Consider the following 72,089-nt stretch of genomic DNA (forward strand, 5'->3'; position numbering starts at 1 on the left):
GCAGGCAGATTCTTTTCTGTCTGAGCAACCAGGGAAGTCGACTCTCAACATATTTTCATCATAAAAAGTATTCAAGAGATATTCTGCATTCCTTTTTTCATACTAAGTCTTTGAGATCTGGTGTGCATTTCACACACTAAATTTTACACATCTCATTTGGGACCAGCCGTATTTCAAGTGCTCGATAGTGCATGGCTACCATATTGGACGGTGCGGTGCTAGCTAGTCAAGGTTCAGTATGGCCGATGCAAAGTATATAATTATTTGACATCCACGTGGAGCTATCTCTTTTACTCCACTTGAATGTACACCAACTCTGAAGGTGGTTTTATAAGCTAAGAAACCAAGTTTAGAGACACCAGTGAATTCCCCAAATCCTGGTGGTGACTTTTTTCTTCACTTATGCTGCCTTCTAACTACTCGTGTTCAAGAGAACTGCCACATCACCTTAGAAACTCTGGCACAACAGGCACCGTGGATAATACGTGACATTAAGAGTACTGACAGGTAAAGATCACCTTTACACCTGTCAGTTGTTGGACACTGTAACACAGGGTAGGTATTAACGGTCAGTAACCCATGGTAACAAGCAGACCCAGTTAGGAAAGGTGGAATGTGGGTTCTGTAAGAGGAGGAAATAATCTGCTAATATTTGGGAAATACCAGCCTGTGGACAAAGAAATAGCCATGAACATAATTTCACTTATTTGTAGAACATGTCAGCCACAAAATGACAGATCTTGTGTTGGATACACAAATTATCCAGTTTACTGATGCTGATCACTAAATAAATAGTTGTACATAAACTTAGCACATTTCATCACCCACAGGTATGAACTAGACTCCATGGGAGCATAGAGGAGAAAGTCCTTTTGCTTAGAAAAAGGGAGGAGATAAATTGAATTGAATCTTAAAGAAGATACATTTTACTAAGTGAACATGGGGGGAGAAGGTTTTTTCAGGCAGAGGCAACAGCAAGTATTAATGAAGCTAACACTTTTGCAGTGCTTATATGTTCCAGGTACTATTCTAAGCTCTTTACAAATATAGTCTACTTTTATTCTCAAAGCAACCCTATTAAACATTTAATTCTAAGTGCAGTAGGAAGCAAGTGGGTGATTCTGAATATGCTTTCATTTATATTGAAAAAAAAAAAAAGATCACTCTGGTTGCTGTGTAGAGACCAGGCTGAAAATGGTTCGAAAGAACAAAACAAGGAGGCACATGAGTGTGAGTTTCAGAGATCGAGGCAAGAGATGATGAGTTTTGGATAAGGGGTTTTCAGAACATCTAGGTTTGCTTTTTTTGAGCAGGAAAATCTGAAGTCAACAGTACACTGCATAGCCTAATATAAGGGGGAAGGAAAAGTGGTGGGTAAGTTTCAATGTTGGCTGACCAAGGTATTTTAATAAACCAGGGGCAGAATCACTTAAATTCTTCTGAGTTTGAGCTACCACCTGTGTCCGAGACAGAGTCAAAAGAGAATACACTATTCTTTGATGTTCCCTAAAGCCCATATAATGAAAAGAATTAAAAAAAAACATATGCACAGTATTATATTTAAAGTAGATAACCAATAAGGACCTACTGCATAGCACAGGCAACTCTATTCAATAACTTGTAAAAACCTAAATGGGAAAAGTATTTGAAAAACAATAGATACATGTATATGTATAACTGAATCACTTTGCTGTACACCTGAAACTAATATAATCTTAAAAATCAACTATACTTCAATATAAAATAAAAATTAAAAAATAAAGAAACCACAACCACACACACAAAACAAAAACACTTGTATTTTGTTTTAAATGGCCACAATAAATTTGCTGTAGAAATAAACTGTGTAGTTTGGATTGCTAAAGCATTACATCTCCCAATTATTTGTCAGACAACAGCAGTCTTATTTCTGTCATGCTTCCTGTTGAAAGTATCAGCAGATCTGATTTAAATGGGCTCATGAAATGGAAACTTTCAGAGGCAGATTAGCTTTAGGAAAGGCTTGATTTAGTGATCTATCAAGGTGACCAATGGTCTGGCTTCTTTGGCTTTCTGTCTAGTGATGTCCACCAGCAGGTCCCAAGGCTACTTGCTTTCTTGTTCATATCCAAAGCCTCCATGTCCCAGGATTTTCAATAAAATCTTAAGGTTCAGCAGACCTCCTTTATCTCTGGACTCATCACAGAGGCAGGAAGATGCAGTCCTCTGAAACTAGGTCTGGGTCAATCTTACATGATTCATATGGTTGAAAATGAGTGAAAGGAGAGATTGATTTCTCCTAGGAAATTTGGAATTCTCTTCCCAGAAGGTAGAAGAATGGACACTGGGCAACCGACAAGCATCCTCTGATGCAGATGATGTCTTTTTATCACCATCGTATTTTGCCTCTCTACATTATGTTAGCCTGTCTCCTCTTTGAAAGAATCTCGTTCCTTGATTTAACCACACCCATCATTCCTATTTCTTGCTACTTTTATGACTGTTATGCTCATCCTTTAGAAGATATCCTCTGTCTGCCTCTTAAACATTGACACTCCCCCAGGTTCTCTTCTTAGCCTCATTATCTTCCTACTCTGCCCCTGAGTGAAGAGACGTAACCCAAGATCCAACTGTCACTGGCGTGGAGAATCTTGATCTGGGTTCTGGAAACTCTTAAAGGTAAGAGTAAACTTACACTCTAAAGTAAGACTTTAAGAGGATAACTGTATGCACATATTGTATATGTACACATACTGGGAAAAACTGATAGTTTTCATTAAAAAATCATGAATAAAAGTTTAAAAATCATGCTTATTTTTGCCATTATCACCCCAAAATACTATCTCTGTTTAGATCACTCACCACAGCTCTAATTCTGCCTTTCCTACTATCTCCTTCCTGATGTCCAGCAGATACCTTAGTTCACATCAACACACATTTTTTATTAAATTAAATTATTTTATAAATTAAAAAAAATTTTTTAAAGACAGGGGCCAGTCACTTACTCTTTTAGGTTATTCGGGGCTAAGAAATGATCCTTGCTGTCTGGTGGTTTTTAGTTTAGCAAATCACACGGATTCAATTTGAACTCAATCTTCACTTTCCTAAACCTCTTTTCCTGTGTTCTCTATATTATTTAAGAACCACAGTTGACCTTTCTGCTCACATCTAGAAACCCAGGAGCTCTTTAAGCACACACTGACTCTAGTGAGGACAGTGGGAGTTTATAGTCTCTCTAGGGTTATTCTGTAGATGAACATTTCTATTTTACAATAAAATGTAAATTTATATTTGAAAATCCTATTGTTTTGTAATAAAAAATATAAATAAAATTTGACAAAATATTTCCTGGTCAGTAGGAATAAACTAAAGAGAAGTTGATTTTTAAGTGGTGGGGTGGGGCATATTCCACTAGAAGGGTACATAAAAATTTTGCTGGGGGGGAAAGGTAAGGTTTTTCTATTTATGAAAAGGGGATTGTGAATTAAAATGGAGATTCACTTTTCTGGAATACCCTCTTTAAGAACATATGTAACTTAAAACTTGTCCTTCCTACATTCCAGATCTTTTTTTTCATTGCTGCTGCTTGAGTTCCGGGTCCCTTTGCAGCATAATTTCCCTGGTCTGTGGTACTATTGACAAATAGTACCCTGCCCTTTTTTTTGGCATCCAGTCTCATCCTTTCCCTTCCCTTCTCTCCACTCTACACAGAAGTTGAGAAAGATCATTGTTAATCAGAAATCTAATTTGCTGTGATGCTGGTCACTCTGGCATAAAATCATTTTGTTGTTTTTCAGTCACCCAGTTGAGTCTGACTCCGTGACCCCATGGACTGCAGCACACCAGGCTTCCTCACCCTTCACTATGTCCTGGAGTTTGCTCAAACTCATGTCCATTGAGTCGGTAATGCCATCCAACCATCTCATCCTCTGCCACTCCCTTCTCCTTTTGCCTTCAGTCTTTCCCAGCATCAGGGTGTTTTTCAATGAGTTGACTCTTCGCATCAGGTAGCCAAAGTAATGGAGCTTCAGAGTCAGCATAAGTCCTTCCAGTGAATTATAAGGGCTAATTTCCTTTAGGATGAACTGGTTTGATCTTCTTCCTGTTCAAGGGACTCTCAAGAGTCTTCTCCAGCACCACAGTCTGAAAGCATCAATTCTTTGGTGCTCAGCCTTCTTAAAGGTCCAGCACTAATATCCACACATGACGACTGGAAAAACCATAGCTTTGACTACTCATTTTCTACAGGAAAATAGTCACATTCTTTAGCACATTGGATCACTTTATAAAGTTATAATCTGGTTTCTTTTCACCTTTCCAGCTTCCTCATCTCTTGTCTTTCCTTCCCCATTTAACATATATTCCTGAGCTTTTGAGATGCTCTCTTCAAAGGCAGCCATGATCTCCAAAACTTATTGCACTGTCTTGTCCTCTATCCATGATAACATCTCCTCATTTTTCACATTATCAGTATAGAAAATCAAACACAACATAGTCCTTGTCAGTGGTGATCTAGCAGCAATACACTCATACTAGAGAGAATATGATCAATTCCCTCATTCACAGAGGTCCTCTCTGGGCACTCATCTTCTAACTATACAGATGTGTCCTTACTGTTTCTGATTTGCATAATGAGTACAGGACACAGCATTTTTTTTTTCTTTCATTAGTAACAAATTTCTGCATCCTGAAATTTGAAAGAGAACTACAGAACATTAACATTTAACTGACATAAGATAGTTTTTCCTTCTCATTAATCTTGAACTCTGAAGGATTTACCGAAGTCTCCTATCCCTTGATCTGACACTTTAAGAGTTAGGGACAGCCACAAAGACGACAGCTGGGAGATAAGATGCAGATTAAAAGAACCATTAACTCACAATGGCATTAGAAAACCATAAGTGTTGAATTCAATTTGGATGCGGTTCAAAGCACCAAGTAAAGTGGGAGGCGGAGGCTGTAAATAGTTTTTAGTGCCCTGGAACTCAACTTTTTCCCTTGGAGCAGCAACAGAGGAATCACATTGCTAAAGATAAGGTAATTTGTTAGCCACTCTCTCCTTTTTCTTGAACCACTAAATTTCTGTTGTTTTATTCAGAGAGGCCATATGACTAGCAGATAGGAGTGCATCCTTGGAACTCTACTGCTAAATTTGAATTCCTGTATCTTGACCTCAGTGCAAGACCTCAGGAAGGCACTTAACACTCTTGTGCCTCACCTTTAAGTGGGGATCATAGCACCTGCCTCAGGTGGTGCTAAGTTTTAATAGACAATGTGTTTAGAGTCCTGAGGACAATGCCTCTCATACAGGTGCTTTACATGTTTGTTGTTTTTCAGTCGCTGAGTCGTGTCCAGCTTTTTGCAATCCTATGGACTGCAGCATGCAAGGCTTCCTTGTCTTTCACTATTTCCTGGAGTTTGCTCAAACTCATGTCCATTGAGTTGGTGATGCTATCTAACCATCTCATCCTCTGCCTCCCCCTTCACTTCCTGCCCTCAATCTTTCCCAGTACCTTTTCCAATGAGTTAGCTCTTCTTATTAGGTGGCCAAAGTATTGGAGTTTCAGCTTCATCATCAGTCCTTCCAGTGAATATTCAGATATATGTTTTGTTATTATTACTTCTGCATGAGGATTATGTCTTTTCAAGGGAATTTATCAATTATATTTATTTCCCCAGAGTTGTGAGGGTATACTAACAATAGCAAATACCTATGAAGATTTCCCATGTACCAGACGCTGTCCTAAGCACTTACATATATACCCCCATCTCAGATATGAATAAACTGAAGCACACGGAGGCTAAACAAACTTGCTCAAGGGGATACAACTTTGAACCTGACTGTGGAGTCCATGCTCTTAACCACTGCAGTGAGGGAAAGGCTGGGAGGGCAGTTAGCATAAGAAGGAGTAAAGTTGTGAGCAGGTCTCCCTGTTCTCATTATATCATTATGTCTGATTCCTCTTCTTAAACACTGCAGCCCAGGCAACTGGACCAAAGCTGGGTAGCTTATCTTGGCCATGGTCTCAGGTTAGGATTACTGACAAGCTGCATCCAACTAGGGTACTCGTAGACCAGTGTGCACCCCAGATGGAAAACACTAGATCTACTAGTAGCAGTATATTAGCTGTAGACCTACCTCTTAGAAGAAAAGATTCCTTCCAAAATATTACTGCTCACTGACAGTGCGCCTTGTCACCCAAGGGCTCTCATGGAGAAAAAGAATGAGAGTAATGTTGGTTTCATGGCTGCTAACACAACATTCATTCTGCAGCTCAGAGATCAAGCAGTAATTTTAAATTTCAAGTCTTATTATTTAAGAAATAGATTTCATAAGGCTACAGCTTCCATAGCTAGTGATTCTGAAGAATCAAAGCCAGATGGAGTGTTTATCTGTCTCATTGGCTTGAAAGGTTAAGGGGTGGAAGATGCTGGTCTACAGCAGGGCACAGTGGCAGAGGTGGGCAGTGTAGCCTGGAATAATGCCCTGGGCTGGTAGGTGGTACCATCATTTATTATGTGGTGGCATTGGCATGGAGCAGAGAGAAAACCAGGAGGGACAGGGATTTGGCATGAAAAAAAAAAAAAAATTCCTGAGTCTGTGCAAAACAAAATGCAGCCATAAATGTTCTTATTTTTTGAGTCATAGTACTAGCTCTCTGGGGATAAAGAAAAATTACTGTTTTGTAATATCCTCAAAGACAAAAATGCAGGAAAAAAAAAGAAAAAAAGCCACATGTACAAAAATTATCATTATAGCATTATTCGGCAAAATAGTGGAAAAAATAGAAACTGCCTAAAAATTCAATAATAATGGAAATAACCAGTAAAATAAGAAACGTACCAGGTGATTTAATATTATGCAGTCATAAAAGTGGTAATTATAAAGACTACAGAATAGCAGAGAAGCATGCTTAAAAATATTTTAAGTGAAAGAAGCAGGGCATAATACTGTATCCTTGTAACCATGTAACGGCACGTAGTGAATATAATTGGGGTTGTGAATAATTTTTTCTTATGCTTAAGATTTGAGCTTTTATTAATACATGTAGACCTCGTTTTATCACACTTTGCTTTATTACACTTTGCAGATACTGCATTTTTTGCAAATTGGTTTGTGGCAACTTTGCCTTGAACAAGTCCAGCAGTGCCATTTTCCAACAGCGTCTGCTCACTTCTTGTCTCTGTGTCACATTTTGGTTATTCTTGTAATAATATTTCAAACTTTTTCATTATTATGATATTTATTATGGTGATCTGTGATCAAGGATCTTTGATTTTTTTGCAACTGTTATGGGGCATCCCAAACTGCACCTATATACAATGGTGAACTTAATTAACGTGTGCTTTCTAAGTGTTCCACTAATTGGGCCGTTCCCCCTCTCTCTCCCTCTCCTCAGGCTTCCTCATCTCTTGAGACAGAACAGTAATAAAATTAGGCCAATTAATGGCCTCTAAGTATTCAAGTGAAAGGAAGAGTCGCATTTCTCTCATTTTAAGTCCAAAGTCAGAAATGAGCAAACTGAGTGAAGAAAGTGTGTGAAAAACTTTGCCTCTCACACCAATGAGTTAGTCAAGTTGTGAGTGCAAGGAAAAAGTTCTTGAAGGAAATTCAAAATGCTACTCCAGTGAACACATGAATGATAAAAAAGCAAAGCAGCCTTACTGCTGCCTTGGAGAAGGTTGTAGTGGTCTAGACAGAAGAGCAAACCAGCCATGACATTCCCCCAAGCCAAGCCTAATCCAGAGCATCACCCTAGCTCTCTTTAGTTCTGTGAAAGCTGAGAGGTGACAAGCTGAAGAAGAAAAGTCTGAAGCTAGCAGAGGTGGCTTCAGAAGGTTTAAGGAAAGAAGTCAACTCCATAACATAAAGGACAGGGTGAAGATAGCTTCCCTAGGGTCTTAGATGGTAAAGACTCTGCCTGCAATGCAAGAGACCTGGGTTCAATCCTTGAGTTGGAAAGATCCCCTGAAGAAGGGAATTGCAACCCACTCCAATTTTCTTACCTGGGAAATATCTTGGACAGAGGAGCTTGGTGGGCTCGCAAAGAGTTGGACACGACTGAGTGACTAACACTTTCACTTTCCGCTTTTACAGGGTATAGCAGCAAGTGCTGATGTAGAAGTTGCAGCAAGTTATCCAGAAAATCTAGCTAAGATCATTAGTGAAGGTGGCTCACTAAACAGCAGATTTTCAATGTAAATGAAATAGCATTCTATTGGAAGAAGATATCACCTAGGACTTTCTTAGGTAGAGAGGAGAAACAAATGTGTGGGTTCAAAGCTTTAAAGTACAGGTTGACTCTCTAGAGGCTAAAACAGCTGGTGACTCTAAGTTGAAGCCAATGCTCATTTACCATTCCCAAAATCCTAAGGTCCTTAAGAGTTACACTAAATTTACTTTATCTGTGCTCTAAAAACGATGCAACAAAGCTTGGAAGACAGCACAGATGTTTACAACATGGTTGACTGTATATTTTAAGTCCACTGTTGAGACCTACTACTCAGAAGAAAAAGATTCCTTTCAAAATATTACTACTCATTGACAATGCACCTCATTACCCAGGAGTTCTCATGGAGATGCATAATGAGATCAATATTGTTTTCAGGGCTGCTAACTGTACAAAAGAGATCTTCATGACCCATATAATCACAATGGTGTGATCACTCACCTAGAGCCAGACATCCTGGAATGTGAAGTCAAGTGGGCCTTAGGAAGCATCACTACGAACAAAGCTAGTGGAGGTGGTGGAATTCCAGTTGAGCTGTTTCAAATCCTAAAAGATGATGCTGTGAAAGTGCTGCACTCAATATGCCAGCAAATTTGGAATACTCAACAGTGGCCATGGGACTGGAAAAGGTCAGTTTTTATTCCAATCCCAAAGAAAGGCAATGCCAAAGAATGCTCATACTACTGCACAATTGCACTCATCTCATGAGCTAGCAAAGTAATGCTCAAAATTCTCCAAGCCAGGCTTCAACAATACATGAACCAAGAACTTCCAGATGTTCATCCTGGTTTTAGAAAAGGCAGAGGAACCAGAGATCAAATTGCCAACATCCTTGGATCATCAAAAAAGCAAAAGAGTTCCAGAAAAACATCTATTTCTGCTTTATTGACTATGCCAAAGCCTTTGACTGTGTGGATCACAATAAACTGTGGAAAATTCTTCAAGAGATAGGAATATCAGCCCACCTGACCTGCCTCTTGAGAAATCTGTATGCTAGTCAGGAAGCAACAGTTAGAACTGGACATAGAACAATAGACTGGTTCCAAAAAGGGAAAGAAGTGCATCAAGGCTGTATATTGTCACCCTGCTTATTTAACTTGTATGCAGAGTACATCATGAGAAACGCTGGGCTGGAGGAAGCACAAGCTGGAATCAAGATTGCCGGTAGAAATATCAATCACCTCATATATGCAGATGACACCACCCTTATGTCAGAAAGTGAAGAAGAACTAAAGAGCCTCTGATGAAAGTGAAAGAGGAGAGTGAAAAGTTGGCTTAAAGCTCAACATTCATAAAACAAAGATCATGGCATCCGGTCCCATCACTTCATGGGAAATAGATGAAAAAACAGTGTAAACAGTGGCAGACTTTAATTTTTTGGGCTCCAAAATCACTGCAGCTGGTGACTGAAGCCATGAAATTAAAAGACGCTTACTCCCTGGAAAGAAAGTGACCAGCCTAGACAGCGTATTAAAAAGCAGAGACATTTCTTTGCCAACAAAGGTCCATCTAGTCAAGACTATGGTTTTTCCAATATTCATGTATGGATGTGATAGTTGGACTATAAAGAAAGCTGAGTGCTGAAGAATTAATGCTTTTGAACTGTGGTGTTGGAGAAGACTCTTGAGAGTCCCTTGGACTGCAAGGAGATCCAACCAGTCCATCCTAAAGGAAATCAGTCCTGAATATTCATTGGAAGGACTGACGCTGAAACTCAAACTCCAATACTTTGGCCACTTGATGTGAAGAGCTGACTCATTTGAAAAGATCCTGATGCTGGGAAAGATTGAAGGCAGGAGGAGACGGGGACGACAGAGGATGAAATAGTTGGATGGCATTACTGACTCAATGGACATGAGTTTGAGTAAACTTCTTGAGTTGGTGATAGACAGGGAAGCCTGATGTGCTTTCAGTCCATGTGGTTGTGAAGAGTCAGACACGACTGAGCAACTGAACTGAACTGAACACAACATTTATTCTGCAGCTCATAGATTAAGTAGTAATTTTAAATTTTAAGTCTTATTATTTAAGAAATACATTTCATAAGGCTATGGCTTCCATAGATACTGATTCCTTTGATGGATCTGGGCAAAGTAAATTGAAAACCCGTTTAAAAGGACTCACTATCTTTTCACCTACCCTGTCTTATTCACCTATTGCCATCCTACTCTGGATGCCATTAGGAATGTTTGTGATTCACGGGAAAATGTCAAAAGATCAACATTAACAGGAGTTTGGAAGGTTTTGATTCCAACCCTCTTGGGTGACTTTGAAGGAATCTAGATTTCAGTAGAAGAAAGAACTGCAGATGTGGAAATAGCAAGAGAAGCAGAATTAGAAGTGAAGTCTGAAGATGTGACTGGACTGCTGCACACTCATGATAAAAAACAGATGAGGAGTTGTTTCTTATGAATGAGCAAAGAAAGTGATTTCTTGAGATGGAAGCTGCTCCTGGTGAATATGATGTGAAGATGGTTGAAATGACAAGACAGAATTCAGAATATTTCATAAACTTAGTTGATAAGGCAGCAGCAGGGCCTGAGAGGGTAGACTCCAACTGGAAAGAAGTTGTACTGTGGTAAAGTATTATCAAACAGCATTGCATACTACAGAGAAATTGTTTGTGAAAGGAAGAGTCAGTCAACGCTATAAACATCATCTGCTATTGCATTTAAAGACATTGCCACAGCCACCCCAACCTTCAGCAACCACCGCTCTGATCAGTCAGCAGCCAACGACACTGAGGCAAGACCCTTCATCAGCAAAAGAATTATGACTCATTGAAGGCTCAGATGATTGTTAGCATTTTTCAGCAGTAAAGTACTTTTTAATTAAAGTATGTACATTGTTTTTTAGATATAATGCTATAGTACACTTAAGAGATGACACAGTGTAGTTTAAAAGTAAGTTTTATAGGCACTGGGAAACTAAAAAATTCCTGTGACTTACTTGATTGTGATATTTGCTTTATTGCAATGGTCTGGAACTGAACCGGCAGTATCTCTGAGGTGTGCCTATATAAAACAGGGGAGGAGGAGGTAGAATTCCAAGTAAAGCATATAACAGGAGTGTAGGAGCACAAAGGTGTAAGAGAAGTAGAGTGGAGTGTAATGCGAAATTAGCATGTTCCAGTCTGAACTCTTCTTTTCCCTAAGATATCGTCAAAGATACAGTCACCTAAGCTGCAAAGCCGGGAATCATCCTAGACATTTCCATTGAATATCTACATCCAATCAGACACTTAATGATGATTCTACTCTGCAACTGCCTGGATGTCAGTCCTTTGGTCTCAGCTATTGCCCTTAGTCAAGTCCACATCAATCCTTGTCATACTTTTTATCTCTGCCACCATCAATCCTCAACTCTTATCCAGTCTCTCAAATGTTGGCAGCTGAGACTTGCCAAATAGAAATTGGATTTCATCACTTTCTTGAAGTCCTCAGTGACTTCTTGGGCTAGTAGGGAAATGAACACTCTCCAGCTAAAGGCCTCCCCTGGAATGCCTCTGCCTTTCCTCCCCAGGTAATAAAGCTATAACAAGTCATGATGACTAGTCACGCCTTACCACTCCCTCTGACTAGAATGTGGTCCCTGTCCTTTTCATGGCTTCATATACCCCACCCTCCTACACTTGATAATAGTTTGCCTGATACGTTAATATTAATAGGATTCCAGGTTGGACATTTCCCCCTCAAAACTTTGAAGGCATTGATCCAAAGTCTTCTGCCTTTTAAAGATACAGTTGAGAAGTCTGATGCCATTTTGATTTCTGATTCCTTGTGTATGACCTGATTTTTTTCCCTCACTCTCTCTGAAAGCTTTTAAGGTCTTTATACTTAATGATCTAATATATCACTGTTATATATCCTTGTATGGGTCTGTTTCATTCATTTTTCTGGAGATAAATGGTGGATTCTTTTGATCAAGAAATTAATTTCCTTTAGATATGAGGAATTTTCTTTTATAATTTCTTTACTAACTTCTTTTCATTCATTTTCTCTAGGCAGTTTTTCTTGAATTCGTACTCTTTGGATGTCATATTCCCTAAATTGCTATTCTAATTTTTTCCTTACTTTCCTATTTCCCTGGTATTTACTTTCTCTTTTCTAGGTTTCCTCAATGTACCTTCTAAATATCTATTGACTTTAAACATTTTTAAATTGTATTTTTAATTTCTAAGAGTGGTTTATAACAACTTAAGGCTTTATTAAAAATTCTATCTTCTTTTAATTTATGGATGGAATAACTTTCTGAGAATATTAAGGACCGTTTTGCTTTTCTTATTTTAGTTTTTCCTCTTGTTGCTTGTATTATCTCTGTTTCCTCTAACTTTTTAAAATTTATTTTATTTTTTTCTATTTGTCTGTCTTGGTTTCTCTGTTCCAGGTTAGAGGCTTTGCACCTTTAAAGTATGTTTCTATCTTATGGTGAGGCACCATGAAGAACTGATTAGAGGCTCTGTGATTGTGTGTTTGCTGGCGTGTGTGTTTTGGGAGAGGGCTGGGTTTGATCCCTGGGTGGGGAAGATCCCCTGGAGAAGGGAAAGGCTACCCACTCCAGTATTCTGGCCTAAAGAATTCTATGGACTCTATAGTCCATGGGGTCGCAAAGAGTCGGACAAGACTGAGCAGCTTTCACTTTAGGGACTTTCCTGGTGGCTCAGACAGTCAAAGCATCTCCCTACAGTGTGGGAGACCAGGGTCCGATCCCTGGGTCAGGAAGGTCCCTGGAGAAGGAAATGGCACCCCACTCCAGTACTCTTGCCTGGAGAATCCCATGGACGGAGGAGCCTGGTAGGCTACAGTCCATGGGGTTGCACAGTCAGACAGGGCTGAGAGACTTCACTGTCACAAGGCTTAGCTCTCTCATCTCTCTTGGTATATATTTTCAAAGGGTTGTTGTGCATGAAGAGTGAAGCAATGTATGCATGTGTGAATACCTGTGCTTGTTAAATGGGGAGCTTTGATGCAGGATGATTGGATCAGTCCAATATTAGTACCCTTAGGTTTCTTTTCCTCTTTGCAGAGAGGAATATTCCATTCTTATATTCTGGAGATAAAAGGTGATACCTGGCACTATAATGCCTGGCGCCAGCAAACTGGTAGGTGATGAAAGGAAAGCGTTTAGAGAATCTCATCTTTTCTAATATGAAATTTCCCTGGATTCCCTTGGGGTCTGTACAATGCCTCAACCTCACTCTCAGCTTGCAAATTCCTGAGTGGTAATTGATACCTCCTTTCCTGAGCTTTTCTGGGGTTTGGCCTACTCATTACTATTCTCCTGTCTAAGCACTTTTAACTTTTCTTTGATGTGCAGTGTCAGCTAACTCATATTTCTCTCTCTCCATTTTCTAAGATTTTGCAGATAAGTCTTATCAACTATTGTCTTTATTTTTCTTTGTCTTTGTGGTTTTCTGTTTTTGATTTTAACTAAAAAAAAAATATCTTTACAGTCACTCTAGATGGGTTTGGGTGGTGATGGTGATACATATGTGTATTCAACTTGCAATGCCCTAACAACAGAGGTCAATACCTGTATTATAGGGCATGGTCAAGTCTGACGTAAGCCTGATAACGCAGTTAGTGGAAGTCGCTCAGTGGTGTCTGACTCTTTGTGATCTTGTGGACTATACAGTCCATGGAATTCTCCAGGCCAGAATACTGGACTGGGTAGCCTTTCCCTTCTCCAAGGGATCTTCCCAACCCAGGGATCAAACCCAGGTCTCCCACATTGCAGGTGAATTCTTTTCCATCTGAGTCACAAGGGAAGCTTGATAATGCAGTTAGGAGGTACATAATTGTGGTCCATCAAGAATTTCTTGTATGGTTAATGAACTCATGGGCGATGATACAGTCCTTTCTGTTACCTAAAAGTTTGAACATCTGAGACCTTGGGGTGTGGGCTCCTCTGGGGTCTTGCAGTTTGTTTTTACTAAGCACAGTGAAGTTCAGAATTTCTTAAGAAATAAGCAATTCATTTGAAGCAGTCTCTACTTATCTGTACCTTTGATTTTTTGCATATTATTGCACTCTAGCTGGAAGTTCTGGGAGCTAATCAAAGGTAAAGCAACCTTAAATTAAGTCTCCGTCTCCATTATTAGCTTTTTGCCTCTGACCTAACTTAACCTCCAGTTCTAAGAAAAAGAATTGGCTGCTATATTTTTTATTCCCTTTCTGCCTTGGTATGTTCTGTTCAAAATTTCTAACATTTAAAAAATGTATTAGTTTTCATGTATTTCCTCTGTCTATCAGACTGTAATCTCCTTGAAGGCAGGACTAAATCATATTCACTATCATTCCCAGGGACATCCTTGGCACATAATAGATGCTCAGTATTTATTTGTTACATGAATGAATATAGAGATTAATGACATGTCAGATGAAATGCATAAAATTAGCTCAGTTGTTCTGGTCATCTGCAAAGACTTACAGAGAGATGAGTATTTATGGTCCTTATTAGGAAAGCAAGTCATCTTCAAAGATGAAATAGCATTTTTTAATCCTTTCATTAAGAATTAAAGTCTCTGCTTCTATTTTTTGGCAGCATGTTGTTTCTATATCTGTGTTAAAATGTATTTTATTCTGCTTAGTGTTACCGTTTGGCTATTCAACTACTTTCATAAGATTATAATTTACTTGAGGGCAGAAGTGGTACCAATAATGTCTGCCTTCTCACAGTGCAAAGAACAATGAACAGATACAATGAGCTTAATTGTTGCTTGCAGCTGAGTTGTCACACTGTCCTGAATCTGTCACACATGCAAAGGTGAAATATGTGCTGATGACGGTGTGAGGCTGTCAACGAATAAGGGAAGGAAATTAGCAGAGATTTGCTGTTCACTCGAATCATTATACCACGAGAACTAGATCACCTAAAACTTTGATTTACTGAGCAGACTCATTCTATCCTCTCCAACCTATCGCTTACTTTTTCTCCCACAAAGAACCTTCTTGATGGCTCCATATGACAAAGACTTGACACATAAGTCAGTGATACATCAATATACCCTATAAAAATTGATAGTCCCCACCAAAGCAGCCAATGATTTGAATAATTTTATCCTATTACATATTCTCGGACTTACATAGAATTGATTTTATTTCATTTAGGACAATACCATGAGAAAATCCCATTTTCCCTCCCACTTTTCTTCTCAAAAGAAAGGAGCATATTGTGTAGAGCGAGTGGTGCTGATTCCTTGAAAATACTGAAGGCCAAGGAAAATGTATTAACTCTAGAGTGAAGTGAGGATCACCTGCAATGATCAGTCTGTGTGCCTGAAAACTCAGCCGAGTGGGTGGCATGATTCAGCTCTCAAGTATAAGAGTTGAGTAGCCCACTCCATGTTACGTAAACACAGAGTCTAGGATGTGGATAGTTGTTTCTGGAAGAATGTTATTAAGTTTCTTCAAACGCTTAGAAAGTGTATTTATTTTAATCACTGTAATCATAACAGGAATGTATGTAGCTGCTCAAGATAATACAAATGGTATCTATATGCCTTAAGTCATAGAAGTCACTGAACAGTGAAAATGGTTTCCCAAATTGCAAAGAGCCAGGATAACGAATATATTTTATGTTGAAAATCTGGGTTCATTTTATACCCAGGAACAATTTAATGGTGACAGCAAATAAAAAAAAAAATTAAATATAGGGCCTAAAAGGTTTAATTGATTTCTGAAAATGGTTTATAATACTATCTTTAAAGTGTGCGTGTATATATAAATATAAGTAAATATAAATTTTGAATCAGGTATAAGCTTCTTTGAAAAAACATGTAACAGGAACAAATATTAGTTTGAGGATAATTAATAAATTGAATACTTAAATTTAAAGGCCCCTGGAAGTTGTAACGGCTAAAGATTTAGGACAATCCAGTTCCAGACTCTGGGGAAGTGAGCCAGCCCCTGGGCTAGGAGCAGAGCAAGTGAGAGCAGCAGCGTGCCGTGGCCTCAAGGCCGTGAAGGCCATTCAGGTGCTGGACTGAGTTTCCCCCTTTCTCAGGCTGTGTTCCCTCCTGAACCCAACCATGGCTTGTTATTTGGGGCAGTCTGCCTGGAGCCTCCTCTAACTTCATGCATTTGCTCACTTCAGCTGTGCTCTCCTTGCCTGTTACCTGACCTAAATCATGATCACTTGCTTTATTGGGTGGGTTTACCTTGGATTATACTTTAAGCTCATGAAATCTTTCGTGACTCAAGAGGACAGGTTAATTCTTTCCCTGGATGGTCCAAAGAGTGCAGAATTTTTTATTTTGTCATTGAGAATAAATGGGATAATTTGAATAAATATGGAGTAAGGATAGAGCTGGAGTCTCTGGGGAAAGTTTAGCCAGATAAAATGCAATGCTTCTTTCTGAGTTTTTTAAATCCTCAGTTATTACGATAAAAAATACTTTCGATTTCTTCTAGGACTCTGTTGAGCTGTGAAAATCAATAGAAATAGTTTTTTTTTTTTTTTATAACTTTCATTTCCCTAACAAATGGTGAAAAAATAACTAGAATTTTCTGCCTTCATCTTCCTGACGCTTCCCAGGTCTGGCCTCCTTTCTTGCTTTTCATGATCCTTTGTGCCCTTAATTCTTTCATAACTCCAGGTACTTATTTCTACTGCCTACTGAATATCCTTATGTCTATATTCACCTATACTCAAAACTCAGCATTTCTCTACAAATTCAACATTGTCTCGCTAAAACAGTCACTATCATTTCTAGTCATCTTTGACCACACCCCCTCCTTCAGCCTGACTATCTAAATATAGTAGTTTCTACTAATTTTCATCTCCACAGTAATTTATGTATGTATTCTGATTTTTAAAATCATCACTGTTCCCATTTACTGTTTGGATACTACTACTAGTCCGATTCATGCAGGACAGGCATGATGAATGCTTGTTCCTTTACCATTATTTATCATCTTCATTGACTATTACCTGGATTATTCTAGTACCATTCTAACTGACCTTCCTGCTTACCCCTCTTTCACTCCCCTAATTTACACTATAGATAGATAGCTGCCAGCTTACTCTTTCTTTCTTCCTTTTTTGCTTGCATCACGTGGCTCGTGGGATCTTAGTTCTCTGACCAGAGATCTTGGACCTGGGTAGTGAAAGCACACAGTTCTAACCACTGGACTGCCAGGGAATTCCCTGGATTACTCTTCTTGATGCACTGACCAATTGCTATTACCTAATTATACCCAAAGCAGGCAAGGCTTTAAGCAAATGTGAGTCTACATTTCAGCTGAAATTCCAAAAGTACTTTTAAGATACATTTCTGAAGGCAACAAAAATTGTTTTCTTCAATTTTTTTATATATATAAATGATGATAAATAGAATAGGTGGGCCATATCTTACAGTTAAGAGCCAAACTTCTAGTACCCACAGATGGCAAAACCAGTTGAGTCCCATTCTACAATTAAACCTTAACAAGGCTTTTTTCTTTCCGGGCACACCATATCATTTATACTGGGTAAGAATGCAATTTATAAATTACCAAATGGACTCAGGAATTTTAACAGCTTAGATAATCAATTTTTATTCAGATGGTGCTATCTTCCTAGAGTACTAGTAACAAAAACAACATAATATGTGATTAAATTAAAGAATACATCATTAACTTTTTGGTAGAAAAATCTGTTTTGCTAATAGGTTTTTTTTTTCCCCTAACAGAAGTAATATTTATTGTAAGAATTCTAACAATACAGAAGTGTGGAAAGTTAAATGTGAAAGTTTCCTCCCTCCAATCTTACAGCCCACAGTTAATAATTGAGCTTAAATCTGTTAACATTTTTTCTATACACATACAAGCATTGTAAATAAATGAGCATCCATATTATATAGATTATTTCTGTTACAGAACTAGGAACACACTAGTAAACAAACTGTCTGCCCACCAGATCCCTTTGGAGCCTGTTTACCAGCTCTGACCATCTTTTTGCCTGGGTTTGTTTCCTGTAGGTTGTCCTTGGGCTACTAGAGGGGCTTAGTTGTACAAAGGGATGAAAGTATTTGGGACCTGATGGCCCACTAGATCAGGCTGTAGCCAAAGACTGGTTAAGGAGTAATTTACCTTCAGAGCTCCTTCTGGGATCACACTGAGGCTGAGACCACCTAAATTTCCCTATTTGCCTCTTCTAGGGCCTGCTTGCTCTACTCCCTTTGAGTTTCTGCTGGATCCCTTCCTTGATGTGTCATTTGCATGTAAATCCTCATTTCCAGGGACTGTGGCCCAGAGAACCCAGTCTAGAGCAATCAGATATGTCAAATCAACCTTTCTGCTTTGTCGGTCAGGAGTATTAAGCAACTCTTTCAGTAATCTTTCCAGGCTCTCTGCTCAACGTCTTCATGCACTTTATGAGCTCACTTTCCATATGTGAGAAAAGAGCTACTGACCTAGCATTTTTTCTTTTGTTTTTAGAAAAGTGGTCATAAAATTACAAATGTACATCAGCATTTTCTCACACACATTAACTAAACATTGAGCCAGGAACAGGGGTAAAGTAAACAGAGATCTGAACAAAATTGACCTGTGTGAGGGAGAATTTGTGGCTGTCTCCATGGTCTCTAACCAAATGATCTTATGACTTAAGCGGGGCCAGTGAAATTTCAGGATCAGAAATGAGGTTAAATTTATAAGACCCTTAAAATCTAAAAAAGAGATTTTAGATTATGATAATTAAGATAACATCAAACATAATGTAGAGCCTTGCAACTGTTTTGTTCTCTGACTTGCAGAGAAGCAACTAAAACAAACAAAGCCACTTCTTGTTGTCAAGTTCCTCCAACTGCTTGCGATCCAGGAGGAGGCGAGTTTACAAAATAAGAGGGCTAAACACACAACACATGATGGTCTGTAATCAGATTCACATGGTCCATGTTGTAGACGTTTAGAGAAGCACATAACTGCTCTGTAGAAAAGCTTTATGATAAAAATGATGTTAGAATTGAGTCTCGCAAGTTGTAGAGCTTAGGTAATGGAAGGTGAAGCATTCCTAGAGGGAATTCATGGCTAAATGCAAAGTCTAGAATGAGCATACTGAGTGTGCTTTGAGGAGAAGGAAGCATTAGAGGAAATTCTGACTGAAGCAAAAGATACAGACTCACGAATCATGTTCTAATGGGGATTTACATAGTTGTATCGGCAAGGTGAGGTCAGATAAGAGAAAATCTCAAATGCTGGGCTAAGGAGTTTGGACTTGATTAGAAAGGCCACAGTGGAAGAGTATAGATTTATAAGCAAGTAAATGGAATGATATCAAAGGTTTTATAAAGGTTAACTTAGCTTTGGTATATCAGAGAATTTATTGTAGGGTTTAGTATATTAGAAAGTTTACTACTAAAAATTTGTTGAAAACTGCAACTTTGTATGAAGATAAAGGCCTAGATTTGAAGAAATGGAAAGTGAAAGTGAAGTCACTCAGTCGTGTCTGACTCTTTGTGACCCCATGGTCTGTAGCCTACCAGGCTTCTCTTGTCCATGGGATTTTCCAGGCAATAGTACTGGGGTGGATTGCCATTTCCTTCTCCAGGGGATCTTCCCAACCCAGGGATCGAACCCTGGTCTCCCGCATTGTAGACAGACACTTTACCGTCTGAGTCACCTGGAAGGTAGGGATAAATACCTAACCTGTGCGTGCTCTGTGGCTTCAGATGATCCCTGGGTCAGGAAGATTCCCTGGAGAAGGAAATGGCAACCCACTTTGGTAGTCTTGGCCTGGGAAATTCCGTGGACAGGGGAGCCTGTGGGCCACAGTTCACAGTGTCACAAAGAGTTAAGAGATCATAAAAGAAGATGACGCCAGAAACGGGCAGTTGACAGTAAGGGGTTGGGTAGAGAAAAGACTGGGCTTCCCCAGTGGCTCAGTCGTAAAGAAGCTGCCTGCAGTGCAGAAGTCCTGGTTTTGATCCCTGGGTTGGGAAGATCCCCTGGAGGAGGGTATGGCAACCGACTCCAGTACTCTTGCCTAGGGAATTCCATGGACAGAGGAGTCTGTCGGATTGCACAGAGTTGGACAGAACTGAAGAGAAGCAGCAGCAGCAGAGAAAAGACTAGGAGATGAGTCTACATTTTAGACTTTTGAGTACTTCTGAAAATGTGGTCGGGGAGAATGGAGCTGCACGTGGAAGCTTACTCAGGTGTGGGCGTGCCTTAATTTGATTTTTAGACACTTGCGCTTAGGGTAGAATGGTCGGGTAGAAGTGTCCTGTTGGCATTTTATTTCCTGGAAATAAACACGGAATGAGAGCTTGACTGAAAATTTAGTGTTGGAGATATAAAATCTGTGTTCAGCAGGGTAGAGATGAGAATTTACACTTTGGATAGAAGTGGATACATTTCTAAGAATGGGAAAGCATAGAGGAAGCAACTGAAAATGGAAAAATGAGGTCTATTAATGGCCCACTTGAGTAATGCTTAGAGATATCATTACATCTGAATGGTCACTGGAGGTATATGCTAATTTAGCAAAAGACATAATCTATTTTGTTAGTTTATAATACTATACGAAGCCAAGAACTGTAACCTTCTCCACAGTTCCCTTCTGCTTTGGCTGTTTAGAATTCCCACCTTCCTCCTTTGGGGAATATGGAATTGGAAAAGCAGAGGGGAGAAGGGTAGGACACACCTGTATTTACTCATTCTCCCACCTCATCGTCATACTCTGTTCTGCACACAATTGGATTTAGAATGAATCCTCATTTTAGTCAATATGTCAAGAACCGAGGTCTCTTTCTTGGGGTAGTAGGTGACTTTAGAAAACACACTCCCCTACTTCTGCTTTTCGCTTTTCATTTTTTTAAAAAAATCTGATTACTGAAGACAGCACCCCTGCTTCTGCTTCACAGGGACCTAGTAAGCACTAATGACAAAAACTCCGGAGTGCCCAGGATATGCATAGCTATGGATATTTCACAGTACATTCAGGCAGCTTATTGTCTTTAGTTCCAGTAACAATGGCCTATTGGGAATAAGTTCAAAGTCTATAGAATCTGGGGTTAATATAACATGACTCTTGATGTTGCAAAGGAATATGCTTTTGAAAGCTTCTCCAGAACTCAGATGTTTCATGAATATGGTGATGATAATAAAGCTAATAATTATAAATAATGATTCTGTGTTAAAAAAGGATCTCCCTCATGGTACAATTGTTCCCATGCTATTCCCCTAAATTTTAATTAGAACATGCTGCTTCTTTAAATTGGATAGAGGCAGTAGTCTGATAAGACAACACATATCTAAACCGTCTTCACTTCACACTTTCTTGGTTACAACCACAGTGTCATTGGCTTCCATCTCTTCTTGTTCCGAATCAGACTGATTTTCAAGAGAGAAATTTCCCAGGTAGCTCTTGGACCCAAAAAGAAACCAGCAACTGATTAAGACTCCTGTTGCAACTTCCACTGTGATTTCAGCATAATCTTCTCAGAAAGGTTTTACCATATGTGAGAATACAGTGACCCACAGGAAAATTTCAAAAAATTAGACCACTCTGATATAACAAAGCCTTTTCAATCCTGTAATCAGTGGCTATTTAAAAAGAACAAGTGCCCAATTTAGATTGTCACTCAAGGACTAAAATACCAAAGAGGGGATTTTAGATCTACAATGTCTCTCCATAAATTATATAATAACTTAAAAAAATCTGATGCATAAAATATTTTTTACTTCTCCAGAGCAAGAACTTAGTGAATCAAGAAGTACAGTTATTAATAAGGTACAGATAAACACTTAGCATGTGGAAAGCTGTGGTTTAGTTGCTCAGTCATGTCTGACTCTTTTGCAACCCCATAGACTGTAGCCTGCCAGGATCCTCTGCCCGTGGAATTTCCCAGGCAAGAATCCTGGAGTGGATTGCCATTTCCTTTTCCAGGGGATCTTCCTGACCCAGGGATCGAAGCTGTATCTTCCACATTGCGGGTAGATTCTTTATCGCTTTAGGGCTACTGGGGAAGCTGAGCATATAGAGTAACATCTATGTTTTGAGTTTTTTATTCAAATATCTTATATTGATGAAAACCTGAGCTTACAAGTTAGTCCTGGATTCAGATTCCCACTTGGCCATTTTCTGGTTTAGTGCCTTTGAATAAAATATCTTTTTTCATTCTTATTATTTCTTAATCTGTAAAGAAAGAAAGTGAAGTAGTTCAGTCGTGTCTGACTCTTTGCAACCCCGTGGACTGTAGCCTACCAGGCTCCTCCCTCCATGGGATTCTCCAAGCAAGAATACTATTAAATGGGGACTAATAATGGCTTACTTAACAAGATTTATGCAGACCAACTAAATGTGCCTGGCATATAGTAGGTGCCTAGTTTAAAAAAAAGTATTCCTTTGCTTAGATATATCAAAATTCATAATGATATTGTTGTGTGATTTTTTTCTCTTACTAAATCCCCATTTTTTACAAGCTCAGGTAGTGAAGCCATCCAAGGATCAAAGAGCTGGATAAAAAGTCAATGTTTATTTTGTTTGAATAGCTGCAATATCACACAGTGAATGCATTTTTAGTAAATTTTGGTAAGCTGATCTGTAAAAAATGATAATGGGATGATATAAACCACTCCAAAGTCTCCCCATATGTGGCTATTTAGTTTCTGAGCTGGGTTCTAACTTATCTAAGTTATCATAGGAAACATTCTGACATTCAGGATTTTTGTATGAGCCGCACAAATTCTTGGTCAATTCACAGGTGGGTACCTGCCCACGCTGTGCATACTCGACAGAAAGTTTTCTTCCTCCTTAGCTCCTTGCTCTTCCCTTGCATATTTTCAAACTAATTACAGTTTAAGTTCAGGAACATTTCTGTTCCTTTCTGTTATTATTTAGGTCATATACAGCAAGGCATACAGATGCTTTATTACTAATTAAGTAATTGATCTTTATCATTGGGGGCTTTAATTGCCTCATTGGTATTAGGTCATGCCTAAATGTGTGCTAAGTTGCTTCAGTTGTGTCTGACTCTTTGTGACCCTATGGGCTGTAGCCTGCTAGGCTCCTCTGTCCATGGGATTCTCTAGGCAAGAATACTGGAGTGGGTTGCCATGCCCTCTTCTGGGAGATCTTCCCGACCTGGGGATCAAACCCATGTCTCATGTCTCTTGAATGGGCAGCCGGGTTCTTTACCACTAGTACCACCTGGGAAACCCTGGTATTAGGTCAGTGGCTCTTGAATGCTGGTTCTGGGATGTAGACTTCATTAGAATCACCTGGGATGTGTTCACAATGCACACCTCAGTCTTCTGACTCTCTAGGGCTGGGGTCAGGAGTCAATAGTTAACAAGCTCCCCAGGTTATTCTATGTGTGGCTAGGTTTAGGAACCAGTAAAGTCTTTCCCTGTCTTTCTTGCTTGTAGATTTTATATCCATCCAATTCTTGATTTTCCAACTAGGCTTTAAATATTCAGTTTGGTTCAGTTCAGTCACTCAGTTGTGTCCGACTCTTTGTGACCCCATGAACCGCAGTACACCAGGCCTCCCTCTCCATCACCAACTCCCAGAGTCCACACAAACCCATGTCCATTGAGTCAGTGATGCCATCCAACCATCTCATTCTCTGTCGTCCCCTTCTCCTCCTGCCCTCAATCTTTCCCAGCATCAGGGTCTTTTCCAATGAGTCAGCTCTTCGCATCAGGTGGCCAAAGTATTGGAGTTTCAGCTTCAACATCAGTCCCTCCAATGAACACCCAGGACTGATTTCCTTTAGGATGGACCGGTTGGATCTCCTTGCAGTCCAAGGGACACTCAAGAGTCTTCTCCAACACCACAGTTCAAAATCATCAAATCTGCATCGCTCAGCTTTCTTTATAGTCCAACTCTCACATCCATACATGCCCACTGGAAAAACCATAGTCTTGACTAAATGGACCTTTGTTGGCAAAGTAATATCTCTGATTTTCAATATGCTCTCTAGGTTGGTCATAAATTTCCTTCCAAGGAGTAAGCGTCTTTTAATTTCATAGCTGCAATCACCATCTGCAGTGATTTTGGAGCCCAGAAAAATAAACATGTTTATTCTCTTTGCCTCTGAGGGAGGCTGAGAGGCCTGGTACACTTTTTACAGGGGTTGTTCAGCACATTGTAGGCCACAGGAGAAAACTCTGTGAATTAAGCTAGGATGGCATTCTCTCTGGTTGGCCCCCAACTTTTTCATATATCAATTTTCCCTTAGTTCTTCAGTTCAGTTCAGTTCAGTTCAGTCTCTCAGTCGTGTCTGACTCTTTGCGACCCCATGAATCGCAGCACGCCAGGCCTCCCTGTCCGTCACCAACTCCCAACTTAAGAGAGATGAATTAGCTTTAAAGAATTACGGCTTGAGGTTTTCTTGAATATATAAATATTGACAGTACATGAAGGTCTTCACACTGATTTCATCATTTCTGTTAATGGTATGGGAACCTTACTTGATTTAGTGCTAGTTTCAGTTATATGTAGGGAAGCCACAGGTGGCTCAGTGGTAAAGAATCAGCCTGCCAATGCAGGAGACACAGGAGACCCGGGTTCAGTCCCTGGGTAGGGAAGATCCCCGGAAGAAGGAAATGGTTACCCATTCCACTATTCTTGCCCGAAAAATCCCATGGACAGAGCCTGGTGGGCTACAGTCCATGGGGTCACAAAGAGTTGGACGTGATTGAGCGCACACACACACACACACACATACACCAGTAATACATATTAAAATACATGTAAAATTTGCTTTTGTTTGGAATAGAAGTGCTTATTTGGGGAACAGATTCTTCCTTGTGAACCTCTGATATGCCTGGTATTAATTTTTTTCAGTTATAAACATGAAAAGAACACAGATACATTGTAGAATATTCAGAAAGTGTAGAGAATTATTAGGAGAAACACTCAAGACTTTGATGCATGTTTTTTTCATTTGTGTTTGCACACAGAAGTACGAAAAGATAAATTTTGGGGATATTTGCCAAATATGTAGTTTTAATCCTTTTCTCCCTGCTTATAATTTTATATTGAACATTTTCTTATATCATTTAATGTTCTTCAAAAACAAATATAATTTAATGGCTGTATACTTTTTCACAATGTGAGTATATCATAATTTACGCAATAACCTCATTTTTATGTGTAAATTTTTTTAAATTTACTGTTTTTATAATCATTCTATAATGAGCATTTTTACCAATACTTCCTTGAATTTCTTATTATTTCTTTAGCATTTTCTCCTAGACAAGAATTACTAAAATAACCTGAAGTTTTAAAGGTTCTTGATATATATTACAAACTACTTTTCAGAAATATCTAAAAACCAACACCAGGACTGTATGAGAGTGTCCATTTTCATAGTATCCTTAAGGAGAGGTTTTATCATTAAAGATTTTTTGCTAACTGAAATCCTTATTTTAACTTGCTTTTCTTTAAATATTAAGAGGATTTGAATGTTTTCCAAGGCTTTTTGACCTAGTTTTTTTCTTGCACTACACGGTGTCTTATGTTCTTTCTGCCCCGCCCCACCCCTTTTTTTAAAAATTAGGGTTAATGCTTTTCCTAAATAATTTCTCTACATTAATTATACTGACTTTCAATGTCTTATTGTTTGCAAATATTTCACGGTTGGCTGGTAGACTTTTAATCTATTTGTGATGATGACACAGTGTGCAATGGTGTCAGTAATCCTAAATCAGTACATAGTGCTCGGTCACTCATCCGTCTGACTCTGCGATCTCGTGTTCTGCAGCCCTCCAGGCTCCTCTTTCCAAGGGACTTCCCAGGCAAGAACACTGGAGTGGGTTTCCATTTCCTTCGCAACCTACTCAGGGACCTTCTTGGGTAGATCTTCCCTACCCAGCGATCGAACTTCTGTCTCCTCCTGCATCTCCTGCACTGCAGACGGATTCTTTACCGCTGAGCCACCGGGAAGCCCATAAATGAGGACTTATTCACAGAAAATGTAGCTCAGTCTGTAAAGAATCCGCCTAGAATGCGGGAGTCCGCCTGCAACGCAGGAGACCTGGTTTCGATTCCTGGGTCCGGAAGATCCCCTGGAGAAGGAAATGGCAACCCACTCCAGTACTCTTGCCTGGAAAATCCCATGGACAGAGGAGCCTAGCAGGCTACAGTCCATGGTGTCGCAAGAATCAGACATGACTTAGTGACTAAACAACCACCCTGGAAAATATCTAAGTGGAAAATCTAGACAGTGTGGATCTTTGCTACATTTAAGAAATGTCTGTGTAATGCACATGGCCTGGATTTTAACAAACATATGCATCACAGAGCTAGAAGAGTCTTCATAAGCTGTCTCATCTCCTCCTCCCCATTTGGTGAGGTAAAGTAAGGCAATGCTATGTCTTTACATGTTACACATTATTTTGTGTTTCGTGTTCCAGAGAAAGAAAAATAGAGACATTATGTCCTTCCTCTGATTATGAATCTAATAAAACGTCTAATTCTTGGCTCCCATCACAATCCTATTGAATCAGAATCTTGGGAGCTGGAGCTTGAAATCTGCATTTTAACAAGTTCTGCTGGTGATTTGTAAGCATTCCAGAGTCTTAAAACTACTGGTGTTGGGGGAGCTCAGAGGATCAGTGGTGAGTTTTCTCTCATGTTAATAGCTCCTTCAGTTTTCTTCCCCTCAGTGCTCAGATACTCAATTTGCACTATGTTGGACTGTACTCCTTACATGTTGGTTTGAAAAAGTTTTTAAGTGTGTGCCAGGAATCTGAAGCTGGAGTTAAATTCATACAAGGCAGGAGATGAAAAACCACTGCCCCCACTTTTTAAATCTCTTTTTAGACCACTTTGCATAATGCTGCAAAAGTTATTGACTCATAGGGATTCAAAATGCCAAGGAAATGGAGACATTCTAATATTAACAACAACAACAAAAAAAAAACAGCCTCTTCTTTATATTAGGAAATGGAGGCAGAGCTTGAAATGTCTTTCAAAATGTGCCAGGTTGCATGGTTTTTGATTTATTACTCTGTGTGTGTATGTGTGTGTGTTAGCTTGTGGATAATGAATTTTGACTTATACTACTCCAGTGATATTTTTAAAAGTGTTTTCATAAGTAATTTTAGAGACACCCTTTTTGTAGCAGAGAGATATGAGATAACAAATTAGAATCTCGATTCTGTGTAGTTCAGCAAGAATTTACTGAGAATAGTACTTAATCATAGAAAATCAAGAAAACATTTTGCTTTATTTCCCATTGTGTCCAGCTCTGTTCTCCAAACTCTGGATCTTTACTGTGGGATGGGGCACAACCCTGTCCTCGAAGGACTTCAACTTAATTTTTAGTATTGTTTTATTGTATATAATTTCAAATAATTTTATTCTCTGGAATTATATGTAGCATAATTGTGTTTTGGAAACCCTCACATTGCTCTTATTTGTTTTAGTAATACTAATACTGATTTACATTTCTACCTAATTTTATGATCTTTCCAAAACATATTTACACACATGGTCTTAGACCTTAAAGAACTGACTGTAATATGTGCTTAGTCGCTCAGTCATGCCCAACTCTTTGCAACGCCATGGACTGTAGCCGGCCAGGCTCCTCTATCCATGGGGATTCTTCAGGCAAGAATACTGGAGTGGGTTGCCATGCCCTCCTCCAGGGGACCTTCCCGTCTATCATACCAGGGATAGAACCCAGGTCTCCCGCATTGCAGGCAGATGCTTTACTGTCTGAGCCACCAGGGAACTCAGCCACCAGGAATATAAGCATATTACTTATACTATAATATAAGTAATATTTATTTAGTGTATATATTTATTGAATGTATACTACATTCCTGACTCCAAGTTTTCTATGGATCCCTGTACTGGATTGTCACAAAATGCTATGAGGCATTCTGCATTATCTCCCATATATTAGGAATAAAAACAGAGCTGAATGAAGTTAAGTAATTTATGTGACAGGACCAGATTTTAGAAACCAGGCAGTCTGACTTAAAAGCCCATAGTCTTAACCATAGACACACTGATTCTCCAGTGCACAGGTAATTATAAAATAATCAGACAGACAGGGCCATTCTTGTCAAACTAGTTATTCTGCTCAGATGGAAGGGAGCATACAGCTGAACCCTCTTGCACTGCTTAGCAGACTTAGGAAATCATGTTTCCTGAGAGCTATATAATAAATTTGCACATTAAAACTAACAACTCTTGAATCAAAGAGAAAATAAAAACAGAAATTACAAACTATCTTCAAGGCAGTAAAAAACGAGACACAGGACTCAAAATTTGTGGAACATAGAAGAAGAATTACACTCAGATGAAGTTTATAGCTTTAAGCGGCATCACTATTAACTGATGATTAAAAATGAAGGTACCATGTAGTCATTCTAAGAAACTAAGATATATATGAAATAAAACAGAATACACTAATAAATATATAATCTAAAATTTACAGTGTTCTTCCCTGGAGAATCCCAGGGATGGGGGAGCCTGGTGGGCTGCCGTCTATGGGGTCGCACAGAGTCGGACACGACTGAAACGACTTAGCAGCAGCAGCAGCAGCAGCAGCATGAAATACTTAGGAAAGAATTCGTCAAAAAATATTGTAACATATGGTAGCAAAAAAAAAAAAAAAGAAATTGCTCTGTAAAGACAAAATTCTCTGAACAAATGGAACAATATGCCATATTTTTGGATGAGAAGAGTTAAAATGTTAAAACATCCATGCTCTCAAAATTAATAAATTCAGTACAATGCCAATTATAAAAATAAGGATATTTGGGGGAGAATTTAATAAGATGATTTAAAACTTATATTAATAGCAAGTATTTAGAGTAGCAAATAAAATTAAGAAAACAGGAATAGTAAGGAGGGATTGTGCCTAATAGGTAATAAAATATTCTGTAAAGCTGCCATGATCTAAATAGGCAGGTTTTGTTTAGTCATCAAGTCGAATCTGACTCTTCTGACCACATGGACTGTACCTGCAAGGCTCCACTGTTCATGGGATTTCCTAGGCAAGAATACTGGAGTGGGTTGCCATTTCCTTCTCCAGGGCATCTTCCCAACTCGGGAATCAAACCCTCATCCCCTGCACTGGCAAGAGGATTCTTTACCACTGAGCTCCCAGGGAAGTCCAAATTATCAGGTACTAGCGCTATGGTTTTTCCAGTAGTCATGTATGGATGTGAGAGTCGGACTGTGAAGAAGGCTGAGCACCGAAGAATTGATGCTTTTGAACTGTGGTGTTGGAGAAGACTCTTGAGAGTTCCTTGGACTGCAAGGAGATCCAACCAGTCCATTCTGAAGGAGATCAGCCCTGGGATTTCTTTGGAAGGAATGATGCTAAAGCTGAAACTCCAGTACTTTGGCCACCTCATGCGAAGAGTTGACTCATTGGAAAAGACTCTGATGCTGGGAGGGATTAGGGGCAGGAGGAGAAGGGGACGACAGAGGATGAGATGGCTGGAAGGCATCACTGACTGGATGTGAGTCTGAGTGAACTCTGGGAGTTGGTGATGGACAGGGAGGCCTGGCGTGCTGCGATTCATGGGGTCGCAAAGAGTCAGACACGACTGAGCAATTGAACTGAACTGAGCATAGAAATTCCCCACACCAGTACTCTTGCCTGGAAAATCCCACGGATGGAGGAGCCTGGTAGGCTACAGTCCATGGGGTCACGAAGAGTCAGACACGACTGAGCGACTTCACTTTCACTTTTCACTTTCATGCATTGGAGAAAGAAATGGCAACCCACTCCAGTGTTCTTGCTTGGAGAATCCCAGGGACAGGGAGCCTGGTAGGCTGCCGTGTGTGGGGTCGTACAGAGTCGGACACGACTGAAGCGACTTAGCAGCAGCTGCAGCAGCAGCAGCATAGAAACTGGGCTTCCCAGGTGGTGCAGTGGTAAAGAATCTGCCTGATAAGGCAGGGAATGTGGGTTCAATTCCTGGGTTGGGAAGATCCCCTGGAGAGGGAATGGTTACCCATTCCAGTATTCTTGCCTGGAGAATCCTATGGATAGAGAATCCTGGTGGCTACAGTCCATCGGGTCACAAAGAATCGAAAACCACTGAGCCTGTGTGTGCGCATGCTCACACACACACATACACCCACCCCCATGCCCCCACACACAGCATAGAAATGACAAACTGATAAGGGGCAGGAAAAAAAAAAAGACATTGTATTTTAAATTCAGTGGGGAAGGAATCCTTTAGTTCACTCGACCTGATAGAAAATAAACTTTGACCCTCATTTTTCGCCATATAAAATTCTAGATAAAGTAAATCGTGTAAAAATCAGAATAAAGTAAATCATGTAAAAAACAGAGCAAGAAAATGTAAAAATCAGTAGTTTAAAAAATTTTACAACACAGATGACAAAGTGCTATTATCTGAAATATAAAATGAGAATTTGGACATTGATAACCTTAAGACAAAACATACCCAAGGAAAATGGACAAAGGATTTGAATGGATAATTCATAAAGGAACAAGTCTAGATGAGCAGTAAACAAAAAGATATTTAATTTCTTTTTACTATTCAGGAAAATGCAAGCTAAAATTTAAAAGAAACAACATCTCACGCACTATTTTGAAAATCTTTAACGGAAGATTACACCTACAATAGGTGGGAATTTAGGGAGAAGAATACCCTCATGCATGATTGGTAGAATGCACCTCAAAAAGCACTCTGACAATACTATTTAAAATAAAAAATACTGGTAAACTCAGTAGTTTCATTCCTGTAATTCTGTGCCATAAAACTGAAAGTCCTAGTCTCTAAGAATGTTTATTGCAGCTCTGTTTGGAGAGGTACAATACTGAAAAACAAAATGAATAGCCATTAATAGAGAAATGAGTAAATAAACTGTGGTATATTCAAAACATGGAGTATTACAAATCTACTAAAAGAGTGTACCCCGATGTTCATTGCAGCACTGTTTATAATAGCCAGGACATGGAAGCAACCTAGATGTCCATCAGCAGGCAAATGGATAAGAAAGCTGTGGTACGTATACACAATGGAGTATTACTCAGCCATTACAAAGAATACATTTGAATCCGTTCTAATGAGGTGGATGAAACTGGAGCCTATTATACAGAGTGAAGTAAGCCAGAAAGAAAAACACCAATACAGTGTACTAACACATATATATGGAATTTGGAAAGATGGTAACGATAACCCTGTATGTGAGACAGCAAAAGAGACACAGATGTATAGAATAGTCTTTTGGACTCTCTGGGAGAGGGAGAGGGTGGGATGATTTGGGGAATGGCATGGAAACATGTGTAATATTATATAAGAAACGAATTGCCAAGCCAGGTTCAACACAGAATCCTGGGGCTGGTGCACTGGGATGACCCGGAGGGATGGTACGGGGTGGGAGGAGGGAGGGGGGTTCAGGATGGGGAACACGTGTACACCTGTGGGGGATTCATGTTGATGTATGGCAAAACCAATACAATATTGTAACGTAATTAGCCTCCAATTAAAATAAATAAAGTTAAATTAAAAAAAAAGAAAAAGGAAAAAAATAAAATCACATATTTCCCCCCCTCCAAAAAAAAGAGTAAGGTAACCCTATATCACCTAATTCAAAAGGATATTATGCACTATTAGGCAAGAAAAGGAAGATGTAATTCTTGCATATAATGCCATTTTGGTAAAGCAAACAATGATTCACCTCTCACCTGTACATGTCCAAGATACAAGCATGGAGAAAGGTAAAAAGAGATGCTGAACACTGGCTATCCACATGAGAGGTGGAGAGACAGAGAAGGAAAGTGGGGGAGGAAAGAGGGGGGAAAATGTATTATAGTATGAAGGATCAACTTTGAGCAAGAACATGAGAAAAAAGAGAGAGGGATAACCCCCAAAACAACAGCTGAGCAAATCTAAGAACTCAGAGGGCTTCCCAGGTGGTGCTAGTGGTGAAGAACCCACCTGCCAATGCAGGAGACATAAGAGACCTGCGGTTTGATTCCTGGGTGGGGAAGGTCCCCTGGAGGAGGGTATGGCAACCCACTCCAGTATTCTTGCCTGGAGAATCTCATGAACAGAGGAGCCTGGCGGGCTACAGTTTATGGGGTCCCAAAGAGTCAGGCATGACTGAAGAGACTTAGAATGCACAAGAGCTTGGAATTAAATGCCCTGATAGAAGAACTGATCATTATTTTGGGACAAAGAGGGTTGGAATAAGTCTAGAGAGCGACACACAGATGAAAATTTTGAAAACTAACAGAGTATTTAGAGATGCTAGTTAAACCCCCTTGCAGATGGAATTAGGGACTGATTTCAGAACCGACAACTATAATCTTTACTTTTAGTTATATGTGTAACTTTGGATGACAGAACAGTTTCGGAGGTCTCAAAGATTTAACTTTAAAATCTGATAATTTCCTAGTTTACTTATAAACTCAGTATCTGTCTTCATCCGGTAAAATTAACTAAATGAAAGAACATTTTTTTCATGCCATATTCATATTTAGATCATACTGTATTATCAGTTTATTTTGGAAAATTCTTGATACTCTTCAGAAATAAGAGTAAATATAATTTGTTGCTGGTTTTCATGACATGCCTTGTACATAATAGGAATTCAATACAAAATTTGTTGAACAGGATTATATTGCACTTTTTCTGAGTGTTTTCCAATTGAGATAAATCACCGATGGCTAATAAACAAGAATTCCTAATCCCAATGTACCCAGCATTCTTCCTCCTTTCTCTACACGTAGGAAAAAAAAGAAAGAAAGAAAGTTAATCACACAGTTATGTCCAACTGTTTGCAATCCCATGGACTGTAGCTTGCCAGGCTCCTTCCTCTAGTACTGGAGTGGGTTGCTATTTCCTTCTCTAGGGTGCTTCCTGACCCAGGGCTCAAACCCAGGTCTCCTGCACTGCAGGCAGATTCTTTACCAACTGAGCTACTAGGGAAAGTAGCTCTTACATGTAGGAGATAGACTTTTTATTTTCTGTAAGGGCCAAAGATCTGATGGGCTTCCCTGGTAGCTCAGATGGTAAAGAATCTGCCTGCTAACACTGGAGACCCAGGTTTGATCTGGGGTCAGGAAGATCTCCTGGAGAAGGAAATGGCAACCCACTCCAGTATTCTTGCCTAGAAAATCCCATGGACATAAGAGCCTGGTGGGCTATAGTACATAGGATTGCAAAGGGTCAGACATGACTGAGTGACTAACTTAGTCACAAAATCTGCAAGTGCAGGACATAAGTCACAATGAATAATACCAATTCTACCTTCTCTCAAGTGTGTATTTGGCCAGTAACAGGTGATTGAACCTATCACTGTATTTGCTAACTGGAGGTGCTTACCATATTCTGCTGGTTTCTAAGGCAACTGATTGATGAATTTAAGAACTGAGGCCTCATTTAGGCTGATGCCCTTGGAAAGGTAGAATTTCTTTTCCAGGAGGCTGTACTGGGAGACAAGGCTTATTTGTTTTAATGTTTTCCATTTCCCTGAATTTCACAACACAAGGTACTCAGATACCTTTTGGTAGAACCTACTGGAAAATGTTACCAATATAAACATATACAGCTCAGTTTTGCCAATCCAAAAAACCCTCAGTGGGATTACTGGTAAATAGGAGGCAACTCAATGAAGAGTCTGTTTTCTTTTTTAGCTTCACTTTCTATTTACTTCTTTGCAGCACAAGCTGTAAACAGTGATATTGATGATGTTGGGCCAACACCTCTGTGAAGGGCTCTGCTTTACAAAACCCATGGCTTTGGATTGGTCTAATACACACAAGCATTTCATGCAGTTATGCTGTTTAGCCTTGACACCCTCTGTGATAAACTGCCATTGAGATAAATTCAGTGGTCTCTGGCACGAGTTTTTTGGCTTACAAAATGGTCTCCAGTGAGAGTCAGGGCTTGCTTCCAATGGGAGGGTGAGAGGATTTTCCCCCCCTTTTAATCAGGAGGCATACCTAGTCTGAGACATAACCAGAAAATTGTTTATGTACTTCCATAGTACTTCAGCCTTGGCCACAGCTTTGCTTTCTCTTTGTGGATTAATTGCCCAAATCTCTGAAATAAAATGATTTTTTTTTTTCATTAGCTCGCTGAGGTATAGCATGAGCACTTCATTGTCTCCTAAAAGTTACTACCTTTTTTCTTTTCTCTTGCAAAAGAAATACTAAATTGTAGTTACAGGATGTAAAAGGCAGTGCTTGCTATTCTTTGATGCAAGAATAATGTTGATCACATTTCCATACATTTTGAAGGTAATGTTATTATGACTCCGAGTCTTAAGATAACTTTAAAATCACAATAAATGCACACATCTTATGGAATGACTCTAGCCTGTAAGGATCACACTAGAATATAGTCTTAGGTCTTACCTGTTGGGCTCACCACTGTATCCCTGTGCCTTTTATGGGTGCCTGGTCACTCAGCAATGGAGAACTTGCCTCGTATTAAGTCCCTCTCACCTTCTGAATTTCTCTGGCTGGCTGCAACTCTCTGCTTTGAAAGGGTCCATGTACTTAGAATAGGACAATTTGAACAATCTCCCTCTTTCAGCGTAGCTGATCCCTAAACTTGATCGCACTGCAAAGTACCCCCTTTTCTCCATGTAAAGTAACATGAGCACGGGCATGATATCCCAGCATATCATGCCCCTGGGAAACAGTCCTGGGGAATAGAGAAGAAACCGTGGGCAGGCTGTCTCAGCATCCAGTCCAGCATGCAAGGGAGCCATTAGGACTAGAATAAAGGCAACAGTGGGGACGCCAAGATCCAGTGTGTTGAATTCTTGAAATTTCCCCGGCTTTAGGTCAGGTAGAGTGAACTATGGATTTAGGGTTGGCTGTGACTAAACCAAATCACCAACCCTGACTCATTCTGGGCCTCTTGCAGAAAGATCACTGGCAAGGTCGCTTCAGGGAGTGAGGAGAAAGCAGTGCCAGCATTTATACATGATGAGCTCATTAGATCCTGACATCCCTGAGGCATGGTACAAGAGGTGCGTGAGTACCCTTGACATAGAGAATTTTGCTGGTGGAAGGGAGGTGTATGATAATGATGAGAACATCTATGTCATCTCTGGCCTCGCTGAAACCCGTACCTGTTCGTGGAAAAAAAAAAGAAAATGTTTTTGCCCAAAGGCCTCTTCATCTGTTCCCAGTTGTCATTTTAGCATCAGGAAACAGGCAGGGGACTCGCCTGCAGAGTGAACAGCCCTCACCTGACAACTGGCTACAAAACTAGACATCCTGACATTGAGGAACGATAATTTACGAGGCCTTTGCTATTTTTATTTCTTTATGTGGCAGAAAAAGAAAACTCCGATTTTTTAGAATAAATCCCCTCCCTCTGTTTAGGCAGAGAACTTTTGCCAAAGGCAACAACTAAAAATAAAATCTTTTCATGTCTGTATTCCTGGGCTTCCTCACTTAATCAGAAGATTCTACAGGGACAGTGAAATAGACCATGAGCCTAGAATATTTCAGAATCATTGAATTCCCTATCTAGTGCAAAAACTGCATTGTACTGAGCACCCCAGCTCACCTATTTGTAATAGATGGCTTAAAAAGCTGTTTGAACGAAACAATTTAATATTCTTGACAGAATGAAATGTCAGCATCAAGCGTCGAGCAGAATTCAGATTTCCTTCCTCCCACCTTCAAAACATGTTTTATTTTTGTTTTTAGAGAAGAGTTAAGCTCTGCATTTTCACTCATAATCAAATGGAATAGATTTGGCTGGTCAGTTCCTCAGAATAATTGCTAGGCTCTTTAAACAAGCAGCCTCCCCAATTAACCTGTAGCGGATGGATGTCAGACGACGAGCCTGGTTCTCTGGGCAGACAGCAAGTTAATAGGGATAGTTCTTCATACACTCTATTTGCATATCTGACAGTGAGAACATATATTGCTTTTCTTTGCCCTGTTATTTAATTTCCACCAGTGAACTAATGGGAATAATAAACCTTCTTTGTATTATGCAAGACTGTGTTGATAAAAAAACAGCTGCAATACCTAGGGTGGGATAATGATTTTGGTTTACAAATCCACTATTTTAATATTTCATCATCAGGACAACAAGGCAGGGCTATATCTCAGAAAGGTGTTCTAGCACAATTTCCTTCACGAGGCCCTGGTTTTCCCAAGCAAATGCTACTTTGTAATGAAATGTATGAACTGTATGTAATTTAATGACAGATCAAACTGTCCCATAAAGTATGTGAAACTGACAGGCCTTAAGTACAAAGCTAAGTGGTAGTCAGCACTTCGACTTTTAGGTACTAATATCACATTTGAAATGAATGGGTGCTGCAGCTTTTAACACCATGTTTCATTTTGTTTTGACTTGGGTTCAATCCCTGGGTTGGGAAGATCCCCTGAAGAAGGGAATGGCTACCCACTCCAGTATTCTTGCCTGGAGAAGCCCAATGCACAGAGGTGCCTGGCAGGCTACAGTCCATGGGGTTGCAAAGAGTCAGACGTGACTGAGCGACTTTCACTTTTCACTTTCACTTTTAATAGATTGGAGAGCTAGTGTCCCTGCCAGCCCATTTTTGGCTTGCATGGCCACCCTCCTTGTGATGCCACTCCAGGTGTTGGGACTCTGCTCAGGGAAGGATTGATGGGTATTTCTTGGGGCCTCAGGACAGGCCCCCAAACTGTACCACTGCTAGTGTGCCAGCCAAGACGGATGAAAGTCTTCTTTCTCCTCTGATAGGATTAGAGGAGACATGGCTGTGTCAAGGATACTGACAATTTCACTCACTGTATTAGTTTCCTAGAGTGGCCTTTACAAAGTGCCACAAGCTGAGAGGCTCAATACAACAGAAATGGCTAAAATGCTGAAACTGAGGCGTCAGCATGGCCACACTTGCTCGAAAGTCAGAGTAGAATTCAGTCTTTGCTTCTTCCTAGTGGCTGGTGGTGGCTGTAAATCCTTTGGGTTCCCAGGCTTGCAGCTGTAACATCCCAGTCTCTGCTTCCTTCATCACATGGTTCTTCAGTGCCAGGGACAGGGCCTTCTCCTCTCTGTGCATGTTATGTGTCCAAATTTTCTCTCTTATAAAGACATCAGTCATATTGGGTCATGGCCCACCAGACTGACCTCATCCTAACTTGATTAAATCAAATGCCCCATTTTCATATTTGGTCACATTCACAGGTTCTGGGCTTTAAGACTTCAGTATATCTTTTTTTTTGGGGGGGGGGCACAATTCAACCCATAACATTAACTCTTTTCCTACTTTGATGTAAATTAAAGTGAGTCAGGAATGGTGAGAAAATGTAACAAAAACCTGCTCTTTGAATAGAGAACCTCTACTTTCTTCCCCACTGTGTCTTTGGAAGACAGGAGCAAAGCTAATTTGCTTTTTTAAAAAAATACATTTTCTAAAAAATAAAAAAAATAAAAATACATTTTCTATAAACCAGTGTTTCTATGTAAAGACTTGCTAAATGAGAGGGAAAAAAAACTTCTTTCAATTCTACATTTGCAATGAGAAAATTAGTGTTTAAAGGAATTCATATGAGTACTCCCATTTTTATAGGTGAGAAAACAGACTCAGATAACTTTAAACACATTGGTGACACCTATGTTTAGACATGGTGTTTCTATTTAGTTTATTTAAGGAAACAGCTAAGGAAACTCATGTAAGTTCCCTGAGTTCATATACCTAAGACAGAGAACAATGCAGGTCTTTGGGCTTCTCATCCGCTGGTTTGGGCCTACACACTGTCATTTTTGACCCTGTAGTAAGAATATATTTCTAAGGCTGTAATTGCTGTTATACTCTTCTCTGAGTTGACTTTTTCAACCTGTAATGGAGTTCTTTCTTTCTGAAAAGCCCTACTTTATGGTAAACTAAATACTCTAAATTTGACAATTGGCATTGATTATTTGTCATCTTTTATCTTCTTAGTCACCTAGGGACTTGATTGAGCAGATTCCCAGCTCCTACCCATTGGAAAATCTAGGTATGTGATTGGGGCCCAGTCTTCAGTTTTTAGGAGACTTCTCAGATAGGGTTTTTTTGTTTTTTTTTTTTTTTTTTTATTTTTACCAGAGGAAGATTATTTTATTATTATTATTTTAACATGATCAACAGTTTAATGAGTTTGAATTTATTTTTTATTTATTGTTTCAAACAATTATTTTGTTTTTCCCCATATTTACAATGAAATATTACTCAGCCATAAAAAAGAATGAAATAATGCCATTTGTAGCAACATGGATGGACTTGGAGATTATCATACTAATTGAAGTAACTCAGGCAGAGAAAGACAAATATCATAGGATATCACTTATATGAAGAATATAAAAAAATGATACAAATGAGTTGACCAACAAAACAGAAACAGACTCACAGACTTGGAGAACAAACTTAGTTACCAGAGGGAAGGGATGAGGGGAGAGGGAGAATGGGATTTTGGGACTGACATGTACACATTGCTGTATTAAAAATAGATAATCAACAAGGACCCACTTTATAGCACAGGAAATTTCTCAATATTCTCTAATAACCTAAACAGAGAAAGAATTTGAAAAAGAATAGAAAAAATTTAAAACAAACAAAAATTCCAAATAATTGTTTCATATGTTTTTGATAGCAACAGGATTTAGGAATTACTGGGCCAGTTGCCTGTGACATACCCCCATCTCCAAGCACTTATAATGTCTTCTCTTTGGATCCTGCTTCTGTCCTCTGGCTAAGGTATAAAGTACTCTAATTTCCACCAGGAAAACGGAGAGTGCCTTCTGGCTCCACAGCCCTATAAAAATTCTGGTTGAAGCACATCAGAGGCACCAGGTTAACATATCTTTGGTTCATCTTGCTCTACATCTTCTAGAAACCAATACACACAAACACACTCACATACACACCCTGGACAGAGGCCTTTGGCCCTCACTGAGACTTCTGAAAGGAGCAGAAGGCTTTTCTTTCCAGAGCTGAACCAAAGCAGCTTTCCCACCAAGAATTGGAATTCAGACACGGCATCATCTACACAGGAAAATGAGTTTTTTTTTTTTTTTTTTTTTTTTTTTTACAATGCTTCTTTGGAAGTGTTTAGTTAAGAAAACAACATGATAGTTGAAATAAGCAAGATGGCTTTTTTTCTCTCCATAGAAGGTCTTTGTTTGGATTATTTTGGCAAACAAAATGGCATTTTAAGGGTATTTCAGTTGTATACATCTGGATATTTGGATGTTTCCATGCATCGTGCCTACTCATTGCCTTGCTTAGAGTAAGTGCTTAATAAATATTTGTGGGTATAAGATACAGTTTCTAAACAGTTCATTGACAGAAATACAACTTGTTCCTTGAAAGTCAAACACAGGACTTTGGCTTTGGCAATCGGCATTTTTCAAATATTAGGTCAGCGAGTTTAATGAGATCTTTACAGGCATTAAAATGCCTTCCACTGATAAGTGCCACTGTACCAGCACACCTCCTTATGACCTCAACTACACTCTATCTGAAGGGTGGGGAAAGGTAGAGAGTGATTAATGTTATGATACTTAGTTAACATTGTCAACATCTTATTAATAAGTAGTCAATTCATATCAATTCATAAGTCTTCATTAAGTATTCATTCTGTTCCGTGCTCTGTCCGAGGCAGCGGGAGAGAGAAAGTCAAAGTGGGCCCTTCCTTGATGGGATTTATAATGTAGCCAGATATCTTTATAATTAAGGAGATTGTACATTCTATGCTTTTTACTTCTTTCCTGTTTAGTCTGTCTTTCCCATGTGCCTCTCTCACTAGTTTCCCTCCTGATCGCCCGTGATTCATCACTTCAAGCTTGCCCAGCAGTACGGCCAATTTTCACTGAGCCCAAAAGATAGAGTGCAGGAGCAGAGACAGTTTAGAAGAGGAAGAGAACAGGGTTCAAATCCCGTTTCTGCCATTTGTTGAATCTGTGACCTTGGGGTAAATCCATCAAACTCTATGAGCCTAGTTTCCTGATCCTTAAGACTGAGATAACAATACCTACCTTACGTTTATTACATGGATTATATATCATTTACACACTGTATATAAAGTGTTATGCACACGGTAGATGTTTAACAATGTTAATCAGAGGTTCAACTACTGTGAATGTTGAATGTTAGCTAGAGAAGCAACTAGTATAAAACAGATCAACATAGGGGACAAGGATTCCATTCCTGGCTGGTGAACAGCCCACGTGCCATGGAGCAATTAAGCCCATACGCCACAGCTACTGAGCCTGGACTCGAGAGCCTGGGAGCCGAAACTGCTGAGCCCACGTAGCACAGTCACTGTGGCCCTCGAGTCTAGAGCGCATGCTCCACCACAAGAGAAGCCATCGCGATAGGAAGCCTGAATAACCGCAGCTAGAGAAAGTATGCGTGCAGCAACAAAGACCGTGTGCATTAAAAATAGATAAATAAAATGGAAAAAAAGAAAGTGGCCCAAATGTCAGGAAATACTTTCGAAATGTCATTAGGGCAACAGGAGATTTGTGTTTGGTCATAAAATTTAGCTTGCTCCTGTCCACAGCATTATTTTTATTAAATAATACTATTAGTTATGGTCATTGTTACCTCTACTTCCCATCCCTCATGATTATTCTCACGAGGTGAATGAAAAGAAAAAATGGGAATGTGCTCAGAGAAAATACCTATCAGGCTCTCTTGAGAGCCCAGAAAGTAAGTTAAATTTTGTGTATTCATTCAACAAGTATTTAATGAGTCCAACTCCAAGACTAAATGTGAAAAACAGCAGGACATGGAGTAACTGGAAGGGTTTTGTTACCGCTGAGCTAAGGGCAGAAAGTGATGAGAAATAAGACTGAGGATTTAGGCAGGGGCCAGATCACCTGGGGAATTCTAGACCATGTTCTAAATTTGAACTTTAAGGTAGAAGCAAAGCATGACATCAAAGGGCTTTAGTAAGGGAGAAGATTAGCATTCTTATAAAAAAAGAAAGATTGTTTTGGCTGCAGGTAGGAAATGGATTTGAGGAGGCAACAGTGAGAACTGGGGGATAGTTAGGGAGCTGCTATTGCAGTCTGGCAAGAGGTGATAGTCACTTTATCCAATGGAGAAGGGGTTGGAGAAAGTGAGAGGATGTGGAGAGTGACTTGGGATGTACAAGTTCATAATCCCCAGGATTTGCTGACACCAGCATTTTTTAGATTTGAGAAGTTTTTGGATATTTCTTGAAGGATACTATGATATATACAAAATATACTACATAGTACACTCAGGAAGGTCAGGCCATTCATCAATATATCAATATCTTCACAGTAAAGCATACAAACACTCGCAATAAATGAGATGAATTAAAACTATGAATAACCCTCCATTCCCTGGTGGCTCAGACGGTAAAGCGCCTGCCTACAATGCAGGAGACCTGGGTTCAATCCCTGGATCGGGAAGATCTCCTGGAGAAGGAAATTGCAACCCACTCCAGTATTCTTGCCTGGAAAATCCCATGGGCGGAGAAGCCTGGTGGGCTACAGGCCATGGGGTTGCAAAGCGTCGGACACGACTGAGCGACTTCACTTTCACTTTTCACTTCACTTCAGAGCAGGTTTTGTCGCCAAGTGAATTATAGAGAATCTTTGAGCTTTTAGAGTCTTTTGTGTTGAAATGTGGGTAAGTAAAATTGGTGATTAATTGTCTAAGGTGGATGGAATAGGCAAAATGGTGAATTAAGGTAAATACCTGGGTTTCTGTTTGGGGAATGAGGTGGATGGTGGTATCATTCAGATAGAGGAGGAACAAAGTAAGGGAGCACACATTTGTGGCCATAAGGTTGGGCTTATTTTGGGGTAAGAACCAGCAGTATTTGTGGGGTATTTAGGAGGACAGCAATTGCCAGCATTTCAAGACCAGAGAATGGTTATCAGTGCCAAAAGTCAGACAGAGAACACAAAAAATGAATATTTATGTGTCTCTTGGATTTAACAAGTAAAGGGCTGTTGATGATCTTTGAGAAAATGTCAGTGGTATGGCAGAAGAAAGAAATGCAAATATAATGGGTTGCAAAGTATAAGGAAGGTAAGAAGACAGAACAAGCAAATACAAATACATCTTTAAGTTTACTGCATATTTGTATGTCTTGCTGATTAAAATGGGATCCATCTTATGTGTCAATGGGCATTAGACTTGTAGCTACCTATAAAAAAATATGAGAAGATAAATAAACCATGTTCTTAAACAGGGCTTCCCTGATGGTTCAAGCAGTAAAAAGTCTGTCTGCAATGCAGGAGACACAGGAAATACGGGTTTGATCCCTGGGTTGGGAAGATTCCCTGGAGGAGGAAATACTGGCAACCTACTCCAGTATTCTTGCCTGGAAAATTCCATGGATGGAGGAACCCTGTGGGCTACAGTTTTATATAGGGTCACAAAGAATCAGACATGACTGAGCATGTGATAGATGGATTCTTAAATAAGGCTTTAAGAATCTGGTACAAAAAACAAGCCAGGAAAAAAAGTTATACAATTAAGCCCCTCAAAAGCAGCATTTTTCGCTTTTGTTTTTGTTTTCTTTTAAATAGGAGTACCACCTAATTTCCTGTGCGCTTTTAAAAATACATCTATCCTTGAGGCTCTATCCTTGAGCATTTTTATTAATTCAATCTGAGGTGGAGCTGGAAATCTACATACTTAGTAAATTCCAAGGTGATTCTGACAAAAAGGACCTGGATCAGATTGAGGAATATAAATTTAGAAAATAGCCATAAAGAGAGAGTAAAAACGTGGAGAAGAGACTGAGGAAAGCTGACAGCAGAACCTACATTTGTCCTGTTTTAATTAGAAGGACAACTGGGAGAGGGATATGAGAAAAGACCATATAAGGAAATGGGAGGGCTTCTCAGGTGGTGCTAGTGGTAAAGAACCCACCTGCCAACACAGGAAGAGATGTGGGTTCGATCCCTGGGTTGGAAAGATCCTTGGAGAAGGGCATGGCAACCCACTCCAGTATTCTTGCCTGGAGAATCCTCATGGATAGAGGAGCCTGGACAGCTAGAGTCCATAGGGTCACAGAAAGTCAGGCACGATTGAAGCAACTTAGCACGGACGCATGCAAGGCAATGGGGACCACCAAGTACTGTTAATTATGAGGTGGTACGATTGTTAAGACAAGAGAAGGACTTTGAAAAATATTGAACTACAGGAGAGTTATTTAAAAATGCCTTTTGCTGTCTTTGTTCTGATTATAAATGCTACAGAAAAGTAAAACTAAGAAAACCAAAGTCCCTTGTAGTTCCGTCTCATGCGATATCCACTGTTCATGTTTTAGTGAATATCCTCTGTGTCTTCTTGGCAAGTACTTTTAAGACCTTTGATGAAAAGAGTAGATATTTATTTAGGTTGACATTAGTTTTAGGCCAAAAAGATATTTTCCAAATAAAAGTTTAGGGTGGATTGGTTGTTTTCGACTGTGATATGTTGTGAGACAGCTTTGGAACTTTTCTGGGTGGAGCTATCGCTGTTCTGAAAGGTTTGAGTGGAAAGTATAGACCACGGGTTGGCAAACTAGGGCCTTTGGGCCAAATCCAGTCCTCTGCTTGTTTTGTAAGTTGTGCTGCAATGCACAGCCACCCATTTGTTTATGCAATGTCTATGGATACTCTTCTGCACAGTTGAGTACTTTTGACAGAGACTACCTGGCCCATAAAACCTAAAATATTTATGATATGGTCCTTTGCATAAAAGGGTTGCCAATGCCTGGTATAGACCAGTATTTCTTGAATTATGTTCCAAGCAAGGCACATTAGTTTCCCATGAAATGTTAATAAACATTCTTGAAAAAGGGCTCTTTGTTCAAATAAGTTTGGAAAATTCTGTATTAAACAAAGTTAACCAGATTTGTCTACAGTTGGGAATCTGGTAACATTTAATATGCTCACTGATAATCAACAACAACAGGGAATATTATATGCAACAGTTCTCAAAATTATTTTGTCATAGAACCCATTATTTTTCAGGAATATCTATGATCATCATATAGTTTGGAAAACCTTAAAATAGTCTGTTTCAGAGGCTTTTGTCAGGGTCATAAAATGGCATAAATTTAAGATTATGGTGTTTTATTTCTAGAATATATGTACAGAAAGCCTACTTGATTCCAGAGTTCAGAAAACCAACCTCTACTATCACCAGAGCTATCTTTGAACCTCTGCAAAGGAAATTTTAGCCTGAAGCAAAATTCCCAAGAGTGCTATACAGAAATGGAGACAAAAGGTAGATATATAAAGCTTCTGAGATGGTAAGTAGGGCAAATGAAGCATTCAGATTTCTGTGCTTGGGGTAGCATTTCCAGAGCTGTAATGTGGGTATTGGGCATTTTTGCCTTTTTTGGACTTTTTCTCCATTACAAACTGATAAAAATGATATTTAATGATTGTGGTATGAAGACAAATGTAACCCAGATTAGATGTGTTCATTTTTTTCTTCTGATTTGAAAAGATACTGAAATCAATACATTTCATGGATCCTGAAAGTACTGCGGGCTCTAGACAGTGCCTATTGTGTCCAGTGGGAAAGGCAGTCCTGAGAATTGCCAAAGTACATTATCGTCCCTGCCAGACCATAACCTTCTTGAAGGTAAGACCACGCCTTATGTACTGTACTCCCCTCCTCCTTAGCCACTTAGAATCTCTTGGTTGAATAGTATCTGTCAAAAGAATAAATGGGCAATTAATTTCAGGGTTGTCAAATATTTCATTAGAGGATGAAAGTAATAACTTCACTGCAAGAACTTTAGGTTTCCTCCAAAGATCTAATCAAATTAATACAAATTACTAAAATATATCTAAGTACCACCATGTGTTGGAAAGAACTCTTGAAATTGTCTCTTGCTGCTAAGTAGCAGTGTAGCTAGTCATTTCATAACTTTGACCTTCAGCTTCTTAATGAGTAAGAGAAAATATTAATTAAAATGGAGGGGTTCTATACACAGTTCTAATAAGAAGCCAGAACAATAGTTAAAATTTTTGTAATAGTCAGATCATGAAATACTTAATAGGCTTTCAAAACAGTCCCAGTGGTAAGCTCCCCAGTCCATTTGAAAATTAAACTCTTTTAAAAATGTTAATCATGGAGGATATGGTTACAGACTACATAATATGCTTTCAAAGCACAATGGATGGGCCCTTTCTAGGAGCAAAACAAATCAGAAAGTTCTTAAAATTCAATAAAAATCGTAATAAGCCACCTAACTTAATTTTCTTCCAATACAGGCCTCTCCTTAGAGAGTATTCTTACCTGGTTTTTGTCATATCCTACTTGAGAACCATAATACCCTGGGCCACAGTATTTTGTTTCTTCCAGGAATTTTGCTCAGTTCAACTTACAATGTGTAGAAAAGAGGTTGTGGAGCAGTTAATATATCACCGAATCAGCAACACTCACATAAGAGTGTAAGTTAGAAAGATTTAAAAAACAAATCACTAGACATGTAGACTGCTGTTTGGCATAAAATCAGGAATAAGATATAGTATTTTATCTGATACTTGTTTCCAAGTGAAAAAGACAAAAATTACACCCCCATGAACAGGGGAAGTTGGGCCAGTTACCTCTAAATTCTAGAAATTTCTTAGCAATGCCAGGAAGTCTGCTGATGAGAAACATTTGGGAGACCTGACTTCCTCAAAGGCCCTGTGTACCTTCCAGCCACAGAGTCATAACAGGGTCTGGCTCAAATGACCTTCCCCACTCTGCATCAGGAGTGCAGGGGTGGGTAACTGCTGGTGCCAGGAAGATGGCCTGATGCTCTGAGCTAACAGGGGTGCACACAGCCCTGGAGTTCCTGGACACCTGAGTGCAGGCAGGGCCGGGGCTGGGAGTGGGGTCGGGGGAGGGGGCGCATGCACTTATCATACTGCTTTGGCCTCCAGGCTCGCTGGGAGCCATATCACGGGTCTGGGCCCTGTGGAGACTTGTGTGAGGTGAGACACCTCTCCTGAACAGACTTGAATTGACTTAAACAGACAATTCCTCTCCTGAACACACTTGCTAGTTCCCCTAAAGCCATCACTCCCGGGACCTCTGACATCATTCCTCGGCCCACCAGGGCTATATGGGAGGGAGATACCAGGGAATCATGTTTGCAGGACAGGCCCCAAACCAATAAGGTTCGCAAGATGATATGGAGTTCAGTTCAGTTCATTTCAGTTCAGTTCAGTTCAGTCGCTCAGTCATGTCTGACTCTTTGTGACCCCATGAATCGCAGCACGCCAGGCCTCCCTGTTCATCACTATATCCTGGAGTTCACTCAGACTCACGTCCATCGAGTCCATGATGCCATCCAGCCATCTCATCCTCTGTCGTCCCCTTCTCCTCCTGCCCCCAATCCCTCCCAGCATCAGAGTTTTTTCCAATGAGTCAACTCTGTCTCATGAGGTGGCCAAAAGTACTGGAGTTTCAGCTTTAGCATCATTCCTTCCAAAGAAATCCCAGGGTTGATCTTCAGAATGGACTGGTTGGATCTCCTTGCAGTCCAAGGGACTCTCAAGAGTCTTCTCCAGCACCACAGTTCAAAAGCATCAATTCTTTGGCGCTCAGCCTTCTTCACAGTCCTACTCTCACATCCCTACATGACTACTGGAAAAACCATAGCCTTGATTAGATGGACCTTAGGCGGCAAAGTAATGTCTCTGCTTTTGAATATGCTATCTAGGTTGGTCATAACTTTTCTTCCAAGGAGTAAGTGTCTTTTAATTTCATGGCTGCAGTCACCATCTGCAGTGATTCTGGAACCCAAAAAGATAAAGTCTGACACTGTTTCCACTGTTTCCCCATCTATTTGCCATGCAGTGATGGGACCAGATGCCATGATCTTCGTTTTCTGAATGTTGAACTTTAGGCCAACTTTTTCACTCTCCTCTTTCACTTTCATCAAGAGGCTTTTTAGTTCCTCTTCACTTTCTGCCATAAGGGTGGTGTCACCTGCATATCTGAGGTTATTGATATTTCTCCTGGCAATCTTGATTCCAGTTTGTGTTTCTTCCAGTCCAGCGTTTCTCATGATGTACTCTGCATGTAAGTTAAATAAGCAGGGTGACAATATACAGCCTTGATGTACTCCTTTTCCTATTTGGAACCAGTCTGTTGTTCCAGGTCCAGTTCTAACTGTTGCTTCCTGACCTGCATACAGATTTCTCAAGAGGCAGGTTAGGTGGTCTGGTATTCCCATCTCTTTCAGAATTTTCCACAGTTTATTGTGATCCACACAGTCAAAGGCTTTGGCATAGTCAATAAAGCAGAAATAGATGTTTTTCTGGAACTCTCTTGCTATTTCCATGATCCAGTGGATGTTGGCATGGAGTAAGACAGTAAAAGAAAAAAAAAAGAAAAAAAGAAATTTCTGTTAGTTTCTCCTATGGACTTATACTTCACTCTGGAAAAAGCCAGGCAGCACAATTCTGAAATATAGCAATAGCTGTGTATACTATGACCTACAGGATTCCCTGTGGCTCAGTTGGTAAAGAACCCATCTGCAATGCAGGAGATGTATGGGTTCTATCCCTGGGTCAGGAAGATCCTCTGAAGAAGGAAATGGCAACCTACTCCAGTATTCTTATCTGGAGAATCCCATGGACAGAGGAGCCTGGCGGACTGCAGTCCATGGGTTGCAAAGAGTCAGACATGACTTAGTGACTAAACCACCATCACCACTATGACCTTCAACCAAGGGTAGGCAGAAGAAATAGAAATAACTGAAATTTGTTTGGTTTCTCTCACAAATAACCTTTCTTTGCAGTGAATATGCTTCCTAGAGAAGAGAAGAACTCAGAGGACCGGCAAAGTCCCTTGCCAGTCCTCTCATCCCTTCTCTGCCATTTCCCTCCATCCTGGATAAAGAAGAGACCGTGATCTGATAGGCGGTATACGATGGTGGAGTACAAGGATGTGTGCTCATCTTCTCCTGCGAGAACTGCAAAATTACAGCTCACTGCTGAACCACCATTGACAAGAGAATGTTGGATCTCAGACACAAAAAAGATATCCCACGTCCAGAGGCAAAGGAGAAGCCATAGAAAGATGGTAGGACAGGCAAAAACACATTTAGAATCAAACCCCTTAACCGCCAGAGACACTCAGAGGGCTCAAACAAACTTTGTGCACATCAGGACCCAGAGACCCTGCAGAGACTGAGCCAGAACTCTGTTTGAGTATCTCCTGCGAAGGTACAGGTAGGCAGTGGCCTGCTACAGGGGCAGGGGCTCTGGGTGCAACAGACCTGGGTATGGTATAAGTCTTCTTGAAGGGGGTTGCCAATAACCCCACCATAGAGCTGCCAGAACTTACCCAGGACTGGGGAAAAACAGACTCTTGGAGGGCACAGAACTTTATGTGCACCAGGACCCAGGAGAAAGGAGCAGTGACCCCACAAGAGACTGACCCAGACTTGCCCGTGAGGGTCGAGGAGTCTCCAGCAGAGGCGTGGGTTGACAGTGGCCACTGTCGGGGCGCTGCCTGCAGCAGTGCACGCACTGGACCTGTGGAAGGAGGTCGCCATTATCTTCATCACCTCCACCATATTTGGCCTCAGGTCAAACAACAGGGAGGGAACATAGCTTCGCCCATCAACAGAAAATTGGATTAAAGATTTACTGAGCATAGCCCCACCCATCTGAACAAGACCCAGTTTCCCCTTCAGTCTCTCACATCAGGATAATTTCATAAGCCTCTTATCCTTATCCATCAGAGGGCAGACAGATTAAAAACCACAATCACAGAAAATTAACCAAATCAATCGCATAGACCACAGCCTTGTCTAACTCAATGAAACTATGAGCCATGCCATGTAAGGCCACCCAAGATGGGCGGGTCATGGTGGAGAGTTCTGACAAAACATGGTCCACTGGAGAAGGGAACAGCAAACCACTTCAGTATTCTTGCCCCATGAACAGCATGAAAATGCAAAAAGATAGGGCACTGAAAGATGAGCCCCCTAGGTGGGTAGGTGCCCAATATGCTATGGGAGATCAGTGGAGAAATAACTCCAGAAAAAATGAAGAGATGGAGCCAAAGCAAAAACAACACACAGCTGTGGATATGATTGGTGATGGAAGCAAGTCCAATGCTGTAAACAGCAATATTGCTTAGGAACCTGGAATGTTAGGTCCATGAATCAAGGCAAATTGGAAATGGTCAAACAGGAGATGGCAAGAGTGAACATCGACATTTTAGGAATCAGTAAACTAAAATGGACTAGAATGGGTGAATTTAACTCACATGACCATTATATCCATTACTGTGAGCAAGACTCCCTTAGAAGAAAGGGAGGAGCCATCACAGTAAATGAAAGAGTCCAAAATGTAGTACTTGGTTTCAATCTCAAAAATGACAGATTGCTGTCTGTTTGATACCAAGGCAAACCATTCAATATCATGGTAATTCAAGTCAATACCCTGACCAGTAAGGCTAAAGAAGCTGAAGTTGAACAGCTCTATGAAGAACTACAAGACCTTCTAGAACTAATACCCCCAAAAGATGTCCTTTTCATTATAGGGGGCAAGAAATACCTAGAACAACGGGAAAATTTGGCCTTGGAGTACAAAACGAAGCAGGTCAAAGGCTAACAGAGTTTTGCCAAGAGAATGCACCAGTCATAGCAAATACCTTCTTGCAACAACACAAGAGAAGACCCTACCCATGGGTATCACCAGATGGTCAACACCGAAATCAGATTGGTTATATTATTTGCAGCCAAAAATGCAGAAGCTCTATACAGTATAGTCAGCAACAATGAGACTGGGAGGTGACTGTGGCACAGACCATGAACTCCTTATTGCCAAATTCAGACTTAATTTGAAGAAAGTAGGGAACACCACTAGACCATTCAGGTATGACCTAAGTCAAATCCCTTATGATTATACAGTGGAAGTGATAAAAAGATTCAAGGGATTAGATCTGATAGACAGAGTGCCTGAGGAACTATGGAAGGAGGTTCATGACATTGTGCAGGAGACAGGGATCAAGACCATCCCCATGGAAAAGAAATGCAAAAAGGCAAAATGGTTGTCTGAGGAGGCCTTACAAATAGCTGTGGAGAGAAGAGAAGCAAAAGGTAAAGGAGAAAAGGAAAAACATACCTATTTGAATGTGGAGTTCCAAAGAATAGCAAGGAGAGATAAGAGAGCCTTCCTCAGTGATCAGTGCAAAGAAATAGAGGAAGACAACAAAGAGTAAAGACTAGAGATCTCTTCAAGAAAATCAGAGACACCAAGGATATCTTTTCATGCAAAGATGGGCTCAATAAAGGACAGAAATGGTATGGACCTAACAGAAGCAGAAGATATTAAGAAGATGTGGCAACAATACACAGAAGAACTGTACAAAACAATCTTCATGACCTAGATAACCACGATGGTGTGATCACTGACCTAGAGTCAGACATCCTGGAATGCGAAGTCAAGTGGGCCATAGAAGCATCACTACGAACAAGTCTAATGGAGGTGATGGAATTCCAGTGGAGCTATTTCAAATCCTAAAAGATGATGTTATGAAAGTGCTGCACTCAATATGCCAGCATATTTGGAAACCTCAGCAGTGGTCACAGGACTGGAAAAGGTCAGTTTTCATTCCAGTCCCAAAGAAAGGCAATACCAAAGAATGTTCAACCTACTGCACAATTGCATTCATCTCACACGCTAGTGCTCAAAATTCTCCAAGTCAGGCTTCAACAGTACATGAATAGTGAGCTTCCAGATGTTCAAGCTGGATTTAGAAAAGGCAGAGGAACCAGAGGTCAAATTGCCAACATTCGTTGGATCATGGAAAAAGCAAGAGAGTTCCCGAAAAAACATATATTTCTGCTTTATTGGCTACGCCAAAGCCTTTGACTGTGTGGATCACAATAAACTGTGGAAAATTCTGAAAGAGATGGAAATAACAGACCACCTGACCTGCCTCCTGAGAAATGTGTATGCACGTCAAGAAGCAATAGTTAGAACTGGACATGGAACAACAGACTGGTTCCAAATCAGGAAAGGAGTACGTCAAGGCTGTATATTGTCACCCTGCTTAATTACCTTCTGTGCAGAGTACATCATATGAAATGTTGGGCTGGATGAAGATTGCTGGGAGAAATATCAACCTCACATATGCAGATGGCACCACCCTTATGGCAGAAAGTGAAGAAGAACTAAAGAGCCTCTTGATGAAAGTGAAAGCGGAGAGTGAAAAAGTTGGCTTAAAACTCAAGAATCAGAACACTAAGATCATGGCATCTGTCCCCATCACTTCATGGCAAATAGATGGGGAAACAATGGAAACAGTGAGGGAAATTATTTTTTTGGGCTCCAAAATCACTGCAGATGGTGAAAGCAGCCATGAAATTAAAAGACACTTGCTCCTTGGAAGGAAAGCTATGATCAACCTATACAGCATATTAAAAAGCAGAGACATTACTTTGCCCTCAAAGGTCTCTCTAGTCAAGGACATAGTTTTCCCAGTGGTCAGGTATAGATGTGAGAGTTGGTCTATAAAGAAAGCTGAGTGCAGAATGCTGGATGCTTTTGAACTGTGGTGTTGTTTGCAAGGAGATCCAACCAGTCAATCCTAAAGGAAATCGGTCTTGAGTGTTCACTGGAAGGGCTGATGCTGAAGGTGAAACTCCAATACTTTGGCCACCTGATGGGAAGAACTGACTCATTGCAAAAGATCCTGATGCTGGGAAAGATTGAAGGTGGGAGGAGAAGGGGACAACAGAAGATGAGATGGTTGAATGGCATCACTGACTCAATGGACATGAAATTGAGTAATCTCTGGGTGTTGGTGATGGACAAGAAAGCCTGCCATGGGGTTGCAAAGAGTCAGACACAACTGAGTAACTAAACTGAACTGGATAAAGAAGAAACAGATTTATCAGTGGAAAATGAACATAACTCTGAAAGTCAGAGTTTTAACTCTGAATATAACTCTGAAAGTCCTCTAATCCTCCTGAAATCATTTCCTAGAGTCATCCTCTCTGGGAGGGAAATCATGTTTTTGATATATCTTGGAGACATTTACTTGGACATGGAATTAGTATTGTGGTAAAGATGTGTACCTAAGCCAATAACACTGCAATTATGAACTGAAAAACATTTTACTCTGAATTTTCTGTTATACTTACTGCTAATAGTCAAGGCAAGCTGGACCATACAGAGATAGTATCCGAGCCTGCTATTTGCAACTTTATTTTTTATTAGGTTTTTTTTTTTTTTTTTGCCACTCTGTGCAACATGTAGGATCTTAATTTCCCTCGGCAGAGGAAGCTTGGAGTCTTAGCCACTGAACTGCCAAGGAAGTCCTTATTAATATGCGGGGTCTATAGCTCAGTTGGTAAAGAATCTGCCTGTAATGCAGGAGACCCAGGTTCAGTTCCTGAATCAGGAAGATCCCCTGGAGAAGGAAATGGCAACCCACTCCAGTATTCGTGCCTGGAAAATCCTATGGACAGAGGAGCCTAGTGGGCTATAGTCCATGGGGTCACAAGAATTGGACAAGACTTAGTGACTAAATCAATCAACGACATGGATTTTATGTATTCTGTTTCACTGCCAGACATGCACTCTGGTTGTTGGTTAGGAAAAGAAGATCCATTTACCTCAGAACATTTCTAAGTATCTACAGTATCTCCGGTTTATATCTGGGGAAAGTATAGCATTTACCAGAGGTCAACCCACTCCAGTGTTCTTGCCTGGAGAATCCCAGGGATGGCGGAGGCTGGTAGGCTGCCGTCTATGGGGTCGCACAGAGTTGGACACGGCTGAAGCGACTTAGCAGCAGCAGTAGCAGGACATTTAAAGGAGAAATTTCTCATATGTATAATTCTAAACTGCATATTCCTGAATGGATTTGCTTTTCAGTTATCAACGGACTCCACTGACTTAGTCCATTTTGTGAATGCTCAAGGTGATTTTGTTTTGAAATGTCCAAGGATCACTTTAGTGAAATGCATTCTTTATGGCCAAACAACACTGGAAAAGAGCTGCTGTCCTAAATGGATCCTTGACCCTGTAATCAAGATTATCTGGGCCTTTTTTCCCGTCTCGAGGCAACAGCTTGTGTTTGGTCATGGAAAAAAAATGAGAACAATTAGAATGTTTTCTAGATTAGATACCAGGTGTCGGAATACAGAAGATGTCTGTTCTGGCAGACTGATTATTTTTCCAATGCTAAGTACAGTCCAAAGTTTTGGGTTTACAATCCTTGCCTTCCCAGGGGCCAGGCTGGTTTCCCTGAAAGTTCCCATACTCAGAACCTGAAGCTAGCACTATTTCAATACAGTTTCAACATATGGGCAAAGCTCTGTTTCAAAAGTCAGACTATAACGACACAGGAAGAACCAATTTCTAGCAAGGTATAAAGTCCTAAGGCCATACCTAAAGCTGATATTCTGAAGGGAAACTTTCATTTACTTCTATTTCTTTTCCTGAATTTGATTATTAGTGAGGCTAGGGGTGCTGGTCTCAAAGCAGAACTCAGCCCAATGGCTTTGGAAGCTCCAGTGCACAGTTGGGTTCGGGAGAGGCAGTATCTAGAGAAGTCATCACAGATTATGCTGTTACTGTGTGGTCCGGTTCTGATGACTTGGCGGATTTTCAGAAGAATGTTGTACATGGGACGAATCATGGAGATATTAATTCGCTGGACACCAGAGGTGGGAAATGTTTAAAAAGCCAGGGAAATGTTAAGATCTAAAAATAGAAATTATAGGTTACAAAATAAGAGAAAGAAACCTAAAAATGAAACAGTTTCAAAAAGATGATGAATACCTTCTTACAATTTAAACAAGCATGATATATATTATGGATGAGATGTCCATGTACATTAGTGTGTTTGATATGGTGTGTGACAGGATGTCCAGAGTAAGAGGATTTGGGGCCGATGGAGCTCTTAGTGTGACCCTGATCCTGGAGAATACTGAGGGAAAGCAATACATGCTTCTTGGGTTTAAATAAACACTATTTTTTTCTGCTTAAAAGTTTGTTGTTTCTGGTTTTGCCCCCTAGCAAGAGATACTAACAATGCTAAATAAAAGAAAACTTAAATTTCATATGGTAGCAACTTAACAGTGTCTTCAAATTTCCACCATTTTTAGGCTGAGCATGATAATTCCAGCTGAACCTGTCTCTTTTATTTAGAGGATTGGCTGTGTGACTTCAGAGAGGAATTTTGGCAAGACAAAAGTGGTGATTCTAATCCTGGTAGCAATCTCTGGGCTCTCAACAGCTCTTTGTGTGGGTTCTCCCCTTCCCCCTTTTAAAACTTGCAATTAACCCTGGTTTAGGCGGCTTTTTATTGAAATTTACTTGAGGGACCCATAATTTAAATGTACATTGGGAAAAAACAGAGACAGAAACTAGGAGTTTTGCCAGACACCTGGGAACAACTCTATATTATCACAGAATCTTCAAGTTGGAAGGACTTTAGAAATCTTCCTGCTCAGTAGCCCCCCGCTCTACAGATGAAGGAAGGAAGGCTCAGATGAGAAATGACTTACTAAGGTCTTGGAGGTTATCTGAAGCAGAGGAGGGATTAGCCAAGAAGCTCCTTGCTTGGTCTCTTACTCCATGCTGAGAGTGGAAGGAAAAATAAAGTCCACTCAGGTGTGGAAATGCTTTCTTCTAAGATTAGAGGAGAAGGAATCGCTGGGATTTTTCTTTTGAAATAATGATTCAGAGCTAACTGCAAAGAGTATACAAGACACAGAGAAACAATAGAATTCTGGGGCCAGCTGTTTATATTGGGCCTATATACCAAGTGTGTGCAGGCACAGAATCTTTTGGTTCTGCCTGTTTAATAATTGTACTTGATCATAAGATCTCCCCAGCCATATTCTGCTAGGTTATGCACCTTATGATTTGTGAAATCCCCATTTATTAGTGTGAGTGGAACCTTACTGTATATAGAGAAGAGCTGGTAAATGCTTTGCTAAGGGAATCTTCAGTCATTGACACTCATTGCTTATATGTAAATAGTGAAACTATTCACAAATATTGCAATATTATTCACAAATAATGCAACTTCTAAAAATGAAAAGCATTTTGTAATATGAAGTATTATTTATGGATGAATGGATAAAGAAAATGAAGTATGTATACATATAATAGAATTATATATGTATTTAAATAAAAGAATATCAGTTAGCCTTAAAAAAGAAGGAAGTTTTGCCATTTTCAACAACATGGGTGCATTCTAGAGGGCATTGTGTTAAGTGAAATAAGCCAGACAGAGACCAATATTCCATGTTCCCACTTAAATGTGGTGTATGTTAAAAACAACTCCCCTCCCCCATAAAAAACTCATGCTACAGAGATTAGAATTGTGGTTACCAAGGGCTGGGACATGAAGGAAAAGGAGAAATAAAAAAGCAGAATGGTGGTTGCTAGAGGCTGGGAAGAGGGAGTCCTGGGGAGAGTTTTTGTTTAATGGGTACTGAGTTTGAGTTTTGCTAGATGCAAACTCTTCTGAAGATGGATGGTAGAGATGGTTGTACAATAATACAAAGGTACATAATACTACTGAACTGTATACCTAAAAATGACTATGATAGTGAGTTTTATGTTACGTGTATTTTAATACAATAAAGAAGAAATATATGCAGTTTCCCTATATTTAATTTTTTATTTCAGCTTTGTAATAGCAACATCCAGGAGTTGGTAAATCCTTAAAACTCTTCTATTGCAGATAAAATATCAAGGAGTGAAATTTAATTTTATGAACCCCAGTGAAGGATTTTAATATGCGGCTTTCAGCTCCTCTGTCTTGAGGCCATTCCACCGTGCATATAGGCTGTAATCTAGTGCTTTATCGGCTGTTTTGTTCCAGTGCTTCTGCACTTTTTCCATTAAGTGTTAAATTGATTTGGATGCCTCACTTCTGCCTTTTCCTAAAGCATATCTTTAGGTTTCAGTGATGGAAAGCCTAGAAGTTCTCTGCCGGGACATCCTCTTGCTTTCAAACCTTACCTGTTATTTAGGCGACGAAAATATAATTCAACAGAGGGAGATGTTACTCAGGGCTAACAGTCTGCTTTTCAGAGACATTCTTCCCAAAGTACTGACAGAATGCCTGCAAACTCTGGAGCAGAGCTTGGGGAGATGGATTTCATAAAAGGCAGAGTGTTTTCTTCAAAAAGCTCTTCGGCAAACCCAAATTATCTTTTACAGACTGGAAGATAACAGTTTAACTAAGATAAAAAGCTATAAATGGTTATTTATCTACAAAGGCTATTACTTTTGTACCAGGACATGATTTTCCACTAAGCCCAAACCTGTTCCAGAGAACTTGCTGATTTCTTTCCATTGAATGAAAGTGCAGGGTTGTTTTTGCCAATATAACAGTGCTTCCTTTGCAGCAAACAACAGAAAAAAAGCCTGGGTTTTTTATACTCTTGTCCTGATGTAAGTTGTTTTTATGGCACAATGGATGACACAGTTGTCCTCTTTTTTGTGTCTTTAAAAGTCACACTTTTTCTAATTTGCTAGGAACTACTTAAATTTTAATTTACTTCATAAACTCAACTGAAATAATAAAATTACTGCTTTTCTGTTCCTGAGGGATTTAGGGCTCTTATAAAAAGCATTTACTGTCTCTGTAACCTACAATTTCCTCATTTAAAAAATGGGAATAACAATAACATGATCAAAGCATTATTGAGAGTTTTAAATGAAATAATTGTTTTTGACAAAGTATATATTAGTTTCCTATTTCTACAAATGAAAAACAATTTGCTCAGTTGAAACTCAAGTTGGTTTAAGTTTAGCCCTTGATCATGCATTTATGAAAATCTCATGGATTTTCGCCCTCTATATGCCAACTATCAGGCAGGCAGACTAAAAACCAGGTTTTTAGTCTGGTTCTGTATGTCATTTACAATTATCATCATCAAACATACTTTCAAAATTTCTTTTCACTCTCCATGCAATGGGAACTAAGTTAAAAACTCCAAGAAGTTCATATTTGAAGCAATATAAGAAAGTTGGGCTTCCCTGGTGGCTCAGAGCTGCCTCTATTACAGGAGACCTGGGTTCGATCCCTGGGTCGAGAAGATCCCCTGGAGAAGGAAATGGCAACCCACTCCAGTATTATTGCCTGGGGAATCCCATGGATGGAGGAGCCTGGTAGGCTACAGTCCATGGGGTCGTAGAGTCAGACACAACTGAACGACTTAATTTAGGAAGTTGGGGTCTCCCTCATGGCTCAGCGGTAAAGAATATGCCTGCGATGCAGGAGATTCAGGTTCCATCCCTGGGTCGGGAAGATCCCCTGGAGGAGGAAATGGCAACCCACTCCAGTATTCTTGCCTGGAGAATTCTATGGTCAGAGGAGCCTGGTGGCCTACAGTCCAAAGTGAGTGAGCACAAGCACATAAGAAAGTTAGTCATAAAATAAAGTGGTAAAATCAAGAGACTTATTTATTTAAACCATTTACAGCCATGCAAATAAAGATTAAAATGATTTGACAGAATACCTACATTGAAGCAATAAAACCTCTAAGTGGCCATTTGCACCCCAGATTAGACTCCACCTAGAAGTCACGCATTGGAAAAGGAAATGGCAACCCACTCCAGTGTTCTTGCCTGGAGAAACCCAAAGATGGGGGAGCCTGGTGGGCTGCCGTCTGTGGGGTCGCACAGAGTCAGACACGACTGAAGCGACTTAGCAGCAGCAGCAGCAGCAGAAGTAATTTGGAATAAAGTGAGTCAAATTTACCTGTTGACTCATAATTTGGGCAAGAGACTTTCAGTCTTTCCTTTCCTGTAGTTTGCTGATTTCCCCAGAATGCTTTCTGCCCTTCAGACTAAGTAAGCTCCTATGGTAACCAGTCAACTAAATGGACGCTGTTGCCAGGAAAGGTACATGAAACAAAACCAAAACAAGGCAGACAGGAAGATAGGGGCTTCCCCAGTGGTTGAACTGTGAGATGTCAGGGGAAACACGAAACTAAGATTATGAAACAGCTCAGTGAAATGTTTTAATACTGACAATGGTAGTAATAAAATATGAATTAATATGTGGTAGGAGCTGCATCCTTTTTTTCCCTGTTAATACTTTGCTTTTGATCATGTAAACACAGGTTTCTGTGACACTGTCCAATAACTAGCATCTATTGAGAACCAACTATTTTTTGAAATTTTATATGTAAAAAACTTCTTTGAACCCCCTGACAGGTAAATACCGTCATGCTGCATTTACAGATTCTTTCAGACTCAGTTTAATGACCAGTTTTCCTGGATGACTCTTCACTTAGGTCCCTCAACCAACATGGTCCAGTAAAAATCCCTTTTTATGGCACGTGATCTATTTGTTATGCAATCAATGATCATGATATTTGAAGTTTAAAGTTCATGACCTGCTGGCTTGTAGAGGGGGCAGGCAGCACGTGTTGTTCCCAGCTCTAGGTGCCCTAGAGTCTAGGATAGGACCTGGCACACAGTGAATGCTCTGTGGCCACTGGAATGACTGACGTGAGAAGACCGAGGCTTAGGGAAGTAGCTCCATTGCACACAACTGCTGAAAACACAGGAGGGGACTTTCCACTAAATACTCTGCCTGCAATGTTCTTCTTGCCCTAAGAACTTAGAACTTGCCCGAAGAGTACCTAGGTGTTCTGTACTATTAAGTATTAATGAGATTTCAGTAATCTAAAAAGAAGGAATACTATCTTTCATTTTAAGACAGCATCTTGCCACATGGTCTGTAATAATAAATAGGTTGATGACAATAATAACAACAACAGTAATGAATTAAAAAAATATGAGAAGGCTGCACTCCTAACTTCTGGTGGCAAACAAAGATTTCTCCCAACTTTTCCTCATATTTGACTGACTTTTTAAAAAAGGTTTTCCAGTCAATGTCTATCATAATTATATGTCAGTTTTTAAAATTAGACAACGGGCATTTTGAGGGCAGTGACTTTATTGTCTTTTCTCCATATTCCCACTGTAGATTCTAGCACTTACAGAGCAGCACCTCAATAATACTTGTTAAATGAATGAACTATGTTGCCAGCTTTCTTATGACTGTGCATGCTTGTTATAGTCACTTTTCTCTTTATTTGTATCTGTCAGAGTGGTCTAAATTATTCTGTGATAACAACCCCCAGATATCAAATTATTTCTTATTCACAGTATCAGGGATAGTTTTACTTAATCACAGTCGTATAGTGCATGCATGCTAAGTCGCTTTAGTCATGTCTGACTCTTTGCCACTCTTTGGACTATAGTCTACCAGGCTCCTCTGTCCATGGGATTCTCTAGGCAAGAATACTGGAGTAGATTGCCACGCCCTGGGGGATCTTTCCGACCAAGGGATCGAACCCATATCTCTTTCGTCTCCTGCATCAGCAGGCCGGTTCTTTACAATCAGTGCCACATAGGCAGTCACGTAGGAAACTCCATCACCCGTGACACTGCCCTTCACTCACCAAGCTTCAGAGTCCACAGTAGGAGATGAGAAAGAGCTGGCAAGTCAAACACAAGCCATAGAAAACCTAATCCAGGGTGTGATTCACATTCCTTTGGCCAGAACTATCCCATGGCCACACCTATCTTCAAGGAGGGCATGGAAATGACTAACCCAAAGCAGAGAAGAATTTGACCTTGGTGAACACTGATTACATCTGTCACACAACCAGACACTATGGCTTCAGGCTTTGTGAAAGAAGGGAAGATGGTAGATAAGAGGTCTAAGGAAAGAGAATAGAATGTATAGAAAGAAAAAAAAAAAGAAAAGTAAAAAGGACAAAGGTAAAAATCTCAGCTGCAGGACTCTTCCGGCAAGGTCAAGTCCTGTTCTGAGGCAGAATTTAAGCCCTCAAAAAACAAAACAAAAAACCAGTCATCTCAATACCTCTCTATTGCTCATCCACATGACTCGTTAGTAAGTTGATTGTTCTTATACTATTATGGATCATGTTTCATTGAGAAGGATAATCACTAAGGTTTCCTGGATCATCTCTCATGCACAAGGCACAGAAGTATAAAAACATCTGCCTTCAACTTTAGGGAGGTGTGACAATTAGGAAATAAACAGAGCTGTCTCTGACACTGAAATACATTAGTATTCTCTTCCTCATCTTTCTCTGTCACTATTTAAAGTCTCTTACTATTTTCCTTCCCTGTTAGGGTAAATACCACAAAGGAAAGAATTATGGGTGTCTTATTTATGGTTGCATTCCCAGAGTCTACAAACACAAGGCACATAGTTAGTGCTCAGTAAATATTTGTTCACCGGATGGTTTGAAAGGGACAACTTAGGGGGGAAACGACAATACTCAAACTAAAGGTTAGCTTTCTGAACTGGGCCCTTTGAAAAATTACAGAAATACTGAAGTTGCCACTCATCTGATTTGTTGTATTGTAGGCAAATTAAGAAGGAAAATGGTTTTTAATATTTGGGTTGGTCCTTGGTAAGATCTGCCCAGTCATTTTTTTTCCAGTTGGTATTTGGGAAGTCCCAGCAGGAAAGCTTATGGCTGGCAGTCAATTAGTTGTGAATTTATTTTCAATCTTTAGCAAATGTCCCTTGTGAACAAGCACAGGATGCATCATAAATTATCATCAAGTACTATCTCTTCAACTCCCCTGTGTGCCTGGCAAAGTACTATGCAAAACAGGGACAAGATATAGTTCTAATCTAAATCTGACAGAGCAAATAAAGGTCACTAATTTTTTATTCTATTAAAAATAATTATTTTATGCAAAGGGGTGATTTTCACATTCTCTGATAAAATTTGCTTCACAGAGGCTATGAGTTTTAAAGATTCTAAAAGAGGGATGATGGTAGTGCATACAAATGACAAAAGGGGTTCTTTGATAACTCTACAAGTTGAATAATGAGCAAATAATCTGATTACCAGGGGGTGATGAGAGATTGCTAAAGAGAAGAGAGAGGAACATTTTTGGTAACGTACTGGTATTTCTGTATGCTCATTTAACTATCTAACTGCTTTAGAGTTGATCTCAAATATAGATTTGATAGTTATTATATACTTAATTATTAGGCTCTTTGATTTATTAAGAAATGAGGAAAGGAATAGTATCTATGTTTGTTATATACAGAAATCCTTTCCGCTTTTCCTAATCAGGAACAAACATCCACCTGGATTGTAAATAAACTTTTGAAAATATACCTCTCAGTTCAGTTCAGTTCAGTCACTCAGTCATGTCTGACTCTTTGCAACCCCATGAATTGCAGCAAGCCAGGCCTCCTTGTCCATCACCAACTCTTGGAGTTCACTCAAACTCACGTCCACCGAGTTGGTGATGCCATCCAGCCATCTCATCCTCTGTTGTCCCCTTCTCCTCCTGCCCCCAATCCCTCCCAGCATCAGAGTCTTTTCCAATGAGTATGACAGAAACCCTTTCCTCTTTTCCTAATCAGGAACAAACATCCACCTGGATTGTAAATAAACTTTTCAAAATATACCTCTCAGTTCAGTTCAGTTCAACTCTTTGCATGAGGTAGCCAAAGTACTGGAGTTTCAGCTTTAGCACCATTCCTTCCAAAGAACACCCAGGACTGATCTCCTTTAGAATGGACTGGTTGGATCTCCTTGCAGTCCAAGGAACTCTCAAGAGTCTTCTCCAACACCACAGTTCAAAAGCATCAGTTCTTCGGCACTCAGCTTTCTTCACAGTCCAACTCTCACATCCATATATGACTATTGGAAAAACCATAGCTTTGACTAGATGGACCTTTGTTGGAAAAGTAATGTCTCTGCTTTTGAATATGCTATCTAGGTTGGTCATAACTTTTCTTCCAAGGACTAAGCATCTTTTAATTTCATGGCTGCAATCACCATCTACAGTGATTTTATACAAAAAAATTTTTGGTGGCATTGAGTTCCATCTATGAAAAAAGTGAAAGTTGCTTAGTCGTGTCAGACTCTTTGCAGTCTCGTGGGCTGTGTAGCTGTCCATGGAATTCTCTGGGCAAGAAAATTCTCTCTCTCTTTAAGAAAATTCTCTCTGGGAAGCCCCAAGAGTGGGTTGCCATTTCCTTCTCCAGGGGATCTTCCTGACCCAGGGATCGAATGCACATCTCCTGCTCTGCAGGTGGGTTCTTCACCATTTGAGCCACCAGGGAAGCGCCATCTGTGAAAAGATATTCTCCAGTTTAAAATTTATCGGAACTCATTTACTTGAGAATAAATGGATATTTGACTTTTAACTGATTTCTAACATTTGAATAGAGGATTACTTTTGCTTTCTTCACGTATTTTGTGTGTGTGTGTGTGTGTGTGTGTTATAGATATCAATTAATTTAGTGGCTGAAGAGACTGATAATGGGTATCATTATGATATTGTATCTACCTTCATAGTCCCAAAGATATTTCTTGGGCAAAAATATCTGGGAAACGTTAATAATTAGTAAAAAGCAAGTAATTAAAAGATACTCATTAATAAAGGACTATCATCCTTTCTTTTCCTATTTTTCTCCTATTGATAATAGAAGCTCACTTTTGCTATGTGCAAGGGGAATACCTATATATTTTTTTCCTGCCCCTGAAAAAGGATCAAATTTAACCTAACTGTAGGTATCCTATAAAGAACAGGCAATCCTGGGGCTGGTTCCATATACAATTTGAAACTCCAGAAAAATCATGAAGGTAAGAATGAACAGAGTTACCGTGTTTAACAGCCCTAGGAAAAGAAAGAGATGAATAAATTGTTTCTCACAACCTGAGGACATAATAAAGAAATACTTAGACTCACTAGAATCTCATATTTCTGTATGTTTTTAAAACAAGAAACTCTGAGGTGCACTTTTTTATGTGCAATTGTGATGAGATTTAATACAGAATACAACATTCTGTTATTTCAGAAATATGACTAAAAAGAGAAAAAGATCTATTTGGAATGAAATAAAGGACACAGCCCAAAGTCATACAATAGCAAATGTGTGTGAATGTGAGCACATTTTAACTTTTTCCTTAAAATTAGACTAATGGCTGAAAGTCAGCTGCTCTGCTTCAGGGGTGTGGTTTCCTTGGTCCAGTATGTGACTCTGAGGTCTCCTTCTCCAGTTTACAAAGGGAGGACCTTCCCACCAGCTTACATTTTTCTCCACTCTTAGGTGGACAGTGTGGTGCTCAGAGGCAGGAGGCTGGGAAAGTAAAAAAAGATTTAGAGTTCTGGAATCTTTTAGGTCGAAGTTGAATTCCTAACTCTTCCATTTCCTCACCATGTCATCTTGGGTCTGGCCCTTAAGCACTCTGAGCTCCAATTTTCTTATCTGTAAAATAGGAATAACAATATTTTCTTTGTAGAAGTTTTGTGAGAATTAAATGAGACAAAATGTGAACTGCTTTTAGAGGAATGATGTGCTATTGTGTCTGGGTACAATGTAATCATTTGTGAGATTTATCTCCTCCTCTATTCATTCATTTATTTACTAACTCATTTGACAAATATGAACTGAGGCCCTGCTATGTGCAAGTTTCAGTCTACAAGGGTGAATAAGATAGACATGGTTCCTATTCTTATAGAGTTATGGAGGCCAATGACATACAGGTAAACAGCTAGTACAGTACAGAGATGTACTAGATTTCAAGTAACTTGTAAGCAGTATATGGTACTGAAGTTTGAGAACAATTTACTTTTTATCTAAACTGGCATGAATTAAAAGTAATACTTATTATACTTTTACTTTGATTTATTTACAGCCCACTAAGCTATTTTTTATTCTCCTCAAAAGAAGGGAAGGTAGAAACATTATGCAGAAATATAGTTCCCCAGGAACACCATATGTTAACCTAGCATATAGTTAGTGTTAAGGAAATAGTAGTTATAATGATGAAGAGATTGTGATGGTGATGATGATGAAGTGTTTTGAAATAATGTTACTGAGAATGCAATTCAGTGTTTTATTGAGACTGAATGTTATAAAAGTTAATTGTAGGGCAATCCAAATATTCTGTGTTTTTCTGGTTTGTAAACTCTAATTACAGAAAGATTTATTCCCCCTCAAGAAAGCAATATGATTATCCCAATAGATGCAGAGAAAGTCTTTGACAAAATTCAACACCCATTTGTGATAAAAACTCTTCAGAAAGCAGGCATAGAAGGAACATACCTCAATATATAATAAAAGCCATATATGATAAACCCACAGCACACATTATCCTCAATGGCAAAAAACTGAAAGCACTTTCCCTCAAGTCAGGAACAAGACAAGGGTGCCCACTCTCACCACTACTATTCAACATAGTTTTGGAAGTTTTAGCCACAGCAATCAGAGAAGAAAAAGAAATAAAAGGAATCCAGACTGGAAACGAAGCAAAACTCTCACTGTTTGCAGATGACATGATCCTCTACATAGAAAATCCTAAAGATACCACTAGAAAATTACTACAGCTAATCAATGAATATAGTAAAGGTGCAGGATATAAAATTAACACACAGAAATCCCTTGCATTTCTATACACTAACAATGAGAAAACAGAAAGAGAAATTAAGGAAACAATCCCATTCACCACTGCAATGAAAAGACTAAAATACTTAGGAATAAATCTACCTAAAGAAACAAAAGACCTATATATAGAAAACTATACAACACTGATGAAAGAAATCAAAGCTGACACAAAGATGGAGAAATATACCATGTTCATGGATTAGAAGAATCAATATAGTGAAAATGAGTATACTATCCAAAGCAATCTATAGATTCAGTGCAATCCCTATCAAGCTACCAATGGTGTTTTTCACAGAACTAGAACAAATAATCTCACAATTTGTACGGAAATACAAAAAAACCTGGAATAGCCAAAGCAATGTTGAGAAAGAAGAATGGAACTGGAAGAATCAATCTGCCTGACTTCAGACTATACTACAAAGCTACAGTCTTCAAGACAGTATGGTACTGGCACACAGACAGAAATAAAGACCAATATGACAAATTAGAAAACCCAGAAATAAATCCATACATCTGTGGACATCTTATCTTTGACAAAGAAGGCAAACATATACAATAGAAAAAAGACAATCTCTTTAACAAGTGGTGCTGGGAAAACTGGCCAACCACTTGTAAAAGAATGAAATCAGAACACATGCTAACACCCACACAAAAATACACTCAAAAAGGATTAAACATCTAAATGTAAGACCAGAAACTATAAAACTCCTAGAGGAAAACATAGGCAAAACACTCTCTGACACAAATCACAGCAAGATCCTCTATGACCCACCTCCCAGAGTAATGGAAATAAAAGCAGAAATAAACAATTGGGACCTAATTAAACTTATTTTTGCACAATGAAGGAAACTATAAGCAAGGTGAAAAGACAGTCTTCAGAATGGGAGAAAACAATAGCAAGTGAAGCAACTGACAAAGAATTCATCTCAAAAATATACAAGCAACTCCCACAGCTCAATACCAGAAAAATAAACTATCCAATCAAAAAATGGGCCAAAGAACTAAACAGACATTTCTCCAAAGAAGACATACACATGCTAACAAACAAATGAGAAGATGCTCAACATCACTCATTATCAGAGAAATGCAAATCAAACCCACAATGAGGTACCATCTCACTCTGGTCAGAATGGTTGCTATCAAAAAGTCTACAAGCAATAAATGCTGGAGAGGGTGTGGAGAAAAGGGAACCCTCTTACACTGTTGGTAAGAATGCAAACTAGTACAGCCACTATGGAGAACAGTGTGGAGATTCCTTAAAAAACTGGAAATAAAACTGCCATAAGACCCAGCAATCCCACTGTTGGGCATACGCATCAAGGAAACTAGCATTGAAAGAGGCATATGTACCCCAGTGTTCATCTGTTTACAAGAGCTAGGACATGGATGTCCATTGGCAGATGGATGGTAAGAAAGTTGTGGCACATATACTCAATGGAATATTACTCAGCTACTAAAAAGGATGCATTTGAATCAATTTTAATGAGGTGGATGAAACTGAAGCCTATTATGCAGAGTGAAGTAAGTCAGAAAGAAAAATGCCAATAGAGTATACTAACACATATATATGGAATTTAGAAAGATGGTAACGATGACCCTATATGTGAGACAGCAAAAGAGACACAGATATAAAGAACAGAGTTTTGGATTCTGTGGGAGAAGGTGGGGGTGGGATGATTTGAGAGAATAGCATTGAAACATGTATATTACCATATGTGAAATAGATGACAAGTCCAAGTTTGATGCATGAAACAGGGCACTCAAAGTCGGTGCACTGGGACAACCCAGAGGGATGGGATGGGGAGGGAAGCAGGAGGGGGTTTGGGATGGGGGACACATGTACACCCATGGCTGATTCATGTCAATCCATGGCAAAAACCACCATAATATTGTAAAGTAATTAGCCTCCAATTAAAATAAATTAATTAAAAAAAACTAGAAGATGTATCCAAAGAATACTCAGTGTAGGGTGACAAAGATAGAAAAGACAAAAAGAAATGTGAAATTGAAAAAAAAAACTGATGTTTTAATGTGTGTTTAATAAGATTGTCTGAAAAATAAAATAAAAGGAAAAGTTTCAAGTAACAATTGCAGAACAATTTAATTAAAGCAAAAATTGAATACAGTAATTCAGGAATTAAAAACATAAAAAATTGAACAAAATATTAAAAACATAAAAAGTTGAACAAAATAATGTATTCATAATTAAGGAAGTTACAATTCTGTATATCAGGGTAACATAACCTTCTATGTGCCTTTATTCTTAAAAGGAACTCCAGATTACTCCTTATAAGGTAAAAGCTATTCATTGATTTACTAAATACTGCATCATGAATTTGAAGCTACAAAATAATAAAGATTTATAAAACCAAAAAAAAAATCATTGTATTAATATGTGTTATAAAAGAAACTTTGGAAACAGGACTAATATTTAGAAAATGTGCCCTTTTAAAGGTGATTATTCTGATAAATAGTTTGTAAAGATGAACATGTGTTTTGGGGAGCCAAACTGAAAAATTCACAAACATGTGGAGATTAAGCCACATGCTCCTAAACAGTCAATGTGTCAAACAAGATATTAAAAGAAAAATTAAAAAAAATCCTGAGACAGTAAAATATACTCAAATCCACGAAACAGCAAAGCCAGTTCTAAGAAAGTTTATAGTGATAACTGCCTACATTAAGAAAAAGAAAGATCACAAATAAACAACCTAAATTTACACCTCAAGAAGCTAGATAAAGAAAAGAGACAAGCTAAGCCTATGACAAATCCACAGTTAACATCATGCTGCTGCTGCTGCTGCTAAGTCACTTCAGCCGTGTCCGACTCTGTGCGACCCCATAGACAGCAGCCCACCAGGCTCCTCCGTCCCTGGGATTCTCCAACATACTCAATGGTAAAAAGCTAAAAGCTTTTCCTTTAAGATCAGTAACAAAACAGGGATGGCTACTCTTAGCCCTTTCATTTAATACAGTACTGGAAGTCCTAGCCAGAGAAATTAGACAAGAAAAAGAAATGAAAAGACATTCAAATTAGAAGGAAAGAAATAAAACTGTCTCTGTGTATGGCATGATATATACAGAAAGCCCTCAGGGCCCCACCAAAAAACAATTAGAACTAATCAATGAATTCAAAATTTATTGAAGTTGCAGGATCCAAAATCAATATAAAAATTACTGGCATTTATATGTATTAACAAATTAAGAAAACAATCTCATTTACAAAGCATCAAAAATAATAAAATATTTGAAAACAAATTTAACCAAGGAAGTGACATAACTGTATACTGAAAACTGTAAGACACTGATAAAAGAAACTGAAGAAGATGCAAATGAATGGAAAGATATACTATGTTTATGGATTGATAAATTAATGTTGTTAAAATGTTCATATTGTGCAAAGTGGCCTACAGATTCAACACAATCCCTATAAAAATTCCAATGACATTCTTTCACAGAAGAAGAATGTTTAAACCTAAAATGTGTATGGAATCACAAAAGACCCTGATTGGCCAAAGTAATCTTGAGAAAGAACAAAGCAGGAGGTATCACACTTTTAGATTTTAAACTATATTACAGAGCTATAGAAATCAAAGTAGCATAGGACCAGCATAAAAATAGACCCATAGGTCAGTGAAGCAAATAGAGAGTCCTACAATAAATTCATATACATATAGTTCATTAATTTTTGACAAAGGAGCCAAGAATATATGACTGGAAAGGATGTTTTTTCAATAAAGGTGTTAGGAAAACTAAACAGCCTCATGCTAAAGAATAAAGCTGGATTCCTATCTTACATCATACATAAAAACCAACTCAAAATGAATTAAAGACTTGAATGTAAGACCTGAAACAGTAAAACTCCTACAAGAAAATATAAGGAATAAGCTCCTTTGATGTTGGTCTTGACATTGATTTTTTTTGGATATGATACCAAAAGGAAAGGCAATAAAAGCACAAATAAACAAATAGTACCACATCAAACTAAAAAACTTCTACACAGCAAAGGAAACCATCAAACAAAACAAAAAGACAACCTATAGAATGAGAGAAAATGTTTGCAAGCCACATAACTGATAAGGAGTTAATATTAAAAATATACAAGAAACTCATGCAACTCAATAGCAAACAAAGCAGAACCAAAATCAAGACAACCCAATTAAAAAAAGACAAAGGACTTGAATAGACATGTTTCCAGAGAAGACATACAATGACCAATAGGTACATGAAATGATATTCAACATCACTAGTCATCAGAGAAAAGGAAATCAAAAATCACAGTGAGATATTGCCTCACATCTGTTAGGATGGCCATTGTGAAAAAATGACAAAGATAATAAATGCTGGTGAGGATGTAGAGAATAGGGACTCTTAAGTATTGTTAGCGGGAATGTAATCTAGTTACAGCTACAATGGAAAATAGCATGAAGGTTCCTCAAGATACGAATAGTAGAACTACCAAATGGTCCAGCAATTGTACTTCAGAGTATATATCAAAAGGGAATGAAATCGTTATCTCAAAGAGATATCTGTGCTGCCAAGTTTATTGCAGCATTAATCACAGTAGCCAAAGTATGGAAAAATCCTAAATGTCTGTTGATGGATGAATGAATAAAATATGATTGTATATATGGATCTATACAATATTATTCAGCTTAAAAAAGCTGAGAATCCTGACATTTGGGACAACATGGATTAATTTGGAAGGCACTACTGTATGTAAAATAAGCCAGCCAAAAAAGGACAAATACTACAGAGTATCATTTATTTGTGAAATTTTTAAAAAAGTCAAACTCATAAAGATATTAAACAGAAATGTGGTTGCTAAAGGCTGGGGCTTGGGGAAATTAGAATTGATAAAATGTACAAATTTTCAGTTATATGATAAATAAGGCCTAAAGGAATAATGTATAACATGGTGACTACAGTTGATGACTGTGTATTGTATAATTGAAATTTGCTGAGAGAGTAGAACTTAAATGTTTTATTTCCACCACCCCAGCCTCAAAAAGGTAAGTATGTGAGGTGATGGATGTGTTAATTAACATGACGGAGGATGGGGAAATCCTTCCACAATGTATATGTTTATCAAATCACAGCATTTTACACTTTAAATCTCTTACAGTTTTGTCTGTAAGAGACTGAAAAAAATCTATTTTTCTTTCCCCCAACATTGACTGTCCTGTCCATGCTGTGACATGTACCGATCAATATCAGCTAGTATTGTGCATCCTTCAAGAGGATTAGATTTGATTTACTCTTTTGCTCCCAATTAATAATTATAATCAGTAAGCTTATCCTAATTTTCAGATTATCTCCCAAATTCCCCTCTCATTTTCTGATAATTGTATTGTGTCTATATTATCTTAATTCTGTTCTGTGTTTTCTCTCTTTGAGCCTTTATTTTATCATAGGACTACAAATATACAGTGTGGTTTGTTCTCCTCTGCTTGGATTTCAGGATTCAGGCACTTCTTTGCCACTTAGTTTTGTTGTAAATGTTTTGGTATCTTAGTTTCTATGTTTATTTTTAAGGAAAGAGATTAAAAAAACTATGCCACCACCATCTTCTTAGAAGTCTCGATGTCATTTGAGTATTTAGTGGTTTTCCCTTAACTGTTTATTTTACATATGCTCAATTATTTTTAGTTCATGCTTTTCCAGAATGTGCTCTTTTTTAGAAATGCATATATGACATGACACCAGAAATGCCTATCATAGCAGTATCATACTCAGATTTTGATAGAAAATTTTGGAAGAAATAAAGTACTTTAAGCATTTATAAAGTACTTTGAGCATTTATCACTAAATCAAGTACTATTTCTGTATTGCTCACAATTTGCATTTCCAGAAAATGATACATTTTTTGAGTATATAAATGTTGAAAAACTAGTTATAAGAAGAAAGAGGAGAAAGGGAAGGAGAAGAAGAAAATGTAATATTATACCAAAAACCTGAGCTTTACTCTTGACTTTAAACTTTGTTCAGATAATTTATCAGTTCTTACTGGAGCAATAAAGCACTGAATTCAGGATCATTGGTACTTATAATGAGATTTCTTCCTTTAAGCAAATCCCTTCTTTTAGAAGAAAAGTAAAACGTTAACTCTTAGGAATCATTATGCAATAACTAAGAGAGCAGTAAAATTTTATACGAGTTGGACCAAGTCCAGTGACTTTCTAGTTGTGAAAAGTTCAGGGAAAATTGAGTAAATGGCTCATGTAATAGGAAGTTTAAGTAATAAAATGGGGGTAGTGGAGAGATGAAGATCACCCCACATCATCCCACTCCATGTACTTAAGGCTTTTGGTGACTGTCACTTGATAATATTGTGCTCATTATAGTCATACACAGATTATCACAATTAGGATGCACTTCTGGTGTTAAAAAATAAAAATCCATGGTGTAGGGTCTTGGGGCTTAAATGAAACTTGGGAGATATTATTGTACATATTGTTTTCTAATTATCCTCAACTTTGCTCCCTTGGTACTTAGAAAGAAAACTCCAAGAACAGTAGTAATGTGAATTATTACTACTATGTGTTAGTTTCTTACCATACAGCTAAGAGCTAAGGGTGCTACACACATGGGTCTCATTTGGTCCTCTCACCTATGAAGGACAAAAGTGAGGAAAGAGATGCAGAGAAGTCAGGTGACTTGCTTAAGGTTACAGAGCCTGGTGGAATGGTGGAGTCTGGGTTTAAACTCGTTAGTCTAAATCTTGACCTGTGCTCTTAGCCACTGTTTGAGTGTGTTTAAAAAACCACATAGTTTAATGTGGGAAGATGAATCTCTTTACAGGGTTTCTATTCCTATCCAAGCTAAGCTCCACTTTGGGAGCCTGAGGGTGCATTCACTGTGCAGAAGATACAGTTCTTGCCTGAGGATATCATAGTTCCCATTCAGTACATATTCTGCAGAAGATCAATTCAGTGGCTCAGCTGACTCAGTTCTTCTCAGTGCCACACGATGTACCAGGCTTCAGGAACATGAAAATGGTTGCGACATAGCGTCAGCCCTTGGGTTCTCTGGAGGGGTAGCTTTCATAAAAACCTTTCATAGAAACTCAGTTCTAGAGAATTGCTTAAGTCATCTTCAAGCTGCAAGTCTGAGGAGGGCAAGTAGGAGAATGATGAGTGATTGACAAAGGGTAACCAACTCCTCTTGGTGTGCCTAAGACCTTCCCACTTTTAAGACCGAGGTCCCATATTCCAAGAAACTTCACAGTTGGGAAGACTGAAATGGCTGGTCACATTGGTTTCTGCTAGTTTGGAACATTACCAATTTCCTATAGGGAACTAGTGAATCTCTAGTCAGTTCTACTAGGGAAATCAACATTTCTAATCATTATCCCCAAAATCATGGTCTACTTTTCTATGAGCAAAGCTTTACTAAAGCAAACTTGATCTGCTGCCTTATTCATATTGTAAGTTCAACGAGTTTGCTTTGTTCTTATCTGGTAGGAATTCATGTTGTCATCAAAGACTTTATGAACCCAACTCTGAAGACAGAGGGACTCTTGTATAGGCCCAGACAAGATAACAGGTACACACAGACTGCTTGTGAGGGAGCCAC

This window comes from Capra hircus, chromosome 5, assembly GCF_001704415.2.
Source record: "Capra hircus breed San Clemente chromosome 5, ASM170441v1, whole genome shotgun sequence".
In the NCBI taxonomy this organism is placed as follows: domain Eukaryota; kingdom Metazoa; phylum Chordata; class Mammalia; order Artiodactyla; family Bovidae; genus Capra; species Capra hircus.